At 37.4% G+C, this 72089-nt stretch overlaps 1 protein-coding gene across 3 annotated transcripts; it reads right to left on the bottom strand.

Moving 5' to 3' along the window:
- Nucleotides 1-20261: 20261 nt before the first annotated feature.
- LOC111783996 (uncharacterized) lies at nt 20262-30744 on the bottom strand. Of its 3 annotated transcripts, none has more exons than XM_087120907.1 (12): nt 30434-30744; nt 30100-30152; nt 29554-29965; nt 29328-29473; nt 25209-25412; nt 24958-25122; nt 24443-24829; nt 24157-24236; nt 23399-23756; nt 22835-23047; nt 20773-21102; nt 20262-20660 (listed from the first exon to the last, which is right to left on the bottom strand). In XM_087120907.1, the coding sequence occupies exons 2-11, from the start codon at nt 30142-30144 to the stop codon at nt 20776-20778; spliced, it is 2337 nt and encodes a 778-aa protein (XP_086977033.1). In that variant the 5' UTR covers nt 30145-30152; nt 30434-30744; the 3' UTR covers nt 20262-20660; nt 20773-20775. The 3 variants fall into 3 exon arrangements, with proteins under 3 accessions (XP_086977033.1, XP_023520587.2, XP_023520586.2); XM_023664819.2 differs by having other exon boundaries at nt 20291-20697; XM_023664818.2 differs by having other exon boundaries at nt 20291-21102.
- Nucleotides 30745-72089: the final 41345 nt, after the last annotated feature.

Genomic DNA, 72089 nt, shown 5'->3' with positions numbered 1-72089 from the left:
ATTGCAAAAGAAAAGGGGCGTTGTAATAGATTGCAAAAGAAAAGAGATGGTCCAAATTGCAAGCGTTGTAAGCTGGCAACCAAAGGAGAAAGTGGGGTTGCTATAACGAGGATATGTTCCAGATTGCAAAAGAGAAGGAATGGTAATGAATATGCGAAAGGGGAAATTGGGGTTGCAATAAATATGCTCCAGATTGCAAAAGAAAATGGATGGTAATGAATATGCTCCAAGATTGCAAAAGAAAAGGGATGGTTCAGATTGCAATATGCGAAAGGGGAAAGTGGGGTTGCAATGAATATGCTCGAGATTGCAAAAGAAAAAGGATACTCCAGATTGCTCGAGATTGCAAAAGAAAAGGGATGGTCCAGATTGCAAGCATTGTAACAGATTGCAAAAGAAAAGGGATGGTAATGAATATGCTCCAGATTGCAAAAGAAAAGGGATGGTCCAGATTGCAAGCGTTGTAACAGATTGCAAAAGAAAAGGGATGGTCCAGATTGCAAGCGTTGTAACAGATTGCAAAAGAAAAGGGATGGTCCAGATTGCAAGCTTTGTAAGCTGGCAACCAAAGAAAGGGGAAAGTGGGGTTGCTATAATGAGAATATGCTCCAGATGGCAAAACAAAAGGGGCGTATTGCAAGCGTTGTAAGCTGGCAACTAAAGAAAGGGGAAAATGGCAGATTGCAAAAGAAAAGGGATGGTAATGAATATGCTAATGAATATGCTCCAGATTGCAAAAGAAAGGGATGGTCTAGATGGCTCCAGATTGCAAAAGAAAAGAAATGGTCCAGATTGCAAGCGTTGTAAGCTGCCAACCAAAGAAAGGGGAAAGTGGGGTTGCTATAATGAGAATATGCTCCAGATTGCAAAAGAAAAGGGATGGTAATGAATATGCGAAAGCGGAAAATGGGGTTGCAATGAATATGCTCTAAATTGCAAAAGGGATGGTAATGAATATGCTAATGAATATGCTCCAAGATTGCAAAAGAAAAGGGATGGTCCAAATTGCAACATGCGAAAGGGGAAAGTGGGGTTGTAATGAATATGCTCCAGATTGCAAAAGAAAAGGGATGGTTCAGATTTAAGCGTTGTAAGCTGGCAACCAAAGAAAGGGGAAAGTGGGATTGCTATAATGAAAATATGCTCCAGATTGCAAAAGAAAAGGGATGGTCCAGATTGCAAGTAAGCTGGCAACCAAAGAAAGGGGAAAGTGGGGTTGCTATAATGAGAATATGCTCCAGATTGCAAAAGAAAATGGATGGTAATGAATATGCGAAAGGGAAAAGTGGGGTGCTATAATGAATATACTCCAGAGGGATGGTAATGAATATGCGAAAGAGGAAAGTGGGGTGACAAGGGATGGTGGGGTTGCTATAATGAATATGCTCTGTTAGATAAAACCCGAGTTTTTCATTTTTCCTTATAGATTCACACGATTTCAGAATACCTCCGTTTGACCATTTGACAAACACGTCGAACGGATCACCAAAGTTTTAGACGGCAATTTTGTAGGGAGTGGAACAGATTTAGTTGGCCACTCTCTTGCCATTTTTAGGATAATTTATATTTAAATAGGAAATCGGTTTAGAATATCAAACAACCCGATTTTAAGCGCAGTCAAAATTTCAGCCTTTCTCTCTCTTTGTTATTTTTACCCATTTTATTTTTCTTCCAACAACCTCTTGTCGAAGATATCTCACCGAGAAGAAGGGATTTTCCTGGCTGATTATCGAAATTCTACAAGTGGTATCAGAGCCAGGTTGAAGCCATTGGTGTATATCATTGCGGAGAAGATAACACACAGGTCTCAGGTTCGAGTAGAAGAAAATGCAAAATGTGAAAATAAGTACATCGTGGGGTCCATCCCGAGCAGGTTTGCTCACTCCTCCACGCCGCCGCCAAGTGCCGGCATCTCCATCACCACCACGAAGAGGCCGACGCCGTGATGATGGGCGTCGAGGTGTCGTTGAGCGAGTGATCAGGGAGACAACGACCGCCATTGTTTAGTATCCGATATTGATAAGGTCCAACTATAACGAGTGGGCGTCGATAATTTTTCAATGAGGATCACGGGGCTCACCAACAGCATCACCACACTCGGTGGCAGCATCAGCGAGACAGAAATCGTGAAGAAGATGCTACAGGTCGTCCCCGATCACCTCGAGCAAGTCGCGATTTCAATCGAGACATTGCTTGACGTGAACGACCTAACGGTGGAAGAGGTGACTGGAAGACTGCGTAACGTCGAGCAGCGGAAGAAAAATATCATTTCAGCTATCGACAAGGAGGGTCGTCTACTCCTCACTGAGGAGGAATGGCTTGCACGCCTACGTGACGACACCGACGAGAGTAATGGGCCCTCCAGCCGCAAAGGTGGTAAGAAGTCGTAGAAATCTCACTGGTGCATGCACGGGAAAGAGGCGGATCAAAAGAAGGAGGAGTCAACTGATGACGGGCCAATCCAGTGCTCGTACTGTGGGAAGAGAGGTCACCTGAACAAGAATTACTGTGGGAAGAGAGGTCACCTGAACAAGAATTACTGTGGGAAGAGAGGTCACCTGAACAAGAATTGCTGGAGCAAGCTCAGAAACAAGGAGACGGTCGAGAAGGCCCATGTGGCTGCTCAATCCGAGGAGGGATGAGCCGGCCCTTTTCATGGTGACTGCATCAGTCCTACCTGACGTCCCTAATCCCGAGGAAGAGCTTCCCAAATCCACAGAGGTAATCGACGACGGCATAACTACTCCGGTGAGCGTCGAACCCGAAGAAGAGACAAAGGCACAGACTGGGGAGCCAATTCAACTGAAGGAGGACCGAATGTTCGCTCAAATCAGTGAAAGAGGTGAGCAGCAAAAGCACTGGCGATGGGTCCTCGACACGGGGGCAACAAACCATATGACCGAAGCCAAGTCTGCGTTCTCCGAGCTTGACTCGGAGATTCGAGGGACAGTGAAATTCAGCGATGGCTCCGTCGTCGAGATCGAAGGGCACGACACCATTCTGTTCGTTGGCAAGGGAGGCAATCATCACAAGCTGACTGGCGTCTACTTCATCCCGAGACTCAAGGCTAATATTGTGAGCCTGGGTCAACTCGATAAGGCCGGCTGCCACATTTTCATCAAGTGCGGGCTACTTAGGATCCGCGATGATCAACGACGGTTGCTCACACAAGTTCGGTGCACGGTAAACCGCCTTTACATCCTAAAGCTGGAGGTAGAGCAACCAGTCAACCTCTCGGCCAGGTACCGGAAGATGGAAGACCTATTAGGAAGAGGTGAACCACCTGGACTGGCGGCGCGCCAACTCGAAGAAGAGGCGGCAGAACAAGATGTGGAGTCTGGAGGACATGCCGCCAGGGACACCGAACAACCAGTCAACCTCTCAGCCAGGTACCGAAAGATGGAAGACCTATTAGGAAGAGGTGAACCACCTGGATTGCGGCGCGCCAACTCGAAGAAGAGGCAGCCGAACAAGACGTGGAGTCTAGAGGACATGCCGCCAGGGACACCGAGCCATACGGCTCAAATCAGAATTCAAACAAAATAAGGTAGATATTTAGGAGGAGATTGTTAGATAAAACTTGAGTTTTTCATTTTTCCTTATTTAGATTCGCACGATTTCAGAATACGTCCATTTGACCATTTGACAAACACGTCGAATGGATCACCAAAGTTTTAGACAGCAATTTTGTAGGGAGTGGCACAGATTTAGTTGGCCACTCTACAGCCATTTTTAGGATAATTTATATTTAAATAGGAAATCTGTTTAGAATATCAAACAACCAGATTTTAAGCACAGTCAAAATTTCAGCCTTTCTCTCTCTTTGTTATTTTTACCCATTTTATTTTTCTTCCAACAACCTCTTGTAGAAGAATGGATTTTCCTGGCTGATTATCGAAATCCAACATGCTACAGATTGCAAAAGAAAAGGGATGGTAATGAATATGCTCCAGATTGCAAGCATTGTAAGATGACAACAAAAGTAAAGGGAAATTGTAGTGGAAACCAAAGAAAAGAGATGGTGGGGTTGCTATAATGAATATGCTCCAGATTGCAAGTGTTGTAGCTGGCAATCAAAGAAAAGGAAAATTGCAGATGCAACCAAAGAAAAGGGAAATTGCAGTGGCAACCAAAGATAAGGGATGGTGGGGTTGCTGTAATGAATATGCTCCAGATTGCAAGCGTTGTAAGCTGGCAACCAAAGAAAGGGGAAATTGCAGTGGCAACCAAAGAAAAGGAATGGTAGGGTTGCTATAATGAATATGCTCCAGATTGCAAAAGAAAAAGGATGGTAATGAATATGCTCCAGATTGCAAAAGAAAAGGGATGGTAATGAATATGCTCCAGATTGCAAGCATTGTAAGCTGGCAACCAAAGAAAATGGATGGTAATGAATATGCTCTAGATTGCAAGCGTTGTAAGCTGGCAACCAAAGAAAGGGGAAATTGCAGTGACAACCAAAGAAAAGGGATGGTAGGGTTGCTATGATGAATATGCTTCAGATTGCAAAAGAAAAGGGATGGTAATGAATATGCTCTAGATTGCAAGCGTTGTAAGCTGGCAACCAAAGAAAAGGGATGGTGGGGTTGCTATAATGAATATACTCCAAATTGCAAAAGAAAATTGATTGTAATGAATATGCTCCAGATTGGATGCGTTGTAAGCTGGCAACCAAAGAAAAGAGAAAGTGAGGTTGCTATAAGAATATGCTCCAAATTGCAATAGAAAAGGGATGGTAATGAATATGCGCCAAAAGAAAAGGGATGGTAATGAATATGCTCCAGATTGCAAAAGAAAAGGGATGGTAATGAATATGCTCCAAGGGAAAGTGGGGTTGCTATAATGAATATGCTCCAGATGTCAAAAGAGAAGGGATGGTAATGAATATGCTCCAGATTGCAACGTTGTAAGCTGGCAACCAAAGAAAAGAGAAATTGCAGTGGCAACCAAAGAAAGGGGATGGTGGGGTTGGTATAATGAATATGCTCCAGATTGCAAAAGAAAAGGGATGGTAATGAATATGCTCCAGATTGCCAAGCGTTGTAAGCTGGCAACCAAAGAAAAGGGAAATTGCAGTGGCATCTAAAGAAAAGGGATGGTGGGGTTGTTATAATGAATATGCTCCAAATTGCAAAAGAAAAGGGATGGTAATGAATATGCTCCAGATTGCAAGCGTTGTAAGTTGGCAACCAAAGAAAAGGGAAATTGCAGAAGTAGTTCCAGAACCAGGCCATCTACTTATGGGGTTGCTGGCAACCAAAGAAAAGGGAAATTCCAGAACCACGCTTGCAAGCTGCATCCTAAAGAAAAAGGAAATTGCAGAACAAGTTCCAGAACCAGGCCATCTTCTTATAGGGTTGCTGGCAGCCAAAGAAAAGGGAAATTCCAGAACCACGCTTGCAAGCTGCACGTTAAAGAAAAGGGAAATTGCAGAACCTGCAAGCTGCACGCTAAAGAAGAGGGACATTGCAGAACCAGTTCCAAAACCAGGTCATCTACTTATAGGGTTGCTGGCAACCAAAGAAAAGGGAAATTACAGAACCATGCTGCTTGCAAGCTGAAATTGCAGAACCAATTCCAGAACCAGACTATCATCTTATGGGGTTGCTGGCAACCAAAGAAAAGAGAAATTGCAGAACCAGTTCCAGAACCAGGTCATCTGCTTATGGGGTTGCTGGCAACCAAAGAAAACAGAAATTCCAGAACCACGCTTGCGAGCTGCACGCTTGCAAGCTAGCAACCAAAGAAAAGGGAAATTATAGAACCACGCTTGCAAGCTGGCAACCAAAAAAAAAAGGAACCACGCTTGCAAGCCCCAAGCTAAAGAAAAGGGTAATTGCAGAACCAGTTCCAGAACCAAGTCATCTGCTTATGAGGTTGCTGGCAACCAAAAAAAAGAGAAATTGTAGAATCACGCTTGCAAGTTGGCAACCAAAGAAAAGGGAAATTCTAGAACCACGCTTGCAAGCTGGCAACCAAAAAAAAGGAACCACGCTTGCAAGCTGGCAACCAAAAAAAAGGAATCACGCTTGCAAGCTGCACGCTAAAGAAAAGAGAAATTGCAGAACCAGTTCCAGAGCCAGGTCATCTGCTTATGGGGTTGCTGGCAACCAAAGAAAAGGGAAATTCTAGAACCACGCTTGCAAGCTGGCAACCAAAGAAAAGGAACCACGCTTGCACGCTGCACGCTAAAGAAAAGGAAAATTGCAGAACCAGTTCCAGAACAAGGTCATCTGCTTATGGGGTTGCTGGCAACCAAAGAAAAGGGAAATTCCATAACCACGCTTCCAAGCTGCTGGCAACCAAAGAAGGAACTAGGTCATCTGCTTATGGGGTTGCTGGCAACCAAAGAAAAGGGAAATTGCAGAACCAGTTCCAGAACCAGGGAATCTTCTTATGGGGTTGCTAGCAACCAAAGAAAAGGGAAATTCTAGAACCATGCTTGCAAGCTGCACGCTTGCAAGGCTGGCAACCAAAGGAAATTCTAGAACCACGTTTGCAAGCTGGAAACCAAAGAAAAGGGATGGTGGGGAAATTCCATAACCAAGCCATCTGCTTATGCGGTTGCTGGCAACCAAAGAAAAGGGATGGTGGGGAAATTCCATAACGAGGCCATCTGCTTATGGGGTTGCTGGGAACCAACCAAAGAAAAGGGAAATTCCAGAAAAGGGAAACTCCAGAACCACGCCATCTATTATGGGGTTGCTGGCAATAGGGAAATTCCAGAACCACGCCATCTACTAATGGGGTTGCTGGCAATAGGGAAATTCCAGAACCACGCCATCTACTTATGGGGTTGCTAGCAATAGGGAAATTCCAGAACCACGCCATCTGCTTATGGTGTTCCTGGAAACCAAAGAAAAGGCTTATGGGTTGCTGGCAACCAACCAAAGAAAAGGGAAATTCTAGAACCATGCCATCTGCTTATGAGATTGCTGGCAACGAAAGAAAAGCGAAATTACAGAACCAGTTCCAGAACAAGGCCATCTGCTTATGCGGTTGCTGGCAACCAAACAAAAAGAAAATTCCAGAACAAGACAATAAAAGGGAAATTCCAGAACCGGGCCATCATCTTATGGGGTTGCTCGCAACCGAAGAAAAGGGAAATTCTAGAACTAGTTCCAGAACCAGGCCATCTACTTATGGGGTTGCTGTCAACCAAAGAAAAGCGAAATTCTAGAACCACCCCATCTGCATGGGGTTGCTGGCAACTAAAGAAAAGAGAAATTCCAGAACCAGGCCATCATCTTATGGGGTTGCTGCCAACAAAGAAATGGGAAATTCCAGAACCACGCTTGCAAGCTGGCAACCAAAGAAAAGGGTAATTCCAGAACCACCCCATCAACTCATGGGGTTGCTGGCAACTAAAGAAAAAGGGTAATTCCAGAACCACCCCATCAACTCATGGGGTTGCTGGCAACTAAAGAAAAAGGGTAATTCCATAACCAGGCCATCTACTCATGGGGTAGCTGGCAACCAAAGAAAAGGTAAATTCCATAACCAGGCTATAAGGAAATTCCAGAACCAGGTCATCTGCTTATAGGATTTCTGGCAACCAAAGAAAAGGGATGATGCTCCAGATTGCAAGCGTTGTAAGCTGGCAACCAAAGAAAAGGAATGGTAATTCCAGAACCCGGCCAGGCCATCTGTTTATGGGGTTGCTGGCAACCAAAGAAAAGGGATGATGTTCCAGAACCAGGCCATCTGCTCATGGAGTTGCTGGCAACCAAAGAAAAGGGCTGATGCTCTAGATTGCAAGTGTTGTAAGCTGGCAACCAAAGAAAAGGGATGGTAATTCCAGAACGCGGCCAGGCCATCTGTTTATGGGGTTGCTGGTAACCAAAGAAAAGGGATGATGCTCCAGATTGCAAGCGTTGCCACCAAAGAAAAGGGATGGTAATTCCAGAACCAGGCCAGGCCATCTGCTTATGGAGTTGCTGGCAACCAAAGAAAAGGGATGATGCTCCAGATTGCAAACGTTGTAAGCTGGCAACCAAAGAAAAGGGATGGTAATTCCAGAACCAGGCCAGGCCATCTGGTTATGGGATTGCTGGCAACCAAAGAAAAGGGATTATGCTCCACCAGATTGCAAGCAATGTAAGCTGGCAACCAAAGTAAAGGGATTATGCTCCACCAGATTGCAAGCAATGTAAGCTGACAACCAAAGAAAAGGGATGGTAATTCTATAACCAGGCCAGGCCATCTGCTTATGGGGTTGCTGGCAACCAAAGAAAAGGGATGATGCTCCAGATTGCAAGCATTGTAAGCTGACAACCAAAGAAAATGAATGGTAATTCCAGAACCAGGTCAGGCCATCTGCTTATGGGGTTGCTGGCAACCAAAGAAAAGGGATGATGCTCCAGATTGCAAACGTTGTAAGCTGGCAACCAAAGAAAAGGGATGGTAATTCCAGAACCAGGCCAGGCCATCCCCTTATAGGGTTGCTGATGCTCCAGATTGCAATCGTTGTAAGCTGGCAACCAAAGAAAAGGGATGGTAATTCCAGAACCAGGTCAGGCCATCTGCTTATGGGGTTGCTGCCAACCAAAGAAGAGGCATGATGTTCCAGATTGCAAGCGTTGTAAGCTGGCAACAAAAGAAATGGGATGGGAATTCCAGAACCAGGTAGACCATCTGCTTATGGGGTTGCTGTCAACCAAAGAAAATGGATAGTAATTCCAGAACTAGGCCATCTGCTTATAGGGTTGCTGATGCTCCAGATTGGCATTGTAAGCTGGCAACCAAAGAAAAGGGATGGTAATTCCAGAACCAGGTCAGGCCATCTGCTTATGGGGTTGCTGCCAACCAAAGAAAAGGCATGATGTTCCAGATTGCAAGCGTTGTAAGCTGGCAACAAAAGAAATGGGATGGGAATTCCAGAACCAGGCTAGACCATCTGCTTATGGGGTTGCTGTCAACCAAAGAAAATGGATAGTAATTCCAGAACTAGGCCATCTGCTTATAGGGTTGCTGATGCTCCAGATTGGCATTGTAAGCTGGCAACCAAAGAAAAGGGATGGTAATTCCAGAACCAGGTCAGGCCATCTGCTTATGGGGTTGCTGCCAACCAAAGAAAAGGCATGATGTTCCAGATTGCAAGCGTTGTAAGCTGGCAACAAAAGAAATGGGATGGAAATTCCAGAACCAGGCTAGACCATCTGCTTATGGGGTTGCTGTCAACCAAAGAAAATGGATAGTAATTCCAGAACCAGGCCATCTGCTTATAGGGTTGCTGATGCTCCAGATTGGCATTGTAAGCTGGCAACCAAAGAAAAGGGATGGTAATTCCAGAACCAGGTCAGGCCATCTGCTTATGGGGTTGCTGCCAACCAAAGAAAAGGCATGATGTTCCAGATTGCAAGCGTTGTAAGCTGGCAACAAAAGAAATGGGATGGAAATTCCAGAACCAGGCTAGACCATCTGCTTATGGGGTTGCTGTCAACCAAAGAAAATGGATAGTAATTCCAGAACCAGGCCATCTGCTTATAGGGTTGCTGATGCTCCAGATTGGCATTGTAAGCTGGCAACCAAAGAAAAGGGATGGTAATTCCAGAACCAGGCCAGGCCATCCCCTTATAGGGTTGCTGATGCTCCAGATTGCGATCGTTGTAAGCTGGCAACCAAAGAAAAGGGATGGTAATTCCAGAACCAGGCCATCTGCTTAAGGGGTTGCTAGCAACCAAAGAAAGAAGATTGTAAGTGTTCCATCTGCTGTTATGGGGTTTCTAGCAACCAATGAAAGAAAATGGTAAGCGTTCCATCTGCTATTATGGGGTTGCTGCCAACCAAAGAAAGAAAATTGTAATTGTAAGCGTTCCATCTGCTGTTATGGGGCTGTTGCTGGAAACCAAAGAAAGAAAATTGTAAGCGTTCCATCTGCTATTTTGGGGGCTGTTGCTGGCAACCGAAGAAAGAAAATTGTAAGCGTTCCATCTACTGTTATGGGGGCTGTTGCTGGCAACCAAAGAAAAGGGATGAGAATTCCAGAACTATCTTTACCTACTGTTATGGGGTTGTTGCTGATGGTAATTCCAGAACCATCTTGCTGTTATGGGGGCTGTTGCTGGCAACCAAAGGAAGATAAGGATGGTAATTCCAGAACTAGGGTTGTTGCTGACAACCAAAGAAAGAAAATTGTAAGCGTTCCATCTAGTGTTATGGGGACTGTTGCTGGCAACCAAAGGAAGAAAATTGTAAGCGTTCCATCTGCTGTTATGGGGCCTGTGTCTGGCAACCAAAGAGAAGGGATGGTAATTCTAGAACCATCTTTACATGCTGTTATGGGGGCTATTGCTGGCAACGGAAGATAGGGATGGTAATTCTAGAACCATCTTACCTGCTATTATGGGGGTTGTTGCTGGCAACCAAAGGAATATAGGAATGGTAATTTCAGAACCATCTTTACCTGCGGTTATGGGGGTTGTTGCTGACAACCCAAGGAAGATAGGCAACAAAAGAAAAGGGCCAAATTCTGCTCTTCTTAAGAATCTGCTCCAGATTGCAAGCGTTCCATCTTTGCCCTGCTATTATGAGGGCTGTTGCTCGCAACCAAAGAACGAAAGAGACTATAGCTGGCAACCAAAGAAAAGGGATGGTAATTCCAGAACCATCTTTACCGTGCTATTATGGGGGCTGTTGCTGGCAACCAAAGAAAAATAGGCAACCAAAGAAAGATAGGCAACCAAAGAAAAGGGATGGTAATTCCATAACCACCTTTACCTTGTTGTTATCGGGGCTGTTGCTGGCGACCAAAGAAAATGGACTGTAGCTGACAACTAAAGAAAAGGGATGGTAATTACAAAACTGAATATTCTCCAAATTGCAATCTTGGGGTCAAATTCCTTAAGAATATGCTCCAAATTGCAAGTGTTCCATCTTCACCTTGCTGTTATGGGGCTGTTGCTGGCAACCAAAGAAAGAGAGGGGACGGTAGCTGACAACCAAAGAAGAGGGATGGTAATTTCATAACCATCTTTACCATACTACTATGGGGGCTGTTGCTGGCAACCAAAGAAAGATAGGCAACCAAAGAAAAGGATGGTAATTCTAGAACCATCTTTACCTTGCTGTTATGGGTGCTGTTGCTGGCAACGAAAGAAAGAAAAGAGGCGAATATTCTCCCGATTGCAATCTTTCCTATCTAAAGCAGGTCTGCTGTTATTAGGAACCCTGCTGTTATCGAATAATAGGTATGCTGTTATTTGGAACCGTGCTGTTATCGAATAATAAATAAGGGTGAAAAAATAATAATTTTCTTGTTTCATGTTGTTTTCATCTCCAAATTGTAGCTTGTACAAGTGAACCAATAGACCAAAGAAGAGCTGAATATTCTACAGATTGCAAGCATTTCCATCTTTAGCAGGTCTGTTTCATGTTATTTTCATCTTCAAATTGTACAGTTTGTACAAGTGAAAATCTTGATCAAATATTTCACAATAAATAGAGGTGCATAATAACACCATAATCAACAAGAGCTCCCACAACACTTTTCACCATGACAATCCCAAACAAACAAGTCTTCCTCTTGTTTGCCTGTGTCATTTCGTTTCCAATAGCTAAATCATCGCTTTTGACCACTTTTGATTTGTCCATCAGTGACATTATAATTTTTGTGCTTTACAATCAGTACAATGTGTAGGAGGAGAGATATATTCCTTCATAATCCATGGCTTGTGGCCTCAGAAGGGAAGAAACTCGGTAACTAACTACCGGGGCACCTCCTTTGTTTATAAACAGGTAAAACTCAAACATTCATTTATTTTAGTTTAGTTTATTAGATGTGCAAATTATAATTAGTTCATTATGTTCGGATTATAATAGTTAAGGGTAAAAAAAATAATAATTTTGTTGTTTTATGTTGTTTTCATTCTCAAATTGTAGCTTGTACAATTGAACCACTAGACGAGAGAAAAGGGATGTTAATTCCAAAACTGAATATTCTTCAGATTGAAAGCATTTCCATCTTAAAACTAAAATATTCATTTATTTTAGTTCAGTTTATTAGTGGTACAAATTATAACTAGTTCATTATGTTTGGATTATAATAGTTAAGAGTGAAAAAAATAATAATTTTCTTGTTTCATGTTATTTTCATCTTCAAATTGTAGCTTGTACGAGTGAACCAATAGATCAAAGAAGAGGGATGTTAATTGCATAAATGAATATTTTCATATTACAAGCATTTCCATCTTTAACAGGTCTGTTTCATGTTATTTGCATCTCCAAATTGTAGCTTGTACAAGTCAAACACTTAGATCAAATATTTCACAATAAATAGAAGTGCATAGTAACGCCATAATCAACAACAGCTCCCACAACACTTTTCACCTTGCCAATACCAAACACACGAGTCTTCCCCTGGGTCGTTATGCTTCCAATAGCTAAATCACACTTTTTTTACCACTTTTAGTTTCTCCAGTAGTGACCTTATAATTTTTGTGTTTTACAATCAGGACAATGTGTAGGAGGAGGGATAAATTACATCACAATCCATTGTTTGTGCCTCCAAAGGGAAGAAACTCGGTAACTAACTGCCGGGTCACCTCCTTTCTTTATAAACAGGTAAAACTCAAACATTCATTTATTTTAGTTCAGTTTATTAGAGGTGCAAATTATAATTAGTTCATTATGTTTGGATTATAATAGTTAAGGGTGAAAAAAAAAATTCTTGTTTCACGTTGTTTTCATCTTCAAATTGTAGCTAGTACAAGTGAACGGGTAGACCAAAGAAGAGAGATGATAAATTTGGAACTAAATATTCTTGAAATTGCAAGCATTTCTATTTTTAACAAGTCTGTTTCATGTTATTTTCATCCTCCAATTGTAGCATGTACGGGTGAAATACTTAAATCAAATATTTCACAATAAATAGAGGTGCATAGTAACACCATAATCGACAACAGCTCCCACAACACTTTTCACCATGTAAATCCCAAACACACGAGTCTTCCTCTTGTTTGCCTGTGTCATTTTGCTTCAAATAGGTAAATCACAATTTTTTGACCCCTTTTAGTTTGTCGAGTGGCCTTGTAATTTTTGTGTTTTACCATCAGGACAATGGGTAGGAGGAGGGATAAATTCCTTCACAATCCATGACTTGTGGCCTCAGAAGGGAAGAAACTCGGAAACTAACTGCCGGGGCACTTACTTCGTTTATAAACAGGTAAAACTCAAACATTCATTTATTTTAGTTTAGTTTACTAAATGTGCAAATTATAATTATTTCATTATGTTTGGATTATAATACTTAAGGGTGAAAAAAATAATAATTTTCTTGCTTCAAGTTGTTTTCATCCTCAAATTGTAACTTGTATAAATGAACTAGTAGACCAAAGAAGAGGGATATTAATTCCAGAACTGAATATTCTTCCGATTGCAAGTATTTCCATACTTAGCAGGTTTGTTTCATGTTATTTTCATCTTCAAATTGTAGCATGTACAAGTGAAACATTTGGATCAAATATTTCACAATAAATAGAGGTGCATAGTAACGCCATAATCAGCAACAGCCCCACAACACTTTCACCATGTTAATCCTAAACACACGAGTCTTCCCTTGTGTCATTTTGCTTCCAATAGCTAAATCACAACTTTTTGACCACTTTTAGTTTATCCAGTAGTGACCTTATAATTTTTATGTTTTACAATCACGACAATGTGTAGGAGGGATAAATTCCTTCACAATCAATGGTTGTTGGCCTCACAGGGGAAGAAAATCGGTAACTAACTGCCGAGACACCTCCTTTGTTTATAGACAAGTAAAACTCAAACATTCATTTATTTTATTTCAGTTTATTAGAGGTGCAAATTATAACTAATTCATTATGTTTGGATTATAATAGTTAAGGGTGAAAAAAATAATAATTTTCTTGTTTCATGTTCTTTTTATCTTCAAATTGTAGCTTGTACAAGTGAACCCGTTGACAAAAGAAGAGGGATGCTAATTTCGGAACTGAATATTCTTTAGATGGTAAGCATTTCTATCTTTAGCAGGTCTGTTTCATGTTATTTTCATCTTCAAATTGTAGCTTGTACAACTGAAACACCTAGATCAAATATTTCACAATAAATAGAGGTGCATAGTAACATCATAATCCACAATAGCTCCCACAACACTTTTCACAATGTCAATCCCAAACACACGAGTCTTCCTTTCGTTTGTCTGTCATTTTGCTTCCACTAGCTAAATCACAGTTTTTTGACCCCTTTTAGTTGGTCGAGTGGCCTTGTAATTTTTGTGTTTTACAATCAGGACAATGGGTAGGAGGGATAAATTTCTTCACAATCCATGGCTTGTGGCCTCAGAAGGGAAGAATCTCGAGAACTAACTGTCGGGGCACCTACTTCGTTTATAAACAGGTAAAACTCAAACATTCATTTATTTTAGTTTAGTTTACTAGATGTGCAAATTATGAAAAAAATAATAATTTTCTTGTTTCATGTTGTTTTCATCCCCAAATTGTAATTTGTATAAATGAACTAGTAGACCAAAGAAGAGGGATATTAATTCCAGAACTGAATATTCTTAAGATTGCAAGCATTTTCATCCTTAGCAGGTCTGTTTCATGTTATTTTCATCTTCAAATTGTAGCCTATAAGTGAAACACTTATATCAAATATTTCACAATAAATAGAGGTGCATAGTAACGCCATAATCAACAACAGCTCCCACAACACTTTTCACCACGCCAATCCCAAACACACGAGTCTTCTCCTGTGTCATTATGCCCAATAGCTAAATCACACCTTTTTTTTACCACTTTTAGTTTAGCCTTATAATTTTTGTGCTTTACAATCAGGACAATGTGTAGGAGGGAGGATAAATTCCTTTCCAATCCATTGTTTATGGCCTCAAAAGGGAAGAAATTCGGTAACTTACTGCCGAATCACCTCCTTATCTATAAACAGGTAAAACTCAATTAATCATTTATTTTATTTCAGTTTATTAGAGGTGCAAATTATAACTATTTAATTATGTTTGGATTATAATAGTTAAGGATGAAATAAATAATAATTTTCTTGTTTCATGTTCTTTTTATCTTCAAATTGTAGCTTGTACAAGTGAACCCGTTGACCAAAGAAGAGGGATGCTGATTCCGGAATTGAATATTCTTTGGATTGCAAGCATTTCTATTTTTAGCAAATCTGTTTCATGCTGTTTTCATCTTCAAATTGTAGCTTGCACAAGTGAAACACTTAGATCAAATATTTTTTAATAAATAGAGGTGCATAGTAACACCATAACCCCACAACACTTTTCACCATGTAAATCCCAAACACACGAGTCTTCCTCTTGTTTGCCTATGTCATTTTGCTTCCAATACCTAAATCACAGTTTTTTTTACCCCTTTTAGTTTGTCTAGTAGTGGCCTTGTAATTTTTGTGTTTTACAATCATGACAATGGGTAGGAGGAGGGATAAATTCCTTCACAATCCATGGCTTGTGGCCTCAGAAGGGAAGAAACTCGGGAACTAACTGTCGGGGTACCTACTTCGTTTATAAACAGGTAAAACTCAAACATTCATTTATTTTAGTTTAGTTTACTAGATGTGCAAATTATAATTGGTTCATTATGTTTGAATTATAATACTTAAGGGGGAAAAAAAATAATTTTTAAATTGTAACTTGTACAAGTGAACCCGTAGACCAAAGAAGAGGGATGTTAATTCCAGAACTGAATATTCTTCTTATTGCAAACATTTCCATCTTTAGCATGTCTGTTTCATGTTATTTTCATCCTCAAATTGTAGCTTGTACAAGTGAAACATTTAGATCAAATATTTCACACTAAATAGAGGTGTATAGTAAGACCATAATCAACAATGGCTCCCACAACAATTTTCACCATGTCAATCCTAAACACACGAGTCTTCCCCTTTGTCATTTTGCTTCAAATAGCTAAGTCAAGCTTTTTGACCCTTTTAGTTTATCTAGTAGTGGCCTTATAATTTTTTGTGCTTTACAATCGGGACAATGTGTAAGAAGAGAGATAAATTCCTTCACAATCCATGTCTTGTGTCATCAAAAGGGAAGAAACTCGGTAACAAACTACCCGGGCACCTTCTTTGTTTATAAACAGGTAAAACTCAAACATTCATTTATTTTAGTTTCGTTTATTAGAGGTGCAAATTATAACTAGTTCATTATGTTTGGATTATAATAGTTAATGGTGATAAAAATTATTCGGTAACTAACTGCCCAGGCACCTCCCTTGTTTATAAACGGGTAAAACTCAAACATTCATTTATTTCAGTTCAGTTTATTAGAGGTGCAAATTATAACTAGTTCATTATGTTTGGATTATAAATAGTTAAGGGTGAAAAAAATAATAATTTTCTTGTTTCATGTTGTTTTCATCTTCAAATTGTAGCTTGTACAAGTGAACCCGTAGACCAAAAAAGAGGGATGTTAATTTCGGAACTGAATATTCTTTAGATGGTAAGCATTTCTATCTTTAGCAGGTCTGTTTCATGTTATTTTCATCTTCAAATTGTAGCTTGGACAAGTGAAACACTTAGATCAAATATTTCACAATAAATAAAGGTGCATAGTAACGCCATAATCAACAATAACTCCCACAACACTTTTCACCATGTCAATCCCAAACACACGTGTCTTTCCTTATGTCATTTTGCTTCCAATAGCTAAATCACAACTTTTTTTACCACTTTTAGTTTGTATAGTAGTTACCTTATAATTGGTGTGCTTTACATCAGGATATTATAATCATATAAAAGCAGAGTTTCTAATTATTTTTCTAATTTTTTTTATAAATTTTAATTATTTAATATGAATTTATATAAATTTATAATGAATTATTTTTTACATTTATTATGATCCAGTACAAAAATTTTAAATAGAATTTAAAACGAAAGTTTTGTGTTTTATTATAATAATTAAATGAAAATTTTGTGTTTTATTTAATAATTAATGTACATAGATAGGTAGTTGACATTTATTAGAGAGGCAGGAGTAAATTCTATTGAATTTATTTATAATTTTTTAATTTGAATTTGCTATTTCAATTATATATATATCTATGATCAAATTCAAAAATGCTATTTCAAATTCGTATTTAGAAGTAGTACGAGTAAATGCTATTTATATATATATGCTGTTTCAAAATCGTATATGTATCTTTTTTTTAATAAATGCTATTTAGAAGTGGTATGAGTAAATGCTATTTATATATATGCTATTTCAAAGTCGTATAGGTATCCTTTTTTTGTTTAGTTTTTTTTTAATAATATTATGTTATTTTTAGTTTCTTTTACATTATTATTTTTAATCAATTTTAAATATATATATAAATAAATTAATATCTATCACATTATTTTTGTTGTTGAGTTTCTTTTATAATATTTTATTGTTTTTAGTTTTTTTATATTATTTTATTTAACTTTTTTTTTAATATATCTTATATTTCTTTTTTAGTATATAAAGAAAATTAAAATCGTAGGTAGATGAAGAGTTAATTTATGTCGTAGGTAGGTGGAATCAATTTAATACACTTTAATTTTTTTAATATATACATTATATATATATATATATATCAATTTAATACATTCATAATAATTTCTTTTAATATATTTTATTAATTTTAATTTTTTTTATATTATTTTATAGTCCTTTTTCCTTTTTTATTTTGTTTAGGTTGTTTTATAATATTTTATTATTTTTAGTTTATTTTATATTATTTTATAGCTAATATAGAACTACATTTTTCTTTTTATTATTTTGTTTCGTTATATGTTTTTTAAAAAATTAATATATTTTTTAAATCCACATGTATTTAGAATAAAAAATAAATAGAGTTGTTGTTTTGAGCTATCTTCATACTCAGACTAGTTTGTTGGGTTATACTGAATTGAGCTGTCTTCATGCCTGGACTTATTCATTCGATTCTACCTTTTATTTGTCATCTGACTTAAATGTTATCCAACAGGGTTAATTTGGTATTCATGGTGTGTTAAGTAGGTTCACGCTAAATAGAGTAAATTTAGTATTCATGCTCTCCAATTTTGTGACATTATGATTACTTATTTAGTTATTTTTGAGCTTATAATTTTTTTTTTTTTTTTTTATTAACCTCCTGTTCCTGACACAAAATTAAAATGGCCCCTTTTCCAATCTAAGGAAAGATGTAAAATTACATATATTAAACATATTTTAAATTTAAATATAAACAAACCAAATCCTATTTCTTAATTCTAAATTATTTTAGATCCGATCTAAATAGGATTTTCGGGATAAGGAATAAACAAACTATGGATAAATTCAAGAGACTCCTTAAATCCAAACGATCTTTTGTAGGCGTTTGCCCCCGATTCAACCGTAAAGCAACAAATTTAAACAACCCTACTCGTACAACAAACTTAAAATCCACATTTCATAGAACAACAAACTTAAAATCTCTTATTCCTCAAACAAACTTAAAATCACATGTTCGTACAAGAAAATAAATCACTTGTTCATATATCAAACATAAAATGACTAGTTCTTAGAACAAACTTAAATTCCCTATTCATAGAACAAACTTAAAAATCTTGTTCCGAAAACAAACTCAAAATCTCCTGTTCTTAAAACGTAAAATTTTCGGTTAACAATATTATTTCCTCCACTCCTTGCGACCACAGGTGGTTTATCTTCTTTTTTCTCTCTGTCCTCACCATTACAAACCCTAAGTGGCTTTATTATTATTATTATTTTTTGTCTCTACTGGTACCTTCTCTAATGGCTCCACTCTCATGGTGGTTAATATCTTTTTTCTCTCTCACCTCATCATTACAAATCCTAAGTGGCTTCAATTTTTTTTCTCTACTCGTGACTTCTCTAATGGCGGCGATTGTCTGAATAATAGACTAGAGCTACTCATATTAATATTGAGTCATGCCCTAAACTTAGTCGTGTCAATAGATTGGTAAATCCTCAAATGTCGAACAAAGGACTTCAAGTCGAGTCTCGATTAAGGGGTGGCGTACTTTGTTCGAGGGAAGGTGTTGGATGATGAAAGTCCCACCTCACCTAATTTAGAGAATGATCATAGGTTTATAATAAAAAAAAATACATATCTCCATTGGTATGAGGTATAATCAAAGAATGCATATCTCCATTGGTGTGAGGCATTTTGGGAAGCACAGAGCAAAGCATGAGAGCTTGACATAAGAGCTTATGATTTAGAGAATGATCATGGGTTTAATATAAAAGAATTACATGCATATAACAAGCATATAACCAACTACACCACGTCAAAGTGGACAATATCATACCATTGACCATTTTGGAAAGTCGTGTATAAAACAAAACAAGCATATAACGTGCATCCAAACAATTAATTACATGCTCAATGTGTGTTCGAGGCAACGGTTAAATTTCAAAAATGGCGTCGCCCAGACTTGTACTGAAGAACTTCAGTGTGTTAGATTAACGTGATAACCAACTACACCACATCACCATTGGAAGCCTCCCTAGAAGATCACTCAAACTATAAAGTTAAGCCCAAACTTCCTAGAGCCTAAAAAAAATCCCCTCGAAACCTACTAGGAACATGTGATGAGAGCCAGAGAAAAGCCCCTAGAAATGTACAGGAACTGGATGCGATGAGAGCCTACAAGTAGGCTGCTTACCGAGTACTTTTTTTCTCACTGCATTTAGATTTCTTTTTCAGGTCTTCGCTTTCGCTCGAGGTGGGGGAGCGTTTGAGAGCTGCATTGTCACTTGAGGGTCGTTTATGAGTGTCGACCCGGTCTGTGTACTTTGGGTCTTTTATATTTCGTTCGAAACAGTATCCCGAACCCTTTCTCCGTTTGTAACAAACCTTTAATAACACATGTTTGCATTGCCTTCTTTAATAACACATGTTTGCATTGCCTTCTAATTTGTTCTAGTTGAGGTGTTGTTTGATTTTAAATTGCATTATTTCAATGTTTAATTTAATTTAACTTTTATTTTTCTTTCTTTTTGTCATTTTCGTCACGGTTTGAGATGAGGTGTTGTTTGATGTTAAATTGCATTATCTCAAAGTTTAATTTAATTTTACTTTTATTTTTATTTTCCTTTCTTTTTGTCATTTTCGTCACGGTTTGAGATTTGAAGCCTCGAAAATCACGTAACGAAAGACTCAATGACTCTATGTCTAGCAAAAACAGTCGGTTGGACCAATCAACCTAGACCTCTGATACTAAGTTTAGTTCATAAATTTCTTAGCTAAATCAAGCCTATATTATACCTACACTGAAATCAATGTCACGATTGCATAGTATGATGCATAAAAACCTACATTTTGAAATGTATCACTATCAAAGTAGCTCTATATATATCCACTAAACTTTCAATTAAATCATTCATAAAATGATTACTAGATGTACGAAAATCATATCCATGGAAGATTAAGTAGGGTCGTTTTATTACGGTGTGTCATCTCTTCTCAATCAAAGATGTGGGTCTTCCTAGTTTTCCAAGATCAATCGTCTCCCGTAGAGATAAGAACTTCGAGAGCCACTTTTGGGATGAAATGTTTAAAGTTAGCTTTGGCAATCAGCTCAAGCATTGCATAACTTTTCATCCTCAGATCGACGAACAATAAGGGCAGCGCTCTCGGATCGGGCTGGAGATTATCCTTGTTTTTCCCTTTCATTGAACTCCTGTTTTGGTTGAGATCCTGTGGCATATTTCACCGTATAACAGTGTTTGGAGACCTATCATTTAACACGTGATCAAATATTTGAAGTTAAACACAGTAGCAAAGCAACAAATAAGATTACTGTACACACTATTCATAGTTGTTTTGTCCAGTCAAAAGGCTCCCAATCTTGTAAGAAGTTCGCCACAGCCTGCTTTTGCACCTCAACGGATTCGTATCTACGTCGCCGATGCATATCTTCCTCAGCTAGCTGTAACATGCCTCTGATCACATTGAGGCCAAAGCTAGTCTTGAAATTGTTCTCGTCGTCTATCACGTGCACAAACCCCTTGTTCAACCCGAATTCTACGTGGAAGTATGGAAAGTTCTCTGGGATTGATCCATGCAATCCCTTCACACTTGTATCTATCAGTTTTTTTGCATTGTGCTGGCTCCACTCTTCCTCTGCTTCATCAATAGCCTGAAATGAACTTGTTGAGATTATTATTGTTGGAAGCAAAGAAACAGATGAAATCATCATCTAAGATAACTGTTTTCTGAATTTAACGCATAAAAAGCCAATACAAATGAAGTTACAGTGCAAAGGTATAGTTTTGATGATAGAAATACAGATTATAAACAATGCCAGTGGGAGACATAACATGAACTATTCCACACAATTATTAGAACTCTTCAGGAAGTTGCAAGTGTTGGAAGCTTTAAACAATTGAATCAGTATTTAATTGTATACGGACAAGAATAAAGAAAAAATGAGGTTCCAGGTTTACCAAAGTCTGTTTGCAAGGAAGCCAAAACCCATGCTTTCTCTCTACCCTGTTCACTCACACTTTCCCTCCCACATGCACACCGTTACACATGTTCGTTAACCGTCCTCCACTCCTTTGCCCAACCAATGACAACCACAGAGCCACAACCCAACTGGAACTACTCAAAAAAGTAGTTACTACCGACCGGAAAACCTTCTCCTTAGCTATCGATGACCATTATAGAGGCAGTAGAGCAAGAAGAAAAGAAAGTGGACATATCTCTTCCGACAGTTTGTACATTACATGGAAATCATTGGTATGGCTTGAAACATCCTTCAATCTTCTCCTAAATGAACCGTGCTCATTCAAGTTTTTAAAAAACTAAGAAGTGAAGACTATGTTTTATGGGTCGAGACGCTACGAAACAAACAGGGTTATTTCGCGGAGGATAAACCAACTCAACAACAAGCGAAAATGAACCGTGCTCGTACATGTTTCAAATGAATGAGAAGTGAAGACTATGTCTTATGGGTCGAGAAGCTAAGAAACAAACAGGGTTATCTCGCGAGGTTAAACCAACTCAACAACAAGCGAAAATGAAGACTTCTCATCCCACCAGGCTGGAATGCAGAATTCCGGCTGCTTTGCTGGTCATTATGGATTTCTCCAAATCGGAAGATAGGCTTCCTCTAGGGCTAGGTGGTGACAAAAAAGGATGAAAAGTTCTGACCAAACTTGCAGCGGCAGCAGTAGGTTTCAGTGCAGATGGGAAAGCACGCTCTAAACCCCAAACCTAAAGGTTCACAATACCCTATTTGCCTTAGGAAAAACCTAACTCTAATACCAGATTACTGTGAGACCAAAGCTAGTGGGCGTTTTTTAAGGACACAAACACATAGGGAGATTTGCAGTTCTATTGACTGCTTAGGCCATGACATCTTCAACTCATTCACAGACAGAAAAGCCAAACAGAATCGTTAATCATTCAAATCATTAAATAGATAGTGTAACCACCATGAAGAGAAATGTGAAGGATCCTAAACGCTAAATCAATGTTGAACGAGCCATGAGAGAGCTAAAAACAAACATAGGCGTTCCAAGAGCATCATATCCCATAAAAGATGATAACAAAATCTAGAAGTAAAATCAAACAATAACAAATAGAGAAAAAAATATTCAGTTTTTAATAGTGTTTCCTCTTAAATTTTTCTTCATTCTCTCATCCGTTCTTGCAATTTCGTCCATCTTATTCACAGGATAAGTTATCAAACAATGTTATATTTTAATGCAATATGATGTTTGAATGTGCACAGCACAGGTTAAGAAGCAATGTTAAAAATATGATGCAACACTTCCGATATATTGAATGCACATGTCTATAAGGAAAGCAAAAAGAACAATAATAATAAATTGTTGGGGGAACGAACAAAAGAAAAACATTCTCACCTTCTTAAAATATAGAGGAGCCTCTTTTGCTATTCCTTGGGGCAAAGGAATGCACTCAATCAAGCAATGGCGACGTTGTTTTGCCAAGCCCACAACTGTTTCAAGAAAAACCACATCTTTCTCTTGCTTTGCAAACATCATTATCAGACACTTCTTGAAGTTGCGAATTTCCTCCCAAACAGTTTTCTCCACACTTCTTGTGGCTGATTCATGCTGAAAAGCAAACAACTCACAATGAAATTGCTACTGAAGAATCATGTGAGAACAAAAAGAAGAGCTCATTGCAATTTTTTAGAACATGCTACAACTTTGGACAATATTTGTGCATAAAAGCTTTTTGCTCTCATGAAAATTTGGACAATTGTTCTCCACCAAGCTCGTTAAGCATGCTCAAGAAAAGGGGGTTTAAAAATGTAAAAACATTTGCATTTTTTAAAGTTCTTTTTTAGTGATCCAACATACTGAAGTCCCTTATATGTAAAAAGAATAACAATTTCATTTCAATTAACCACAGTAGAAAACCCACAAAAACAGGATACAAAGAGAATTAGACTTTAAACTTACTGAAATAGGTAAAATGCAGCAATGGCCCGTAACCACAGGCTGCCACTGAGGCAGCATCAAATATGTGCAATTTGCTATTGACACAGTCAGATGTTTTGGCCTGTTAGGATTTTCAAAGCAAAAGATGCAGCGTTCTTCCTGAGTTGCCATACGCCTTGGACGAATATCCCTCCCAGATAGCTTATCATCATTACTTCCCCTTTTTCTTTGAGTCGTTTTTCCTGAACCATCTTCATAGTCATATTCATTATCTGCCCGACCCGACATGCTGTACTGCTTGTTCTTCATTATACTTTTAGCTAGATAAAGATCTGTATCATCCTCCTTATTCCTCCTAGGTATACCTGGAATGTGTTTTCTAAACAAAAGGAAAGAATGTATTAAAAGGACAGTGTCAATTCCCTGGGAAGAAAAGAAATAAGCTGCAGTGACCACCTTACTTTATTTCAAAATTGAGACCAAAAGGAAACAGAAAAAAAATACCAGAAATAAGATAACAATATATACACTTTCATAAACCACCAAATGGACTACCAAACCAGGCAAAGTAAATTTTACATACAATATTTATTTTCCAAGGATGAGTCATCCATTTATAAGGACTTTACAAGGTGTACTTTTGGAAAGCATTTATATGGTGTATTTTCAAGCTACAAATATTTTAGCAATAACAATGTGTACAATAGAAAATAAAACTAAAAAAAAAGTTGATTAATCAGGCCCGTGAATTAGAGGAAGACGGTTCAAGAAGTCAATACCTAGATGTGGTTTGTTCAATTTGCGGCTTGATGGAATTCACTTCAACACTATTGGTTGCCTTCATAGTTTGTACTTCTTGCTGGAAGAAAGTAAATGGTCAAAATTTAAAGTTTTAGAACAAGAAGCTTATACCTCATAAAAGCAAGGGCAACCACGTTAGCACACTCAACATTTTTATTTTAAGAAACCAAGTTTTCATTGAGAGAATGTACAAAGGCATAAAAAAAAGTTGTTAAAAAACCCAAAAACAAAATGGACTTTGTAGAGACTAAAAACTTGACCTACCAAAAGCTTTTGGGCTTCTTCATGTTTTCCTTTCATTTGAAGCTGAAATGCCTTTGCAGCCAGCTGATTTGCACTCATTGCATCCTTGGCTGAAACACAATCTTCATTGGGCTTGTCGGATGTTGAGACAACCAATTGTGATTGCGTCTTTGTCTTAACCGGATCACCTTTAGTATTTTCAGTTTGTTGTCTGAGAAAGTCAGACGCAAAACTTCCATCATCTGAGAATTTATTTATACTGGTCACTGCTAACGAAATGAAGCCAGCATCCTTTGAAGAGACATTCTGACTTTTTTGCCTTCCCCAAGATAATGAATCTCGAACTTTAGGCTCCCTCATTTCAGGATGTCGGGAAGAGATGTCCTTCAAGTAGTCCCTGGCAGAGCTCTAAAATAATGTACCAGATTAGCAAGGAAGTTTAATTCTCTTCACTCCGAGGAATAAAGATAAGTTTCAAACTAAAATATGAAGTCACATATCCAAATCAAATTAACTCGATCAATGTTTCCAAGTACCTTTCCAGAATCACTTTCATTTTGACTGTTTGAAACTTGATCTTCACTGGTTAGCCCTCTCTTTCTATTTCTTATAGCATGCAAATGAGAACGTGATGGTGCCACTTTCCTGGCCGCTACCGAGACAGCAAGTTGGCCAAGAGAACCCCAACGTTCTTCAACAACCTACAAAATTTCAATGTATAAAAAAACAAAGAAACTTTTGGATCAAACTACCGTGTGTACAAAAAAAATAGTAATAATAAGCATGCCTCTTTAAGCCTCCGTCCATCTCGAGCTGCTTGCTCCTCAGCACGCTTCAATGCTTTAAGTCTCCAACTAGCCCCCCCATCACCAACAATCCGAGGTGGTGGAAGTTTGTCTATATCTGATTTGGTCCTATCACTCTCCTCCGGATAACCAGTTCCATTATCTTTAAAATATGGATTCAATTCCCTGGGATTGACCTTAGTTATCTGGCATAGAAGTAACTTCCATATCATCAGCGAACAACCATATAGTTTTAAGACATTCAAAATACGAAGCAGAACAAAGAGTAAACACATCAGAAGTTTAATAAGCAGAAAAAAAAAACATTCTTGACCATAATCCACTGGTATCACATAGTCTAACCATCTCATTATGATGAATATACAGGAAAATGGAAAGCAAGAGGAAGGAAACATCTCTACAAATAATCAGCTTTTCTTTCTAAATATATTAATAAATCAGGCAACCACATGCATGCTTCTCAAAAAAGCACCCACACTATGGTGCATGCCGTACAATATTTTTTCCTTTAATTGTTTACCTTCTTTTATTAAAAAATAAGATGGATCCCTTGATATCCCTTTTTTAGGAACTAATCTTACATTGATAAAAATGAAATAAAGAAAAAACAACATAACCAAAAAGAAAAGTCCAAAACATGACTATATAGAGGAAATAAAAAAACTAGAAAAATCAAAAAGTAGAAAAAAGAGAAAAGGCTACAATTGTTGAGAATAAATGACAAAAGGTGATTAAAAAAAAAAAAAAAAAAGATCCTTGGTTACAGATACTGAGAGGCTTGGAACCTTTTTTTAACAAGAAACGAATTTTTCTGATGAATAAATGAAAAAAAGACTAATACAAAAATCTCCATAAGGGAGAGAACAAACATAATAAATAATACAATTTAAAAAAAGTACAAAAACATCTCAAAATAAACAACAATCACAAAAAGAAAACCAACAAACGGCTTGAACAAAGATACTATCTCCATGTGGAGCAATATTTCTTTTCCCCGTGAGGGGCCACTTTTAATCCAATGAGGCGCCCGGCTAACAACCAACTGATAATAAAACCTCAGTCAGAGCTTCATTCGAAAATGTATCACACGTTTTAAATGTTCCTCAACCGCAAGCTTTTCTTTCAAAGTGGTTTTAAATGTTGTTCATGCAAAGAACATGCAGTAACTTTCTCATGGAAAGTACCTTCAAGCAAAAAACTAGAACATACAAAGCTCCTATGGAATTTGTCAAATTAAACGCTCCATCAACTATCTTATATCCAACCAAAGCATTAGCCATAGAGCATGCAATGCAATGCAATGCAACTTTAGATGCTCTTTTTTTTTTTTTTTTTTTTTTTTACAACCCAATTCTTTCTTTTTTTTTTTTCTTTTTTTTTTAAGTACAACAAATGTGGGGTATGGGGATTTGAACCTCCGACCTCAAGGAAATGAGTACCTATCAATTACTTTTAATGCTCTTCATGCAAAGAACTTGCAATAACTTCCTCAACCGCTAGATCGTCTTAAAAAGCAACTTTTAAATGCTCATCATGCAAGGAACTTGCAATACCTTACTTGTGAAAAGGACCTTCATGCATAACATCTAGCTTATTAAATGCAAAAAATGGGCTAATCAAAAGAAATAAATGACTCATGGTCTTCAATATTAGCCAAATATGAACCATTGGAAAAGGCAGTCCATCAGTACCTGCCAATTTTACACTTACAAACATGATTTGACTTCAGCCCCTCAACCAAACTTCAAACATAATTCTCCACCAAAACCAATAAACCTCAAATAAAATCAACAATTGGAGTTCTATGGAATTGAAAGCTTCTAAGAGAAAACTTGAACTTCAAACCCACGTTTCTTAATAAAGGACAAAAACGGCTCTAAACCATCAACTTCTAATTGATCAAATTTGTTGAGAGAAGAAGAACCTTGCTCGCGGAACAAAATATTTAAATTGCCTCCATTCATAGCTTCATCTGCTGAAATAACATCTTGGATTACAGGGATAATCTCCGAGTCTTCACTACTTAAGCTAACTTCTGAATCTCTAACTGAGTCAGTTAAGACATATGATGACTCTTTATTCAAGTGATCTGAATAATGGAGCTCCAAAGGATAGGAAAGAATATAATAGAGAAGGATGATCATTGGATGAAATCTAAGAACATCGGATGATCTTTGAATAATCTCAAATATTGATGGTACGGCATTTGAGACCATTTTTTGAGAGTAACAACGGGATATGCCTGATAAAACTTGTTTTTAATCTCTTTAACACTCAAGGGCTGAATATAAAAAACATAGAAAAACGAAGAAACAAACTCTGCATGGCTAGCTACCTTGGAACAACCAGCAAATAAGAATATCAAGAACCAGAATATCAGGACGAGGAAAATGTGTGTGGGTCTCCTTCAAAGCACGGTCTGAAATCAAAGGCATATTACTTAGAGCACTAATAAACCTCCTTATCCACCAAAACATTAAAATTCTGAGGGAACACTGAGTCCATGTCTTCATGAAAAGGTACTTGGAAACTTGTAACTTCTTCAAACAGCTTGATATAAAAATGGGGAAAAGAAACGTTGATTTGATTTGCATTTAATGCATCATTTGGAACTGAAAGGGGTAGCTGCTAAACCAAATTAATCACAATAATGCTCGAAGGATCAAGCAGGAGAAGATTGTTCAAATTTTGGTCATTAAAACCAAAGTGATCTTGAATATAAAAAGCTCCCTAGGGGAGCTACATCAGCGGGAGATAAAGAGAATGGATTTATTGGGGATTGTTCATCTTCCAAGATGTCATTAAACCGATAAAAGTTGAATGAATTATCTATATTGTTGAAATGGAGATTGGATAAACTTGGATATGAAGATTGAAGAGGAGATTCATGACAATCTCAATCCCCAGAAGTCCTTAAGTTGCATGGTGACCGAAACAAAACCCCAAGTATTTCTTGTAAAGTTAATTTTGGAAGAACTACAATCTAATCTATTCAAGTGTGTGAGGCGATACGAATAAGACCACATAAATGGCATCCATTTGCTTCAAAGCATCCATGCGTACAAAAATGTAGAGGTAAGTTCAGGAGTTCAATCCAACCTCCATAACCCTCGGTAAACTTAAGAATATTATTCTTTTCAAACACCCTTTTTCAATTTTTTCATGCAAAGAACCAAGTTCTATCCACTTACTGATGTGGAGAATTCATCCATCTTCTATCTAGAGCAAAACTTTGCCATAGGTAAACAAATCGACTGAACATAGTACATCAAAAGATTTTTCTAATTCCACAGCATGATCCTATTCCAATCATCATGCCGTTCATCCTTGTAAAGACCATCGTTGAATTCCAATCAACATCCACAACTTCTTTTTTCTTTTTTAACCCAATAACATTGAGGTGGGTGAGTTTTAAGTGTTCAGAAAGGTAGAGAATTCATAGAACTTAACCAAGCCCAAACCTCCAAGTAACGTTGACCCTCTAAAAAATCCCATTCCTTTCAAGCCAAATATTCCACAAAGCAGCAAAGGAAGTTTATTTCTCTAAACAATCTCCCATAAAAGTTATAATTTCCTACATTCATCCTCGTCTTACTATTCATAATACAACATCTTATTAGATGTATGTATGTGTTATTCTAAGTTTTGTAGTTACAAATCTTTCATAAATCTATTTTCATTTTTCTATTTTGTGCCTCACAATGAAAGCCCTCACTATTTTTTACTTTACTTCATACTTAAGCCCTAGAGCCTCATTGCAATTTACCACCTCACACTTTAAAGATACCCAAGTTTGGTTCAAGATTGGTTAATGTTATGAATTGCAATTTCATTCCCATCTTTTCCTACTTCTATAGGTGCGGGCATGTAAAGTTGAAGCAAGGATGTGAAGACAACAAGATATGACAATCTAATTTAATAGAAGATGGAATTATATTACCAGAAAGTGTGACCAAAAATCTAGAAGACCAAATATATCAACTAGTAATAACTCATATAAAACTACTCTTTCTACTTTTCTTTTCAAACCAAAGAAAAAAAAAAAAAAAAAAAAAGTTATGGTTTCATGCAAAGTCACTAAGAAAAAGACAAGGGCATACTTCCTTTGGAGCTTCTTCTTGTTGATTATCAATAGATTCATCTGAGATTCTCTCCATCGTTTCTTGGGGTTTAAGCATCCACTCCAAGCCCATTTCTTTTCTAACAATTTCTTTGTCATCTTTAGAAGAAGTCTCTCTGATGCTATCTACGAATTAGAAAAAACAATGAAACCACATAATGTTCTAAAATATGAAACATGACAATAAAAGAAAATGAGATACATACCAAAGATTTCTTCTCCAAGGTGTCGACTCTTTCTTTTCTTATCACGATTTCTTTCACCTTGTCTCCTATGTTTTCGTCGCTTTTCAACACTATCACTAGAGCTATCATCAGTATCAGTAGATGTAGAATATTCTCTAGCTAAAGTGTTCCTATCACTCCTTGATTTCCCTTTTACCCTATCATCATTCTCATCAGACGAACTGTTATTCTTGTTCCTTTTACTCGCTTTTCTTGTACGATGTTTCTTCCCATCCCTGTGAGAGTCTTCCCTCATGTCACTATCTGTTGAAGATGTTGAATAGTCCTTCGATGATTTCTTCCTCCCAAATTTCTTCTTTTTTGTGTTCTGATACTCCTCATCTGAACTACTGTAACGTGTTGACTTTCCCTTACTTTTCTGTTTCTCATTACTCTGTTTAGAAGAAAAAGACCATACATGAATCACCTCGAGTGTGATACCCAGAGCCAATAATCATATTAAAGAGTTACATGAACCAAAAGAACTCCATAATTTAACATAAGCAAACTAAACTTATTGGGTCTTACATCACTAATTCTTTCCCGAGGAATAAATTTGACTCCAGAAAGCATTGCCCGACCTGTTCAACAAAATAAATAATAGAAATTACACATAAAAATGCATCAAACCAGCCAAGAAGTTGAGCAGATAGATGTTGTTCACAGAAACAGGAATGGTTTGGGCTTATCCATTTGGTCAGGTATTGAGTTATGAAAGTTGAAGTTCAAATGAACATTCACATTCATTCCATCAATCAATAAATTCTACAATAGTTACTGAAAGAACTGAAAGCACAAAATAATATGGTAGAAGAGCAGCAAAAACCCTAGTTCCCTCTAATAAAAAACCCTAGCCACCTACCTTTTTTGAAACTCAAGCCACGATCTTTGATTGGCGCAGTCTAATTCCGGCAAGACGGTCGCGTTTCTCCAGCGTCTTTGCGGCGATTTCTGACAGATTCGGGATTGCGATTCGGGAGCGGTCTTCGTTCGAACCACTTCTCCACAGATCTAATGCCTTCAGGCCCAGAATAAAGCGTAAAGAAAGTTGAAACTTGCGTAAATCGATCCGAATCGAGCTGCGTTCGAGCTTGGTTGGGTTCTCACACCCCTAGATCATAGTTGGCCAAACAAAGTTTCTTCCACATTCATACTTCATCCATGGACAATTTTTAAATATAGGAATTAAATAAGACAAATAATAAATCTTTTAAATTTAGGAATAAAATAAGATAAATAATAAATCTTTTAAATTTAGGAATTAAATAAGATAAATAATAAATCCTTTTAAATTTAGGAATTAAATAAGATAAATAATAAATCCTAAAAAAATTGGAGTTTGCTAAGTACACTACACAAGCCTAACTATTCTAAGATAGGAAGGTGTTGTTTGATTTTAAATTGCATTATCTGAATGTTTAATTTAATTTTACTTTTAGTTTTATTTTCGTCACGGTTTGAGATTTGAAGCCTCGAAAATCACGTAACGAAAGACTCAATGACTCTTCGTCTAGCGAAAATAGTCTGTTGGACCAATCAACCTAGACTTCTAATACTAAGTTTAGTTCATAAATTTCTTGGCTAGATCAAGCGTATAATGTGCTCACAATCATTCCACCTTAGTCCTGTATTTCTTCAATAAAAGTCCAAACAATTAATTACATGCTCAATGTGTGTTCGAGGGCACGGTTCTCGGACTTATTAAGCTCTAAGGCTCTTAAAACTTCGTCGTAGAGGTCTAAAATGAATCAATATTTGTTCGAGGGCACGGTTCTTGGGCTTATCAAGCTCTAAGTCTCTTAAACTTTCTCGTACATGTCTAAAATGAATTGAGATTATAAATATAAAAATAAAAATAAAAACTGCAAAGATGGCGTCGCCCAGACTTGGGTTGGAGACCTTCAGTGTGTTAGACTGACGTGATAACCAACTACACCACAACACCATTGAAAGCCTCCTTAGAAGGTCAACCAAACTATAGAGTTAAACTCAAACTTCCTATAGCCTAGAGAAAAGCCCGTGGAAACCTACCTAGAAGTGGATGCAATGAGACCCTACAAGTAGGCTGCTTACCGAGTACTTTTTTACTCACAGCATTTTAGATTTCTTTTTCAGGTCTTCGCTAAATATTTCTCGAGGTGGGGTAGCGTTTAAGAGCTGCATTGTCACTTGAGGGTCGTTTATAAGTGTTGACCCGGTCTGTGTACTTTGGGTCGTTTATATTTCGTTCGAAGCAGTACCCCAAACCCTTTCTCCGTTTGTAACAACCCTTTAACAACACATGTTTGCATTGCCTTTCAATTCGTTCTCATCGAGGTGTTGTTTGATTTTAAATTGCATGATCTGAATGTTTATTTTACTTTTAAATTGCACATCCTAAAAAAACTGAGTAACTGTCCATCTTTTTCGAAACTTTTGTGGGGAATGATTAGGCATGATGATTTAAAATAGAAAGTCGATGAAACAGAGTGTATAAAACAGTACAAAAGTGCTTAAAATTGAAACCCTAATTTGGAACCCCAAAATCGGGATGTTTGAAGCACGTTCTAAAAAAGTCGAGTAACTGAACATCTTTTTCGAAACTTTTGTGGGGAATGATTAGGCATGATGATTTAGAAAAGAATGTCGACGAAACGGAGTGTATAAAACAGTGAAAAAGTGCTGAAAATTGAAACCCTAATTCGGAAACCCCGAATTCAGGACGTTCGAAACACATGCTAAAAAAACTGAGTAACGTTCGATGTTTTGTCGAAATTTTTGTGGGGAATGATTAGGCATGATGATTTAGAATAAAATGTTAAAGAAACAGAGTGTATAAAACACTTAAAAAGTTCCTAAAATCGAAACCCTTTTTTGGAAACCCCGAAACTCGGACGTTTGAAGCACGTTTTAAAAAAACCGAATAACTGTCCATCTTTTTCAAAACTTTTGAGGGGAATGATTAGGCATGATGATTTAGAATATAATGTCGAAGAAACGGATTGTATAAAACTGTAAAAAGGTGCTTAAAATCAAAACCCTAATTCGAAAACCCCGAAACTGGGACGTTTGAAGCATGTTCTAAAAAAACTGAGTAATTGTCCATCTTTTTCGAAACTTTTGTGGGGATGATTAGCCATATTAGAATAGAATGTCGAAGAAACGGAGTGTATAAAACAGTAAAAAAATGCTTAAAATCGAACCCTAATTCAAAAATCTGAATTCGAGATGTTGGAAGCACGTGCTAAAAAATCGAGTAACATTCGATGTTTGTTGAAATTTTTGTGGGGAATGATTAGGCATGATGATTTAGAATAGAATGTCGAAGAAACGGAGTGTATAAAACAGTAAAAAAGTGTTTAAAAACGCAACCCTAATTCGAAAATCCCGAAATCGGGATGTTTGAAGCACGTTCTAAAAAAACCAAGTAAATGTCCATCTTTTTCAAAAATTTTGTGGGGAATGATTAGGCATGATGATTTTGAATAGAATGTCGAAGAAACGGAATGTATAAAATAGTGAAAAAGTGCTTAAAATCGAAACCTTAATTCGGAAACAACGAATTTGGGACGTCGGAAGCACGTGCTAAAGCACGTTAGGCATGATGATTTAGAATCGATTTTCGAAGAAATGGAGTAACGTTCGATGTTTGTCGAAATTTTTGTGGGGAATGATTAGGCATGATGATTTAGAATAGAATGTCAAAGAAACAGAGTGTATAAAACAGTAAAAAAGTGCTTAAAATCAAAACCCTAATTCAGAAACCCCGAAACCGAGACGTACGAAGCATGTGTTAAAAAAATCGAGTAACTGTCCATCTTTTTCAAATTTTTTGTGGGGAATGATTAGGCATGATGACTTAGAATAGAATGTCAAAAAAGGGATTGTATAAAATATTAAAAAAGTGCTTAAAATCGAAACCCTAATTTGGGACGTTTGAAGCACGTGCTAATAAAACCAAGTAACTGTCCATCTTTTTCTAAACTTTTGTGGGGAATGATTAGGCATGATGATTTAGAATAGAATGTCAAAGAAACGGAGTGTGTAAAACAGTAAATAAGTGCTTAAAATCAAACCCTAATTGGGAAACCCCGAATTCGAGACGTTCGAAGCACGTGCTAATAAAACCGAGTAACAGTCAATCTTTTATGAAACTTTTGTGGGTAATGATTAGGCATGGTGGTTTAGAATAGAATGTCGAAGAAACGGATGTATAAAACAGTAAAAAAATGCTTAAAATCGAAACCCTAATTATGAAACCCCGAATTCAGGACGTTTGAAGCATGTGCTTATAAAACCAAGTAACTATCCATCATTTTTGAAACTTTTGTGGGGAATGATTAGACATGATGATTTAGAATAGAATGTCGAAGAAACATATGTATAAAAAAGTAAAAAAAAGTGCTTAAAATCAAAACCCTAATTCGGGACGTTCGAAGCACGTGCTAATAAAACCGAGTAACTGTCCATCTTTTTCGAAACTTTTGTGCGGAATGATTAGGCATAATGATTTAGAATAGAATGTCGAAGAAACGAAGTGTATAAAACAGTAAAAAAGTGCTTAAAATCAAAACCCTAATTCAGATACCCCGAATTCGGCACGTTTGAAGCATGTGCTAATAAAACCGAGTAACTGTCCATATTTTACGAAACTTTTGTGGGGAATGATTAGACAAGATGATTTAGAATAGAATGTTGAAGAAACGGATTGTATAACACATTAAAAAAGTGCTTAAAGTCGAAACCCTAATTCGGAAACCCCGAATTCGGGACGTTTGAAGCACATGCTAATAAAACCGAGTAACTATCCATCTTCTTCGAAACTTTTGTGGGGAATGATTAGGCATGATGATTTAGAATATAATTTCGAAGAAACTGATGTAGAAAAAAGTAAAAAAGTGCTTAAAATCAAAACCCTTATTCGGAACGTTCGAAGTACGTGCTAATATAACCGAGTAATTGTCCATCTTTTTCGAAACTTTTCTGCGGAATGATAAGGCATAATGCTTTAGAATAGAATGTCGAAGAAACAGAGTGTATAAGGCAGTAAAAAAGTGCCTAAAATAGAAACCCTAATTCGGAAACCTAGAATTTGGGACGTTTGAAGCACATGCTAATAAAACCGAGTAACTTTCCATCTTTTGAGAAACTTTTGTGGGGAAAGATTAGGTAGGATGATTTAGAATAAAATGTTGAAGAAACGAAGTGTATAAAACAGTAAAAAAGTGCTTAAAATCGAAACCCTAATTTGGAAACTCTGAATTCGGGACGTTTGAAGCACGTGCTCATAAACTGAGTAACTGCCCATCTTTTTTTTAAACTTTTGTGGGGAATGATTAGGCATGATGATTTAGAATAGAATGTCAAAGAAACGGAGTGTATAAAATAGTAACAACGTGCTTAAAATCGAACCCTTATTTGGAAACTTCGAAACCAAGACGTTTGAAGCACGTGCTGAAAAAATCGAGTAACTGTCCATCTTATTCAAAAATTTTGAGGGCAATGATTAGGCAAGATCATTTAGAATAGAATGTCGAAGAAACGGAGTGTATAAAACAGTAAAAAAGTGCTTAAAATCAAAACCCTAATTCGGAAACCCCGAATTCGGAACGGTTGAAGCACGTGCTAATAAAACCGAGTAACTGTCCAACTTTTTCGAAACTTTATGGGGGAATGATTAGGCATGATGATTTAGAATAGAATGTCGAAGATACGTAGTGTATAAAACTGTAACAAAGTGCTTAAAATCGTAACCCTAATTCAGGAAACCCCGAATTTGGGACGTTTGAAGCACGTCCTAATAAAACTGAGTAACTGTCCATTTTTTTCAAAAATTTTGTGGGGAATGATTGGGCATGATGATTTAGAATAGAATATCGAAGAAATGGAGTGTATAAAAAAGTAAAAAAGTGATTAAATCGAAACCCTAATCGGAAAACTCGAATTTGGGATGTTTGAAGCACGTCATAATAAAACCGAGTTACTGTCCAACTTTTTCGAAACTTTTGCAGAATAGAATGTCGAAGAAACGTAGTGTATAAAACTGTAACAAAGTGCTTAAAATCGCAACCCTAATTCAGGAAACCCCGAATTCGGGACGTTTGAAGCATGTCCTAATAAAACTGAGTAACTGTCCATTTTTTTCGAAAAAATTGTGGGGAATGATTGGGCATGATGATTTAGAATAGAATATCAAAGAAATGGAGTGTATAAAAATGTAAAAAAGTGATTAAATCGAAACCCTAATGCGGAAAACTCGAATTTGGGACGTTTGAAGAAACGTAGTGTATAAAACTGTAACAAAGTGCTTAAATCGCAACCCTAATTCAGGAAACCCCGGATTCGGGACGTTTGAAGCACGTCCAAATAAAACTGAGTAACTGTCCATTTTTTTCGAAAATTTTGTGGGGAATGATTGGGCATGATGATTTCGAATAGAATATCGAAGAAATGGAGTGTATAAAAAAGTAAAAAAGTGATTAAATCGAAACCTTAATGCGGAAAACTCGAATTTGGAATGTTTGAAGCACGTCATAATAAAACCGAGTAACTGTCCAACTTTTTCGAAACTTTTGCATGGAATGATTAGGCATGATGATTTAGAATAGAATGTCGAAGCAACGGGGTGTATAAAACAGTAACAAAGTGCTTAAAATTGAACCCTAATTCGGAAACTCCGAATTCGAAACGTTTGAAGCACGTGCTAATAAAACCGAGTAACTATCCATCTTGTAAAAAACTTTTGTGGGAAATGATTAGACATGATGATTTAGAATAGAATGTCGACAAAACGGAGCGTATTAAATAGTAAAAAAGTGCTTAAAATCAAAACCGTAATTCAAAAACCCCAAATTTATGTTGGATCGGTATGGCAACCCTAGAGGGGGGGTGAATAGGGTTTTAACGATAAAAGTGTTTAAACGTGATTAATTTTTCTAATGATGAAACTTTTTACAAATAAGTAGAAGATGATAATTACTATAACAAAGTAATTCAAGTCAAAACAATAATCAAGTAGAACATGCAATAAATCACAATAATAATTTTGAAATTAAATAGAAAAGAGTTAGAGAAAATGACACCGTAGTTTTATAGTGGTTCGGTCAAACTCGACCTACTCCACTCCCCAAGCGCCTCTTGGGAATTTGAATAAAGAACTTTTCCGACTCTTTCCACGGATCAGAGCCAAACCGCTACACCGCTCTTTTTACGAGTTCAAGAGCAAACTCAATCCTTTCCACGGCGCAGGATCAAACCGATACAAGTATTTGAGTTTGATAATAACACACCACAACTCTCTCAAAGAGTAGATTTACAATTTGGGATACTCACAACTATTTCCTCACAATACAATAATAATCCCTCTCAAGAATAAGATGAAAAGAAATAAACTTGTAAGCTTGGAGAGAACAACAAACAATGGAGACTTTGAACAAATGAGGATTGGAGAATGTATGTAAGTTGTGTATTTTAAAATGTGGGAAAGATGAGTTTATATAGAGGAGAAAAGTGGCAAAATGTAGGATTGAATATTGACCATTGAATTGTGTTAGGAATAATGGAAGGGGGAGATTAAAAGTAAATAAATAAAAAAATTTTCTAAATTCATTTATTTCAAAATTTTAATATAATAATAATATAATATAATAATAATAAAAAGTTATGTGAGTAACAGTCAAATGAAATTCAAAATTTATTATAAATATAATAATATAATAATAATAAAAACTATGTGAGTAACTACCAAAATTTTAAAATATAATAATATAATAATATAATATAGTAATAATAAAAATCGATGTGAGTAACGATTAGGTTCAAATTTATATTTTGTAAAAATAACTTTATTTAAAAATATAATAATAAGAAAAACTCCACCCTTTGTTACTCTCCCAAAATCATAAATGTCATCTTTGATATATTTTGATTTGTCCATCATTTTGATTTTGCTGCCACATCATCACGTCGGGTATGTTGTCTCGACTGTAATTTCTTCGTTTTAGCTCTGATTTGAGTAATTGAAAAGTCGTTGAAATTGTTATTCCCGACCTTATACTGTGGACAGTTCAAAATACTGAAAATAGTTAATAATTAAAAAGTAGGTTTGTTATCATCAAAACATCAATTAATTGATTGAAATTAATTAAAGTGAGATGAAGGGCCAAAAAGCCAACAATTTAGACGTTTGAAGCACGTGCTAAAAGAATCGAGTAATGTTCGATGTTCTTCGAAACCTTTAATTACATGCTCAATGTGTGTTCGAGGGCACGGTTCTCGGACTTATCAAGCTCGATGGCTCTTAAACTTTCTCCTAAAGGTCTAAAATGAATCGAGATTATAAATATAAAAATAAAAATAAAAATAAAAATTTTGAACTGGAGACCTTCAATATGTTAGATTTACGTGATAACCAACTACACCACGACACCATTGTAAGCTTCTTTAGAAGGTCAGCCAAACTATAGAGTTAAACCCAAACTACCTAGAGCTTAGAGAAAAGTTTGTGGAAACCCACCTGGAACTGGATGCGATGAGAGCCTACAAGTAGGCTGCTTACCGAGTACTTTTTTACTCACTGCATTTTAGATTTCTTTTTTCGGCCCTTTGCGAACTGTCGCACGAGGTGGGGGAGCGTTTGAGAGCTGCATTGTCACTTGAGGGTCGTTTATGAGTGTCGACCCGGTCTGTGTACTTTGGGTCGTTTATGAGTGTCGACCCGGTCTGTGTACTTTGGGTCGTTTATATTTCGTTCGAAACCCTTTAACAACACATGTTTGCATTGCCTTTCAATTCGTTCTAGTCTAGGTGTTGTTCGATTTTAAATTGCATTATCGGAATGTTTAATTTAATTTTACTTTTAGTTTTATTTTCGTCACGATTATAGATTTGAAGCCTCGAAAATCACATAATGAAAGACTCAATGACTCTTCATTTAGCGAAAATAGTCTGTTGGACCAATCAACCTAAAACTCTGATACTAAGTTTAGTTCTTAAATTTCTTGGCTAAATCAAACATATAATGTGCTCACAATCATTCCACCTTACTCCTTGTTGATTCGTACAGGTACTTGTGATTCGTACAGGTATTTCTTCAATAAAAGTCCAAATAATTAATTACATGCTCAATGTGTGCTCAATGTGTGTTCGAGGGCACGGTTCTCGGACTTATCAAGCTCTAAGGCTTTTAAACTTTGTCGTAGAGGTCTAAAATGAATCAATATTTGTTCGAGGGCCCAGTTCCCGTGCTTATCAAGCTCGATGGCTCTTAAACTTTCTCATAAAGGTCTAAAATGAATCGAGATTATAAATATAAAAACAAAAATACAAATACAAATTGCAAAGATGGCGTCAACCAGACTTGAACTGGAGACCTTCAGTGTGTTAAATTAACATGATAACCAACTACACCACGATACCGTTCAAAGCCTCCTTAGAAGGTCAGCCAAACTATAGAGTTAAACCCAAACTTCCTATAGCCTAGAGAAAAGCCCGTGGAAACCTACCTCGAAGTGGATGCGATGAGAGCCTACAAGTAGGCTTCTTACCGAGTACTTTTTTACTCACTGCACTTTAGATTTCTTTTTCAGGTCTTCGCTAACTGTCGCTTGAGGTGGGGGAGCGTTTGAGAGCTGCATTGTCACTTGAGGGTCGTTTAGAGTGTCGACCCGGTCTGTGTACTTTGGGTCGTTTATATTTCGTTCGAAGTAGTACCCCAAACCCTTTCTCTGTTTGTAACAACCCTTTAACAACACATGTTTGCATTGCCTCTCAATTCGTTCTCGTCGAGGTGTTGTTTGATTTTAAATTGCATTGTCTGAATGTTTAATTTAATTTTAGTTTTATGTTTATTTTCCTTTCTTTTTGTCATTTTTGTTTGTTTAAAGGTGTATTTACACTCTACCAACCACGGGTGGAATGAATTTTACCACCTAACAAATGATTGATATTATTTATATAATAAATAGACAAATATTTTAGGTAAAAAAAGATATTATGTTGGATAAAAAAATAATAAATTTGATATTCTTTGAGTTAAAAAATATGATATTATTTTGAGTAAAAAAATATAATAAAAATATGTTTTTGAGTAAAAATATCAGATGTTTGTTCTAATTCAATTGGTACAACAAACTTAAATTTCAATATTCCCATTGTTCCTAAACAAATTTAAAATTATCTGTTCATAGAACAAACTTAAAGTCATTGTTATACAACAATAAGCTTAAAATCTCTGGTTGGTACAACCAACTTTCATCTAACAAATTTAAAATCTCCTGTTGTAGATATAATTTATTCTAATTTTTTAAAATACTAATTTAAAATAAGATCTCAATATTATATGTATAAATTTATATAATATAAATATAAACTTAAAATAGTCCGTTGGTAAAACAACAAACTTAAAATCTAAGATTTGTAGAACAAACTTAAAACCAAAAACCACATGTTCCTAAGACAAACTAAAAATAAAAAAATCGAGTATGCCAAGCATTGTAATCTTTCCTTTTAAATGTTTTTTTTTTTTTTTTTAATTAATGGATGTCATACTATCATTACTTGTGGATTCATAGACCAGTGGGAACAAAGAATCCAAGCCCTATATTCTCCACCTTCAAATATCTTAAACAAGGTAAGAGTTTGACCTATTTGTAGAATGGCATCTCTTTCATCATCATTAGGACCTCCAATAAGGCTCTCTCTTGTATATAAAGACTAGAGATTGTAATGTCTCAAGTCCACTGCTAGTAGATATTGTCCGCTTTGGCCCGTTATATATCATTGTCAACATCATGGTTTTAAAATGCGTCTATTAGAGAGAGGTTTCCACACCCTTATAAGGAATGATTCATTCCCCTCAACAACTAATGTGGGATTTCACAATCCACCTCCCTTGGGGACCTAGCATCCTCGTTGGCACACTACTCAGTGTCCGACTCTGATACCATTTGTAACGTCCCAAGCCCACCCTTAGCAGATATTGTCCATTCTGTCCCGTTACATATCATCGTCAACCTCACAGTTTTAAAATGCGTCTATCATGGAGAGATTACAACACCATTGTAAGGAATGTTTTGTTCCTCTCTACATGAGGTGAGATTTAACAAAGTTAGAGAGATCTTTTTAAGGACTAAAATAGCTTTGGATAACAAAATAGCTCATTTCAAAAACTATACAAAGAATACTTTATTGAATCCTAAAACAAATGCAAAATCTAAGCAAAAGTTGGGTAACATAACCATTACCTCATATACTACAAACTATTAAAATACTCTACAAGTTCTTTCCTATTATCGATGTTGCTCCCTTCCCTGTTTAATGTTAACTTCTTGACAGAATGGCCTGTCCAGAATGCATCACTGCCTTGTATACAGTCCCACCATCCGCACATATCTCGTGAAAAGTATTAGTGGCCTCAATTAGATCTTGGAAAGAAAATCTTTCCTTAGGTGGGAAATAGACATCCGAAAACATAGATTTTCTTTCCTTGTTTTGCACCATTTCGGATGGATGTCTCATGCAATATAAGATGATCATAATTAGAAGGATAGAAACTTCACCTACCTTAAAAGATGGTGACGATGAATCTCCATTGTAGTTGTCAAGAGGTCCACCACAGAGCCCCTCTTTGTCAATGAAGCTACTAGTGGGCATGTTCTGAAAGAAAGTTATTGAAGGGATCGTATGTCTCACGTTATGCTATATTGCTACGCCGTAGCAAAATTAGTAGATTTTGTACTCACAATAGAATGGTTATTCTTCACCCATGTATACTTTTTACAGCTAAAACTTCTATTTAACCTTTCTTACATATTAGCTAACATTTTGTTGGTCAAGAAAAACATATTGCTTTGATTAAAATAAAACAAAACAAAATTTGTGAAAAATCAAATGAGTAACTACAAAATTTATGTAATATATATAATATTACAATTATTAGAACAAATATATATTTATCGATATAATAAAAAAAATAAAAAAGATGTAAAAGTAATATTCTTGTCCATTTATCTCACATTCTTTTTTTTTTTTTCTTTTTTTACTTTAAATTTATAAAATTTGGTTGAAAAAGTAATTTATGAAAAAAACAATACTATGTGAATAAGTGTGACTTTGAGTAAATTAAGGGTACATGAATCACCTAAGATCACATCCTTATAAAAGTGACCTTGAGGATAAGATGACTAAGAAATGTTTAAAAGACTTGAAAGTCATTACCTATACAACATGGTTAAGCATATGAACCCATCTTGTAAGTTCCTAAGGTCCATAATTCCTTGAGGCATAAGTTGTAACTTGAATTTGTAACCATATGAACCCATCTTAGTGTGAGTTGCTTGCTTCATCGTCGACGTTCGAGACTTCCGTTTTGAGCTTTCGGTATCCAAATTACTTCAAATTTCCTTCCACAGACTCCTCTTGTGTCTAGTTTCTTGAACCATAAGAGTTTTCATGAGAATCGGTTTGGAAGGGAGTTAAAAGTGAGAAAAACTGAGAAAATATTGAATTTAGGGTCGACTGGGCCGGTTCAACTGAACCGACCACGTCATCGTCTTCTTCCTCCAGATGTTGTTGTCTGAAACTTGGCCTCTACGGTCACATTTACAGCATTTCTCCCCTCGATTTCTTCATGAAACTTAAAGATGGTGTTACAAGGAAGAGCTAAGGATTGATTTCATACCTTCTTGTGGATTGTAGCCTAAGATATTTTCTTCGGAAGTTCATCTAAAATCAGTTTTTCGTTGGAACAAAAACAGAGGATTAATTATTGGGTAGCCAATTCTAGGGGTTTTCAAAGGCCTGATTTCTTCATGGAACCATTCTCATATACTTTCCTCAAGCTAAAGGACTTGGTTTGGAGGAACGCCTTTGAGTGTGGGACCTTAATTTTGAGAAATTGTAATCGGCTGCAATGTTACTCAAAATGTCGAATTTTCATTCTCTTGGATAGCCTATTCTACGACGTTTAAGCTCTCGTTTACTTCATCAAAGTTACTCAACTTGAACCTTTGAAGCTTAAGGAAATTTCAATTTGAAGGAAAATGAACCGTAGGAATTCGAAATAGATTTTCTTCAATTGGGCACATTCTTCAGGTTATTTCTCTTCATGGTCTTCTACAAAAACTTTTCTTGGAGGTGAAATCCACTGGGATCATCCTTTCTCGATGAATTCTCGTGTATCCTCGGATTGGAATTTTGAGTTTTCCGTGAAGCTCTTTAATGGCGGATTGTATTGGGGGAATAGTTTCTAGGAACTTTCAGCACTCGATTTCTTCATAGAACTTGTTGGTAATCTTGTTTAGAAACTGTAGGAACAAGTTTGAAGAGAAATGGTGGAGAACTGCTTCCGAATTTGGAAGAAATCTGAGAGTAGGAGATCCAAAATCTAAACGCTTATTGCCTACAATAGGGAGCTCGACCTTGCTCGATTCTTGTTCAAAACTATTTCCTCAACTTTAGAATTAATAGGGGAAGCTTAAACCGACATTAAGAGCTCTAGAGCCATAGTGATTAGGAGATTGAGCTTTCTAGACAATCCATCAGAAATATCTACTCTAATCCGCCTTACCGACCTTCATTTTGAATCTAGCCATTGGATGTGATATCCTGTGAGTGTTTTAGAATATACCTAATTTTGGTGGAGATCCAATGGCTGAGAGTCGAGATTTAATAGATTTTGTGCAGATGATCACTGTTGATCATCTGATTCTTGTCATAATGGCAGTTTCGTAATTATCCATATCTTCAGGGTCATTAGGTAGTTTGTCACTTTCTCAATATATTATTACTATTTTTCTAAAAAAAAATCCATAATTTTCCTAACAATTCATCATCCCTGGTTGGTCATTTTTTTCCTTCTAGACCATCTTGAAATTCCATCTAGATAAGGAATTTAAAATCTGGAAAGTTCCTTTGAAATTGGAAAACAACATTTTCGTCCTTTTCGCTTATTTCATTCCCAATCCTTCTCCAAAGGCTTCATGTCACGACCAAATATTTTATTACGAACCATGACTAATGACAACGCACGAATGCACAAAGATTTAAATATGAAATAGAGAAAATTCTTTAATTTCGATAAAGTTTTTCAACGACAAACAAGCAGAACACTTAACAGTTGGGAAATAAAGTTTGAAAGAATGCAAATACAAAATAAGGACTGGATTGACGCCCCGTGACAACCCATTCTTCTGTGACAATCCATATCTCCATCACGCCCGCTCTTGACCGACGCCTCGCGCTCCTGAAAAAGGAAAACATAGCAAGGATGAGTATAAAAAATTATACTCAGTAAGCCTCCTACTTGTAGGCTCTCTTCGCATCCTAACTTAACAGGTTCCCACGGTCTCCTAATTCGGTTCTAGGACATCTGGTTCTAATTTTAATCCCTTGGGGCTTGCCCCTTGGGTCTCACCGGTTCGTCGTCCTTTCATTAGACACCTAGAGGTTCCTTACGCCAAGCTAATATGACTATTTGAGACTACATGGTATCTAGCCTAGGGGTGTGTTGAATACCCCTACGCCCATATAGACCCCTATGGGGGGCACGACCCAACCCGTTCCCATGCAACTAATGGGTTGTACGACGTGGGGACACATTTCCCATGCGGAATGGCTACGAGCAGTAAGAACTGGTCAGGAACCCTTGGTCCTCCCACGAAGCTATAGATATCGTTCCACACTAGCAATCTATGAACACTCCTAAGGTACCTTGTTGTCGTGGTAATCCGCTAGGTTCCTAGGAGAAAGTTAAGTCTTGCTAGGACGACGTATCGCTCCTAAGATTAATTCCCTAGGCTTATCATAGAAATGGGCCCTGGCAAATAACAGAGTGTGCATGCAACCGTCTTCTAACATCATAATATATAATTCATGCAAACTAGATATGCCGGCTCAACTGGGCGATGGCCTCTATCAAGCACCCAGAACACGAAGTTCGTGCTCAATGGGACAAACTCATCCATCAAGCACCCAGAACATAGAATACACAATTCCAACATAAATTAAACGCATGCATACGTACGGCGGAAGCTTAAAGCATACAAGCAACACTCAGATAATTCACCCAATACACTCATAACAATCAATCTGACTAATCTAAGGCAAAGGTACTAGCATGCATGCAATCCAAGCGAATCCTACAAGTATTTCTTCCTAAAAATCGGGTGGTGACTTACCTGGTTGACGCGTGCCTTTTCGCTAGCGTTTCTTTGCCCGTGAGGTGTCCAAAAATACTGATTTTCTTAAATTAGATCCCTATTAACATAAAAACAGTAATAGAACTGGAACCGGGACAACAATCGAGCAAACAGAGGGAAAACGGGCCAAACCGGCCGTTTCATACGCCGACAATGCGCCGACCACGCGCGTGGAGTTGCAGGCCGCACGCGCGTTAGCTTCTGCGCAGTCGCGGGTCGGCCGGTGCGTTTTGGCTTGGTTCGGCTTGGCTCAGCTCGGGTTTGTGGTTCGACTCGGGCTTTGCTGCGTTGCTCCAGTCGATGGTTGACACATGTCTAGCGCCTATCACGCTGCCCTCCACCGCTCGCCGGCCGACTTTTTTTTTTCATCTCTGTACTCTGTAATTCGTAACACAGAGTCCCCTCTCCAATTTTCATATCTTTTAATTCGTAGTTCGGATCGATATGATTTCTTCGGCAAAGTTCTAGATCCTATTATGGGCTACGTCCTGATATTTTTTTCATAATTTTTTGCTTGACTACCAGACGAGTTACGAGCGTCAGAAGTTTGCTTACCGTTCTTGTTTGATTCTCGGATCTCCACCTTCGAATCAAGATTTTGGCCAAACTTCTTCATAAATCGTGCGTAGAGTTGTTCCTAGGTGAATATCTCAACATTTTAGGACTCGATTCACATAAAAAAGCTCAGATCTGAAAAATATCATTCAGAACCTTACCTCACGAAACGTTCTTGGATCTTGACGGAGCGTCGGTCTCACTAGCCTCTCAGTCCTTGTACGGGTCTCGTCTGAAGGGGCATTCCGACGGTGGTTCAATGAACTTTGCGGCGACTCTTTTCTGTTTCCTCCCAATTTTCTCTCTAACTTTCTTTGTCTTTTGTAGGAGATTTGATGGGGTTTTCCTTGAACCCCTATTATGGCTGGAGAGGCAAAATGACATTGTTGCTCCTCTATTGACTTAGCTTTTTTTTTTTTTTTTTTTTTTTTTTGTGTTGCAAACTCTCCACTCCTTAGGAACTTTCATCCCCAAAAGTGGATATCCCTTGGAAGAGTTCGGGATAAGCTCTCCTCACGGTGGTTATCCCATGAGACCTTTACCAAGGGAATATCTTTGCTGCTCAATTGTCTAGTGTCTCGAGCGAAAAGTCTGATAGGCTTCTCCTCATAAGACAGATGTTCCCGAAAAGGAAGCATCTCATGCTCGATTACATGAGTAGGGTTTAGAGTGTACTTTCGTAGCATGGGTATGTGGACCATGTTGTGCACGGCGGCAAGGTTCAGTGGCAGGGCAATTCTGTAAGCCACAGCCCCAACTCTTTCTAGAATATCGAAGGGGCCTATGAACCTTAGGCTTAATTTTCCCTTCTTTCCGAACCTCAACACCCCCCTCATAGGGGCTACTTTCAGGAACACGTGGTCACCAGCCTCAAATTTGAGGTCCCTTCTATGCAAATCTGCATAGCTTTTCTGTCGACTCTATGCAGTAAGTATCCTCTGCTTGATATTCGGCACTGCTGCGTTGGTGACCTAAACCAACTCTGGTCCCAGTAGTTGCTGCGTGCCTACCTCTTCCCAAAACACCGGTGTTCGACACCTACGCTCATATAGTGCCTCAAAGGGGGCCATCTGGATGGTCGCTTAATAACTATTATTGTAGGCAAACTCCATCAAAGACAGATGTTCGTCCTAGCTCCTAGAGAAATCTAAGGAACAAGGCTCGCAACATATCCTCTAATATCTGGTTTAGTCTTTTAGTTTGTCCGTCCGTTTGAGGATGGAACACTGTACTGAACCTCAACTGAATTCCTAGTGCTTTCTAGAGACTTTTCCAAAACTGAGAGGTGAACGTGGTGTCCCGGTCTGATACTGAGGATGCTGGTACCCCGTGCAGGCATACTATCTCCTTGATATATAACTGAGCCCACCGATCCACTCGATATGTGGACTTTCCTTGAATGAAGTGGGTCGTCTTGGTTAGTCTGTCTACAACTACCCAGATGACGTTGAAACCCTACTTTGTCTTTGGCAAACCCGAGACAAAATCCAACGTTCAGGGGCTATAGCAGTCCTGCTGGCAGGTCAAGCAACGACTTACGAAATCCGCTATGTTCCTATTCATTCTGGACCACCAATAGTATCTTTTTAGATCCTGATATATCTTCGTACTTCCAGGGTGGAACGTATAAGATATATCATGGACTTCGGTCATAATATTTTTTAAGATTCTCTCATCTCGGGGAACGCACAGGCAGTTTTGTCATAGCAGGCCTTTGTCTGAGGAGATAGAATACCCTGCTGGTCTCTCTGTCTCAGTTTGACTCCACACTTTACTAGGGTGTTCATCAAAACTCTGAGCGTCAATAATTTTCTTTCGTAGGGTGGGTTGTATGGTTAACTGTGCCATTTCAACAGCACCACCTTTAACCATCACGTCTATCCCAGCCCTCTTCATCTCATCTTGTAGTCTTTCCTGTGTGGTGATCATTGCTGAAGTATGCATGACCTTCCAATTCAATGCATCAGCTACCACGTTGGCTTTGCCTGGATGGTATAGGATCTCTATGTTATAATCCTTTACCAGTTCCAACAATCGCCTTTGTCTCATATTGAGCTCCTTCTGCGTAAACAAGTACTTGAGGCTCTTATGATCGGTGAAGACTTGTACTTTTTCCCCATACAAGTAATGCCACCACGTTTTTAGAGCAAATACTACCACTGCTAACTCGAGGTCATGCGTGGGGTAGTTTCGTTCATATTCCTTCAGTTGTCAAGAAGTATACACTATCACCTTACCCTTCTACATGATCACACACCTTAAGCCTTTCCCTGATGCATCACTGTACACCACGAGATTACCTGATCCGTCTGAAAGTGTAAGGACTTGTGCGGTTCCCAACCTCCTGGAAACTCTGTTCGCAGGCTGGAGTCCAAGCAAAGGGCTTGCCCTTCTTGGTTAGCTGAGATAACGTTGAGAAAATTTTGGAGAAATTCAGGATAAACCTTCTGTAATATCCAGCTAACCCCAGAAAACTCCTCACCTCCATGACTGTGGTCGGCTTTTGCCACCTCATCACTACTTCTATCTTAGCTGGGCCCACTGTAATCCCCTTGCTTGACACCACGTGACCCAGAAATGCTACTTCAGACAACCAAAACTCGCACTTGGAGAACTTAGCATACAACTGTTGGGCTCTCAGTATTGTCAAGACTTTTCTTAGGTGTTCTTCATGATCTGCCTCTGACTTAGAGTACATCAGAATGTCGTCGATGAACACTATGACAAAAGTATCTAATAATTCCTTAAACACCCTGTTCATTAGTTCCATGAAAACTGCTGGTGCATTGGTAAGGCCAAAGAACATAATGAGAAACTCGTAATGTCCATAACGACTTCTGAAGGTTGTCTTGGGTATCTCCCCTTCTCTGACCCTCAACTGATGATACCCTAACCTTAAGTCCATTTTGGAGAAGACTGTTGCTCCTTGTAGCTGAACAACCAGGTCGTCAATTCTCGGGAGGGGATACTTATTTTTTATGGTGATCTTGTTTAGTTCCCTGTAATCTATACACAACCGCATGTTTCTGTCCTTCTTCTTGACAAACAGAACAGGGGCTCCCTAGTGTGAGACACTGGGTTGGATGAAACCCTTATCCAATAGCTCCTGTATCTGTTCCTTCAATTTCCTGAGTTCTGCAGGTGCCATCCTCTAAGGTGCCTTGGAGATCGGCACAGTTCTTGGTTCTAAATAGATCCCAAAATTGACTTTCCTAGTTGGGGGTAAACGTGGCTGTCACGACCCGATTTTCGAGGCTTCAAAAAGCCGAGTCGTGACTAAAAAGATAAATAAAAAACAAACAAAAATAAAATTAAATAAAATTAAAATATTTCAAAAGAGTATTTAAGTTTACAAAAAGGAAATAAAATACAAATATAAAAGTTATTCGCAAAAGACTCCAAAAGACCGAAAAGGGACTGGAGCTCCGGAACGACCCCCTCTGTGACCGCACAGCTCTCCAACGCTCCTCCACCTCGACCGACACCTGACAAAAAGGAAGGTACAAAAATATGAGTATAAAAATTATACTCAGTAAGCAACCTACTTGTAGGCTCTCTTCGCATCTTAATTTACAGATTCCCACGGTTTTCTAACTCGGTTCTAGGACATCTGGTTCTAGTCTTAGTCCCTTGGGGCTTGCCCCTTGGGTTTCACCGGTTCGTTGTCCTTTCATTAAAGGCCTAGAGGTTCATTACGCCTAGCTAATGTGGTTGGTATCTCTCTATAAGGTGCTACCTCTACATGACTATCTGGGACTACATGGTATCTAGCCTAGGGGTGTGCTGAATACCCCTACGCCCATATAGTCCCCCTATGGGGGCGCAACCCAACCCGTTCCCATGTAGCTAATGGGCTGTACGACGTGGGGACACATTTCCCATGCGAAATGGCTAAGAGCAGTAAGGACTGATCAGGGACCCTTGGTCCTCCCACGAAGCTATAGATACCGTTCTCACGCTAGCAATCTATGAACACTCAGAGGTACCCTCTTGCCATGTAAACCGATAAGTCCCTAGGAAAAATTAAATCTGGCTGGAGCGACATATCGCTCCTAACAATAATTTTCTAAGCTTATCATAGAAATGGGCCCTAGCAATTAACAGAGTGTGCATGCAATCGTCTTCTAACATCGTACTATATAATTTATGCAAACTAGGCGTACCGGCTCAATGGGGCGATGACCTCCATCAAGCACCCAGAGCACGAAGTTCAAGCTCAATGGGGCGAATTCGTCCATCAAGCACCCGGAACACGGAATACACAATTCCAACATAAATTAAATGCATGCATACATACAGCGGAAGCATAAAGCATACAGCAACACTCATGTAAATCACCCAATACAATCATATCAACTACTCTGACGACAAATAATTTACATGGAGAGCTAATGTGAAGTAAAACTATTAGCATGCATGCAATCCAAGCGAATCCTACAAGTACTTCTTCCTAAATACCGGGTGGTGACTTATTTGGTTGACACGTGCCCTTTTTCTAGCGTTTCATTTCCCGTGAGGTGTCCAAAAATACTGATTTCTTTAAATTAGGTCCCTATTCACGTAGAAACAGTATTAGAACTGGAACCGAGACAAAAATCGGGCAAATAGAAAGCAACCGGGCCAAATTGGCCATCACACGCGCACTGGGAATGCGTGGTCACGCATGCGGGAAGGCACCAGTCGCAGGCTGCACGCGCGCCCACTTCTGCGTACTCGCGGGTTGGCCAGTCCGGTTCAGTCCGGTCGGCTCGGCTCGCGTTGCGGTTCGGCTCGGCTTGCAGGCGACACATGGCGACGCCTCGCTGGAGCTGCGTTGCTCCAGCGGATGGTCGACGCGTGTCCGGCGCCTGTCGCCGTCCTCCGCCGCTCGCTGGCCGACTCTTTTTTTTTTTTTTTTTTCTTTCTTCTCTGCCCTCTAAAAACCGAAACACAGTCCTCTTTTCCGATTTTCCTATCTTTCGATTCGTATATCGGATCGACATGATTCCTTCGGCAAAGTTTTAGATCGTGTTACGGTCTATGTCGTAGTATTTTTTTTTGTAATTTTTGCTTGACTACCGAACTAGTTAAGAACATCGGAAGTTCGCTCACCGTTATCGGACGACTCTCGGATCTCCGCCTTCGGGTTGAGGTCTTGGCCAAACTTCTTCACAAATCATGCGTAGAGTTGTTCCTAGATGAATATATCAAGATTTCAGATCTTAATTCACAAAGAAAAACCGTAGATCTGAGAAAACGTTCAAGATCCTTACCTTGCGGGTTTTCTGATTTCTTGATGAAAAATGGGACTCCGGCCACCCACATTCTCTTTTACCTTCCAAGAAAGTCTCTCTGCATCATGACCTTCACCTCCTTGCATCATGATCTTCACCGGAATAAACTCCGACGGTAGTTTTCGGTGAGTCTTCCTGCGGTTCATCCTTTCTTCTCTCTCTAGGTTCTCTCTACCTCTTTCTCTCACTATTTCTCTTTTGCAGGACTCTGGATGGGGTTTCATTTGGACCCCTTAGATGATTGGAGGGGCAATTTTACCTATTTTCCCCTCTCCCGACTTTTCCTTTTTTTTTTTTTTTTTAAATTTCTATTTCTATTTCTTCGGGTATTACAAACTCTCCCCTCCCCCCTTAGAAACTTTCGTCCCCGAAAGTTGGCGTCTCTTAAAAGAGTTTGGGACAGGCCCCTCCCACGTCTTCTTTACGTTCTCGGTTTGCCTCTTCATTAAGGTGGTTACTCCCACGAGACTTTTACTAAGGTGGTCGCTCTTTCATACCAACACTTCGCGTCTTGGTCTGGCCCAATAGGGATTGGTACCCGTATAGGCGTACTACCTCTTTGACATATAACTTATCCCATCGATCTACTCGATAAGTGGTCTCACCTGGGATGAGGTGAGTTGTCTTGGTTGGTCTACCCGAACTATCCAAATCACGTTACGAGTTTGTTTAGTCTTTGGCAAACCCGAGATAAAACCCACTCACTACTTTCCATTTAAGGGCTGTAGCAATCTTGTTGGGCGCTATCTCGATGCCTTAACATGCTAGCAGCATCATCTTACGACACCCACACCAATAGCATCTCTTCAGATAACTTCGTACATCCTAGGTGGAACGTATCAGATGTATTGTGGGCTTCAGCTAAAATGTCTTTTAGGATTTCCTCGTCTTGGGGAACATACAAGCAGTCTTGCCACTGTAGGACCCCGTCTGAGGAGATAAAATACCTTGTTGGTTTTTTTTTTTTCCCGCCCCAGTCTGACTCCAGACTTTGTTAAGGTGTGCATTAGATCTCTGGGCATCACAGACACGTTTTCATAAAGTGGGTTGCATGGTCATCTGTGCTATCTTAGCGATATCACCATTAACTGCAACCCCGATTTATATTGTTCTTCATTCCATCTTGTAACTTCCCTTGCTTGGTGATCATTGCAGATATATGAACGGTCTGTGTCATTACATCTGCACGACCAAGTACTCGAGGCTCTTTAGTCAGTGTATGCTTGCACTGTTCTCCATGCTCGTAATGTTGCCATGTCTCGATGGCAAGTATGGCTGCTGCTAGTTCAAGGTCATGAGTAGGGTAATTCTGTTCGTGCTCTTTCCGCTTTCTTGAAGAGTAAGCTACTGCCTTACCATTCTGCATAAGCACGCACCCTAAGCCCTTACATGAGGCATCTCTATACGTTACAAGGTTGTCTAGCCCATCTTGAACTGCTGCAGTCACCAACCTTTGCTTAATTTGGTTGAAAAAGTAGTTTATGAAAAAACAATACTATGTGAATAAGCGTGACTTCGGAGTAAATTATGGGTACATGAATCACCTAAGATCACATCCTTATAAGAGGACAGTGAGGATAAGATGACTAAGAAATGTTTAAAAGACTTGAAAGTCACTACCTATACAACCAAGGAACACCTTCCTTTATGGTAGCTCAATCATAGGACTACATGGTTAAGCATGCTTTACTCGGAGCAATTATATGTTGGCAGACCTTTTAGAAATTTTCTTAGGATGTATGTGAATGAGGACAAAGCATGTTGGAAACACTACATTGGTCTATCAAGATAGTTTTCCTACTTAGAAGCGAGTTGTAATATCACAATTCCATTCTTCTAACTCGAGTCGCGACTATCTTGAAAACATAAAATATATTTTAAGCGATTAAAATAATGTTTGACTCTGTATGGTACCTGCTCCTATTTGTGCCCATTCTCGACCAGCTTCTTCTTATGAGTTGAAAAACAAGAAAAATCTTGAATGAAAACAAAGACTTTGTAAGTAGCCTACTTATAGACTCTTAATCGTGTCGTTAAGGTGTGCTTGGTACAAATATTCAATAGGTAGCCTACTTATAGGCTCTTAATCGTGTCCTTAACGTACACTAGGATATCAAAATCTTTCTTGTCATATTCTTGACTGAAGAACTTATGATCTTTATGTTCAATTCTAGAGTTCTAAGTTCTTGTTATGATCTTGCTCAAAGATCTTGGTTTTGGGATTTGAGTTCTTAATCTATGTTCTTGCCTAAGGGTCTTAGTTCCAAGGTTCTCAAATCTTAATAATGAGGACTAGATCCTCATCTTAATTCTTAGTTTTTGTCTTTGTCTTTCGTCTTGTTCTTGGTTCCTATTCTTATTTTGTATTCTTGTTTGTCATTTTATTTCCTAAGACACTCCCCCTAGGAATTATAGTACAAGATATGAGCCTGATAACCTGTGTCCAAGTATTCATGCGTTCCAAGCAACACAATCTTAACCTATGTCCAATGCTTCATGCGTTTCAAGTGACGTAGTTTTAAGCTGTATTCAGGACTTCATTCATTCCTTGCAATTCAATCTGAAACCTACGCCTTAGGCTTATTACATTCCATGCGGTGTAGTCTAAAACCTACATCCAAGGGTTCATATGTTCCAAGTGACGTTGCCTGGAATCCTGTGTGAAGGGAATGAACTCTTCATCCACATAGCGGAAGCATTGGGAACCGTTTTGATTTTTATTAAGAATTAAAACAAGGTAATAAATAGAAGAGAAAGAATTCTACCTATGTAGAAACCCTAGCTTGCAAAACTTCTTGAAGTATTCCAACCATGCAAAAGTTCTCCACCCTACCTAGGTTCTCATCCAAAAATAATAATAATAATAATAATACAAAGCAGTAGTATTCTACCGAGTATCTTGTATTCTCTTTTCGTTTAGTGTTAATAAAGAGTGCGAGTGTTTGCCACAGCAAGTTGTGTTCAACAATCTTCTATCAAAGCGACGTCGGCGTAGGTTGTCTGATCTCTTGGAATTCTTGATATGCTTTGTGGTTGAAGCTTTGTCTGATCTTCCACGTCAGAAACGATTTCTTGAGATTTTTGGTGAGTGAGATTAGTTGTATTGGGAGTCGTTTGTGACTCTGCAAGTATTGTATTGAAAATGCTTGTTTTGTATTACTAAGGTATAGCAAACACGATGGGTACCCCCGAATGCATGAGCACACATTAATTCACGAGGTCCCAATATTTTTCCATTTGAAACATTATTAAATATAACCCCGATATCATTTTATTCGTATCATACCATTTCTCGTATCAGTTATCATATCATTCATGCTTATACCTGGGTTATATTTCATACTATTTCTCATTTTTCATGTCATACATATCATGTTATAAATGCAATTCACAAGACATAACGTAACATTTTCAAGCTTTCAATATAATGTTTCGTAACACGCAATTCATATAGTAAATACCTTACCAGTCACATAATGCAGTCCGAGCATAAAATATCACATCACGTTATTGATGGTGTTAATATAACACATGCGGAAACAATTTGGATGTTAGGCATTCTAAGTACATCAATTATAGTAAATTAGCTAGCATGTTCAAAAGCATTAAAGCTCAATGAGTTTGAATACTAACATTTTGCCGCTCAAGTTTCTTTTTCCTCACAAACCGGTTTCGAACCACCACTAGTGTCTTCTCCACTATTCTCCGGCCTTACAACGGAATTTTGGAATCCGGTGAGAGACTCAACTTGGGAGGGATTTAGTATATATGAAGAGAGAGTTTGTGAGAGGCTTTTCTCAAGGTTTTTTCCAAAAAAGAAAGACCTTCCATGTACCATGATCACTCTATTTATAAAGTCATGTTTGCATGTTCATCCGAATTTGAGATCACTAAATTTTGACACTCAAAATTCCACACAAAGTTTGGGATTATGTGGCAATCACCCAAGTTTGAGTTCACCCAATTTTGACACTCAAAATTCCACTAAAATTTGTGGGGTTTATTTGGCAACCATCCAAGTTTGGTTAAACAAAATTTTCACACCTCAAAATTCCACTAACATAGATTTTTCCATTAAATGAAGTAAACATTTTGACTTTCTTCATTTTAATTCAACAATTAATTTGAATAATTAATTTTAAATTAAAGTAATATTAAATGATTAATTAAACTATTTAATTAATATTTAATATTAATTCAAATGTCAATCCCAATCAATTCTGATACATATTTGATTAAGATATTTAAATCTTATTTAAATATCTTAGATTCTCTCTTTTTGTTTAATTCGTAAATAAAACAAAAATGCGGTTAAATATATCGTATATTTGTAGCGCATATTCCCTAATTTGAATTCGAACACTTCGAACTCACTCGTCACACTGTTCTATGGTTTAGTCCGATATGAGCTAGCAGAGGAACCTAATGGACCTATAGATCATGGGCTACAACGATCCAAGATTAACCGGTTAAACTCATTAACCTTGTTAACCAACATTCGTTAACTACTAGTACACTCCACCATAGCCTAGTAGTTGCACTCCCCTCACTGTAGATATATTTCTGTCCATTTGATATAACAATGATTGGTAAGTCAATCCTTCACAGGTTGTTCGTAACTAGAGATGGGTCAATTTACCGTTTACCCCTAAAGTTACTTCTTGTTCCTTGTGTCTCACTAATCCTCTAATGAACGATTGGTTTGTGCTCCAACCAGTAAATCGAATCCCTCTCAAGCCAATGAGAGGGTGGGGCCCCTTGTTCAAGACCTTGAGTCAGTGCTTAAGGGAACTACCTCTCTTCTATCACTAAAAGTGGATAGGAGTGAATTCCATTGCACCCCACGACCCCAGCCATTCACCCAGTCTTACCCCTGAAATGAGAGGCCTATTGAGTCCGCAAACTCGAGCCACTCTCACCTATGCAAATCTAAGGATAATTTTGAATAAACAGGAGTTCATGGTTAGCTCAAGATTAAAATCGAGTTACCTAGGTCATCGAATGAAAAGAAATTCAGTCTCAACAGTAAACGACATTATAAAGTAAGAGTGATTTTCTTCATGGTTCGATCATATGCAATACTCATTGCATAGGACACCCCCACTCACATGTCTCCACATGTACAATTTAGTGATCACATTGTTTATGTTATATACAAAAGTGGGCCGCATCCATAGTGTCCCCAAGATAAGGTACTCAGCCTTATCCTCATACTATAGATCATTTTGACTATATACTTGAACTTGATCCACTCTTATGTCTCTACATACAGTTCAAGTAATCATACTATTGTGGGAGTGTTCTTAGTTTATTGGATTTAGATTAATAATCGTAAAGTTCACTTTATCCAATAACAATCTTTACTGAATAAAAAACAATAATAACTTTATTGTATATAGAATATGTTTTTGTTTACGAACTATGAGTTTTAGGACATAAAACCCAACAAACTCCCACTAAGACTAAAACTATAGTGGGCTTTTATAACGTTAAGTAGAGAGAAAGACATAAATACAATAAACTAGGGCATCACATACTCATGCCTTTTCTCCCACTTGCCCTAGATTACATAACTCGTAGTCATAGACTCACTCGGTGCCCTTCAATCACTTTAGCCGTGAGGGGCTTTGTAAATGGATAAGCAATGTTGTGCTCTGAAGCTATCTGTGTGACGATCGCATCTCCTCGTTGCACAATCTCCCTTATGAGATCATATTTGCGCTCAATATGTTTTCCTCGCTTATGGCTTCTTGGTTCTTTTGAATTTGCAACTGCTCCACTGTTATCACAATAAAGAGTGACGGGAAGATGCATATTTGGAACGACATCCAAATAAGTTAAGAACTTCCTAAGCCATACAGATTCTTTCGCTGCTTCACAAGCAGCAACATAGTCAACCTCCATGGTGGAATCAACAATGCAACCTTGCTTTATGCTTCTCCATATTATTGCTCCTCCATTCAGAGTAAAGACAGATCCTGATGTCGATTTCTTCGAATCTACATCGGTCTGAAAATCTGAGTCAGTGTACCCTATAAGGATCAGATCCTTAGCACCGTACATTAGCATATAGTCCCTCGTTCTCCTAAGATACTTGAGGATATTCTTAACGGAAGTCCAATGAGAAAGTCCCCGATTGGACTGATATCTACTAACAATTCCCACAGCATAGCATTTGTCGGGTCGGGTACATAGCATGACATACATCAGACTTCCGACTGCTGATGCATAGGGAATGTGTCTCATATCCTCAACTTCTTGAGGTGTCTTAGGACTTTGTTCCTTCAACCAATGAACTCCATGCCTGAAAGGTAATAATTCTTTCTTGGAGTCCTGCATCTTATATCGAATCAACATTTTATCGATGTATGATGCCTGAGACAATGCTAGTATTTATTCTTGCCATTTCGAACAATTTGAATTCCAAGAACAAACTAAGTCTCTCCCAAATCTTTCATTTGGAATTGTGTCGCTAGCCAATGCTTAATGTCAGTCAGAAATCTCAATGAGTGAGATATCGTCAACGTACAACACGAGGAAAGCTATTGTAGAGTTGACTATCCTTTTATAAACACAAGGTTCGTCAACATTCTATTTAAAGCCATAAGATTTGATCGCAGTATCAAACTTTATATTCCAGGATCGAGATTCTTGCTTCAACCCATAAATGGATCGTTTAAGCTTGCAAACCCTTTGCTCATGATCCTGTTCAATGAACCCCTCTGGTTGAGCCATATAAATACTCTCTTCAAGATTGCCGTTTAAAAAGGCTGTCTTAACATCCATTTGCCAAATTTCATAATCATAAAATGTGGCAATAGACAAGAGTATTCTTATCGATTTAAGCATAGCAACAGGAGAGAAGGTTTCTTCATGGTCCACCCCCTCTCTTTGGGTATAACCCTTTGCTACAAGTCGAGCTTTAAAGGTTTGTACCTTATCGGTTTGGTCTCGTTTCCTCTTATAGATCCATTTGCAACCAATAGGTTTTACCCCATCTGGTTGATCTACAAGTTCCCAGACTGAATTGAAGTATATTGACTCCATTTCAAGATTCATGGCTTTGATCCACTGATCTCTATCTTCCTCATTCATTGGATGTTTATAGGTCAATGGATCCTCAACGCCATCATCAGGTATGATGACTTGAGTTTCTGCCAAACTCAAGTAACGATCGTGTTGAGTTACATCCCTGCCACTACGTCGAGGCATTCTCAACTCTTGAGAAGGATGTGATTGACCAGAAGTGTCAAGTCGATCAACAATTCTTGTTGAAGGACCAGCTTGATCAACAACTCTTGTTGTTTTATCAGTAGCTTCTTTAGAAATCTCACTTAATACTAGTTTGTTGCGAGGTTGATGATTTCTTACGTGGTCTTCCTCTAAGAATGTAGCGTTTGTTGATACAAATACTCTATTTTCTCGAGGTCATAAAACAAACCACCTTTCGTCTCTTTGGGGTATCTTACGAATAGACATAATTCTAAACGACGTTCTAATTTCTTGGGGTTTTGCAACAACACATGTGTTGGACATCCCCAAATCTTGAAGTGACGTAAACTACCTTTACGCCCTTTCCATAACTCATAAGGTGTTTCCGAAACACTCTTAGTAGGAACCATGTTCAAAATGTATGTAGCAGTCTCCACTCCATATCCCCAAAACGGATCGGGTAATTGAGCCAAACTCATCATAGACCGAACCATGTCTAACAGAGTTCTATTTCTCCTTTTTGATACACCATTTTGTTGAGGCATACTAGGAGCTGAGAGTTGAGACCTTATTCCAAGTCCATGTACTCTCCTCCTCGATCTGATCGAAGTGTTTTAATAGTTTTACCTAATAGATTCTCAACCTCAGTCTTATACTCTCTGAATTTTTCAATAGCTTCAGACTTGTGATGCATTAGGTAAAGATAACCATACCTTGAATAATCATCAATAAAACTGATGAAATATTTATACCCTCCTCGTGCTTTGACATTCATTGGACCACACAGATCTGTATGCACGAGTTCTAAGATTTCTTTGGCTCTATAACCTTTTTCGGAAAACGGTTGTTTAGTCATTTTACCCTCATGACAAGACTCACATGGAGGTAAAGAGTTGTCTTCTAACTCATTTAGAAGTCCTCTTTTAACCAATCTCTCAATCCTATTGAGATTAATGTGGCCTAGTATTAAGTGCCAAAGATAGGTATTAGGAGAAATCTTTTGTCGTTTATTTTGAGTTTCAGCTGTTTTAAACATCTCGGTATTTAAAATAGCTTTTGTTTCGCTTGGTTTTAACATATATAAGTTGTTTTCTAGTTTTGCAGAACAAATATGAATACCTCTTTTGCAAATGAACACTTCATTGATTTCAAAAGATACTTTATACAATTGTTCTAATAAACAAGAGATAGATATTAGATTTCTTTTCATTTCAGGAACAAAAAGTAGATTATCTAATATAATGAATCTATCTCCAAAAAACAACTTTAAATTTCCTACTGATCTTGCTGAGACAACCTCTCCTGTTCCAACCCTGAGTGTTATCTCGCTGTCCGCAAGCATTCTCTAGGAGCTAGTTTCCTGGTAAAAAGAACAAATATGATTAGTGGCACCTGAATCTAGTATCAAAGTTGAGTTATCATACTCTTCTAAACATATTTCTATAACGAGTAAATCATATTTACCTTGTTGTGTCTTTTCGGCTTTCTTCTTTGCATGGTATTTTGGGCAGTTTCTCTTCCACTGCCCGATTTCAAAAGATACTTTATACAATTGTTCTAATAAACAAGAGATAGATATTAGATTTCTTTTCACTTCAGGAACAAAAAGTAGATTATCTAATATAATGAATCTATCTCCAAAAAACAACTTTAAATTTCCTACTGATCTTGCTGAGACAACCTCTCCTGTTCCAACCCTGAGTGTTATCTCGCTGTCCGCAAGCATTCTCTAGGAGCTAGTTTCCTGGTAAAAAGAACAAATATGATTAGTGGCACCTGAATCTAGTATCCAAGTTGAGTTATCATACTCTTCTAAACATATTTCTATAACGAGTAAATCATATTTACCTTGTTGTGTCTTTTCGGCTTTCTTCTTTGCATGGTATTTTGGGCAGTTTCTCTTACACTGCCCGATTTCAAAAGATACTTTATACAATTGTTCTAATAAACAAGAGATAGATTTAGATTTCTTTTCACTTCAGGAACAAAAAGTAGATTATCTAATATAATGAATCTATCTCCAAAAAACAACTTTAAATTTCCTACTGATCTTGCTGAGACAACCTCTCCTGTTCCAACCCTGAGTGTTATCTCGCTGTCCGCAAGCATTCTCTAGGAGCTAGTTTCCTGGTAAAAAGAACAAATATGATTAGTGGCACCTGAATCTAGTATCCAAGTTGAGTTATCATACTCTTCTAAACATATTTCTATAACGAGTAAATCATATTTACCTTGTTGTGTCTTTTCGGCTTTCTTCTTTGCATGGTATTTTGGGCAGTTTCTCTTACACTGCCCGATTTCAAAAGATACTTTATACAATTGTTCTAATAAACAAGAGATAGATTTAGATTTCTTTTCACTTCAGGAACAAAAAGTAGATTATCTAATATAATGAATCTATCTCCAAAAAACAACTTTAAATTTCCTACTGATCTTGCTGAGACAACCTCTCCTGTTACAACCCTAAGTGTTATCTCGCTGTCCGCAAGCATTCTCTAGGAGCTAGTTTCCTGGTAAAAAGAACAAATATGATTAGTGGCACCTGAATCTAGTATCCAAGTTGAGTTATCATACTCTTCTAAACATATTTCTATAACGAGTAAATCATATTTACCTTGTTGTGTCTTTTCGGCTTTCTTCTTTGCATGGTATTTTTGGCAGTTTCTCTTCCACTGCCCGTTTTCGTTGCAATGGAAACAATTTCCTTTATCTGCTTTTTGAATCTTGTGTTTGCGGCTAGTAGGAATCTTATTTTCCCTTTACCCTTCTTATTCACTTTATAATGTCGTTTACTGTTGAGACTGATTTTCTTTTCATTCGATAACCTAGGTAACTCAGTTTTAATCCTGGCTAACCATGAACTCCTGTTTATTCGGAATTATCCTTATATTTGCACGGGTGAGAGTGGCTCTAGTTCGCCGACTCCATAGGCCTCCCATTTCAAGGGTAAGACTGGGTGAATGGCTGGGGACTTGGGGTGCAAGATGGAATTCACTCCTACCCACTTTTAGGGATAGAAGAAAGGTAGTTCCCTTAAGCACTGACTCCAGGTCTTTAACAAGGGGCCCCACCCTCCCCTTGGCCTAAGAGGGATTCGGTTTACTGGTTGGACCACAAACCAATTGTTCATTAGAGGATCAGTGCGACATAAGGAACAAGAAGTAACTTTAAGGGTAAAACGGTAAATTGACCCAACTCTAGTTACGAACAACCTGTGAAGGATCGACTTACTAATCATGGTTATATCAAATGGACCGAAATATATCTATAGTGAGGGGAGTGCAACTACTAGGCTATAGGGAATATGCGCTACATATATACGATATATTTAACTGCATTTTTGTTTTATTTACGAATTAAACAAAAGGAGAGAATCTGAGATATTTAAATAAGATTTAAATATCTTAATCAATTATGTGTCGGAATTGATTGAGATTGGCATTTGAATTAATATTAAATATTAATTAAATAGTTTAATTAATCATTTAATGTTACTTTAATTTGAAATTCATTATTCAAATTAATTGTTCAATTAAAATGAAGAAAGTCAAAATGTTGACTTCATTTAATGGAAAAATCCATGATAGTGGAATTTTGAAGTGTCAAAATTTGGTTTAACCAAACTTGCATGCTTGCCAAATAAATCCCACAAGTTTAAGTGGAATTTTGAGTGTCAAAATTTGGTTAACTCAAACATGCATGCTTGCCACATAATCCCAAACATTTGAGTGGAATTTTGAGTGTCAAAATTTGTTGATCTCAAATTTGCATGAACATGCAAACATGACTCTTTAAATAGAGTGATCATGGTACATGGAAGGTCTTCTTCTTCTTGGTGAAAAACCTTGAGAAAAACCTCTCACAAACACTCTCTTCACATATACAAAATCCCTCCCAAGTTTAGTCACTCACCGGATTCCACAATCCCGTTCCAAGGCCGGAGGATAGTGGAGAAGACACTAGTGGTGGTTCGAAACCGGTTCGTGAGGAAAAAGAAGTTTGAACTACAAAAGATTAGTATCTAAACTCATTAAGTTTTAATACTTATGAACATGCTAGTTATTTACTATAATTGATGTTCTAAAAGTGCCTAAGATCCAAATTGCTTCCGCATGTGTTATATTAACACCATCAAATATAACTTAAGTCTAGGTGATTTTTCTAAATCTTACATCACTTAAGCATGCTCATAAAACTGGGCTTACTAAGCTCAAGTACTGGTCTGATCTCCAGGTAGTAGGTGTTCCGTAAACCGTCAACTTAAGTACCTCCAGCCTTAGACAAGATCGTGCCAAGTGAGCTTTCTCCGCAATTTTGTAAGACATCGACCTATTTTAACTATTAAAATTGCGTGCTCGGTTCTTAACCCTAAGTGAGTATGCACTTATCTTTATTATAGATTTTAACGTCTATCTTATTTTATGACGTTGAAAATAACCTATAACATGCATCTAACATGCTTTATATAACAATTATATAATCATCCATTCCATGCAATAATATAACAATTTATATCTATCACTCATGGAACCCTAAACATGCATACTATACATTATAACACTTATAACATACTTGGAATGCATGAAACATGCTTAGCCTATTGTGGGATTTTAAATCTATATGACATACTTTATGCATATACATTTTCTATTTAACTAAAACATACATTCATAATGCATAATTAATTAAACACGCTAAAGTGGATTGGTTTTGGCATTTTAAAATAAGCAATTAACTAAATTATTACATTAATAATTAAAAATAACTTAAACCTCTCCCGAGGATCACGAGCTGGGAGAACCAACCCTTAAAACCGTTGAACCGGACCCCAACGGTAGAAAAAACACCCGAACGGCCTCTTCCATCTTCTTTTCCAGTTAAGCTTGCTATCTCTTCCATTTTCGATCAATTACAACCTAAAATGGACTCTAATGACTCCATAAAAATTACAGACCTTTCTAAACTCATTAAAACCCATACACATTAGGCTTGTTACAAGAATTGTATCAAATGGAAGCAAAGAAAAAATGCGAAAACCCAAAACATCCACTTTAGCAACCACAAAATTTCATTCATGAAATAGTACCAACCATGCTCAAATTAATTAAATAAAGTGCCTAAAACTTGCTCTGATACCAATTGATGGTGTTAATATAACACATGCGGAAGCAATTTGGATCTTAGGCACTCTAAGTACATCAATTATAGTAAATTAGCTAGCATGTTCAAAAGCATTAAAGCTCAATGAGTTTGAATACTAACCTTTTGTCGCTCAAGTTTCTTTTTCCTCACGAACCGGTTTCGAACGACCACTAGTGTCTTCTCCACTATTCTCCGGCCTTAGAACGAAATTGTGGAATCCGGTGAGTGACTAAACAGGGGAGGGATTTAGTATATATGAAGAGAGAGTTTGTGAGAGGTTTTCACTCAAATGTTTGGGATTATGTGGCAAGCATGCAAGTTTAAGTTCACAAAATTTTGACACTCAAAATTCCACTAAAATTCGTGGGGTTTATTTGGCAAGCATGCAAGTTTGGTTAAACCAAATTTTAACACCTCAAAACTCCACTGGATTTTTCCATTAAATGAAGTAAACATTTTGACTTTTTTCATTTTAATTCAACAATTAATTTGAATAATTCATTTCAAATTAAATTAATATTAAATGACTAGTTAAACTATTTAATTAATATTTAATATTAATTCAAATGTCAATCCCAATCAATTCCGACACATATTTGATTAAGATATTTAAATCTTATTTAAATATCTTAGATACTCTCTTTTTGTTTAATTCGTAAATAAAACAAAAATGCGGTTAAATATATCGTATATTTGTAGCGCATATTCCCTAATTTTAATTCGAACACTTCGAACTCACTCGTCACACTGTTCTATTGTTTAGTCCGATATGAGCTAGCAGAGGGACCTAATGGACCTGTAGATCATGGGCTCCAACGATCCAAGATTAACCGGTTAAACTCATTAACCTTGTTAACCAACGTTCGTTAACTACTAGGACACTCCACTATAACCTAGTAGTTGCACTCCCCTCACAATAGATATATTTCTGTTCATTTGATATAACCATGATTAATAAGTCGATACTTCACAAGTTGTTCGTAACTAGAGCTGGGTCAATTTACCGTTTTACCCCTGAAGTTACTTCTTGTTCCTTATGTCTCACTGATTCTCTAATGAACAATTGGTTTGTGGTCCAACCAATAACCCGAATCCCTCTCAAGAAAATGAGAGGGTGGGGCCCCTTGTTCAAGACCTAGAGCCAGTGCTTAAGGGAACTACCTCTCTTCTATCCCTAAAAGTGGGTAGGAGTGAATTCCATCTTGCACCCCACGTCCCCAGCCATTCACCCAGTCTTACCCCTGAAATGGGAGGCCTACTGAGTCGGCAAACTCAAGCCACTCTCACCTATGCAAATCTAAGGATAATTCCGAATAAACAGGAGTTCATGGTTAGCTTAGGATTAAATCGAGTTACCTAGGTCATCGAATGAAAAAAAAATCAGTCTCAATAGTAAACGATATTATAAAGTGAGAGTGATTTTCTTCATGGTCCGATCTTATGCAATACTCATTGCATAGAACACCCACACTCACATGTCTTCACATGTACAATTTAGTGATCACATTGTTTATATCATATACACAAGTGGGCCGCATCCATAGAGTCCCCAGGATCCATAGAGTCCCCAGGATAAGGTACTCAGCCTTATCCCCATACAATAGATCATTTTGACTATATACTTGAACTTGATCCACTCTTATGTCTCTACATACAGTTCAAGTAATCATACTATAGGCAGAGTGTTCTTAGTTTATTGGATTTAGATTAATAATTGTAAAGTTCACTTTATTCAATAACAATCTTTACTGAATAAACAACAATAATAACTTTATTGAAAATAGAATAGGTTTTATGAATTTTATGACATAAAACCCAACAGGTATATCTTATATCAATTTATCCAAGACAACGTTGATGGTGTTAATATAACACATGCGGAAGCAATTTGGATCTTAGGCACTTTTAGAACATCAATTATAGTAAATAACTAGCATGTTCATAAGTATTAAAACTGAATGAGTTTGAATTCTAACCTTTCGTAGTTCAAACTCCTTTTTCCTCACGAATCGGTTTCGAACCACCACTAGTGTCTTCTCCACTATCCTCCGGCCTTAGAACGGGATTGTGGAATTCGGTGACTGACTAAACTTGGGAGGGATTTTGTATATATGAAGAGAGTGTTTGTGAGAGGTGTTTCTCAAGGTTTTTCACCAAGGAGAAGACCTTCCATGTACCATGATCACTCTATTTAAAGAGTCATGTTTGCATGTTCATGCAAATTTGAGATCACCAAATTTTGACACTCAAAATTCCACTCAAATGTTTGGGATTATGTGGCAAGCATGCTTGTTTGAGTTAACCAAATTTTGACACTCAAAATTCCACTCAAACTTGTGGGGTTTATTTGGCAAGCATGCAAGTTTGGTTAAACCAAATTTTGACACCTCAAAATTCCACTCAAACTTGTGGGGTTTATTTGGCAAGCATGCAGGTTTGGTTAAACCAAATTTTGACACCTCAAAATTCCACTAACATGGATTATTCCATTAAAGGAAGTCAACATTTTAACTTTCTTCATTTTAATTCAACAATAATTTGAATAATTAATTTCAAATTAAAGTAACATTAAATAATTAATTAAACTATTTAATTAATATTTAATATTAATTCAAATGCCAATCCCAATCAATTCCGACACATAATTGATTAAGATATTTAAATCTTATTTAAATATCTCAGATTCTCTCTTTTTGTTTAATTCGTAAATAAAACAAAAATGCGGTTAAATATATCGTATATATGTAGCGCATATTCCCTAATTTGAATTCGAACACTTCGAACTCACTTGTCACACTGTTCTATTGTTTAGTCCGATATGAGCTAGCAGAGGGACCTAATGGACCTATAGATCATGGGCTCCAACGATCCAAGATTAACCGGTTAAACTCATTTACCTTGTTAACCAACATTCGTTAACTACTAGGACACTCCACTATAGCCTAGTAGTTGCACTCCCCTCACTATAGATATATTTCTGTCCATTTGATATAACCATGATTGGTAAGTCGATCCTTCACAGGTTGTTCGTAACTAGAGTTGGGTCAATTTACTGTTTTACCCCTGAAATTACTTCTTGTTCCTTATGTCTCATTGATCCTCTAATGAACCATTGGTTTGTGGTCCAACCAGTAAACCGAATCCCTCTCAGGCAAATGAGAGGGTGGGGCACCTTGTTCAAGACTTGGAGTCAGTGCTTAAGGGAACTACCTCTCTTCTATCCCTAAACGTGGGTAGGAGTGGATTCCATCTTGCACCCCACGTCCCCAGCCATTCACCCAGTCTTACCCCTAAAATGGGAGGCCTATGGAGTCGGCGAACTAGAGCCACTCTCACCCATGCAAATCTAAGGATAATTCTGAATAAACAGGAGTTCATGGTTAGCTCAGGATTAAAACCGAGTTACCTAGGTTATCGAATGAAAAGAAAACCTCTACTCCCTTTTGATTGTACCAATCTTGTTAGCACCAATTGCTAACGACTTTGATTGTACCAATCTTGTTAGCACCAATTGCCCTCTACTCCCTTTTGTTGCTCCTAAGTAACTGGTTCACAAGTCATCCTCTCCCAAATTAATGGTGTTTTTATTTTTGTTATCTTTGTATTTTTTTTGTCTTTGTGTTGTCTTTTCTCCTTCTTCATGTTCTTCATGTTAAATAAAAGAAAGTGTTGTTAGTGTGTTACTTTTCTCTCTATGTTGTGATCAGAGAGGTTATGAATTAAATTAGCATGCTGGAGTTATTCTATTAAAAAAATAAAAAAAAATAAAAAAAATAATAACCTTGGAAATAATTGTGACCAAATTATTAATGCAATTTAAATAGATCATAACAATAGAATGCAAAGAAGATTTGAACATCAATGCAGCTTTTGAAATTAACGGGCAGACTTCACTCAGAAAAATGAGAATTTTGAAATTATTTGAGATGACTCATAACAATTTTTTAGGAGATAAGGATATTATCTTTGAATATGATGAACTATATTTAAGCGTTTCATGAAATACAGAATAATATTAAGTTGTGTAAATATGAAATTGAAACTTTTGAAATCTAAATATTCTATAAAATAAAATATGTGAATTTAATTACCTAATTTTTTTTAAGGGAGGCTTGAGGTATTAGAAAGGTTTTAATATGGTTCTAGTTCAAGTCCCTTAAGATTATGGGTTATAACAGCTCAAGAATTAACTTTGAGTTGTGTAGAGTGAAAATTATTTTCTTAACAAATAGTCAGGATGACTACTGAGTGGTTTAAGGCGCTAGACTTAAGTTCTACTCTTTATGAGAGGGTGTCAATTCAAATCTCATTTTCGACATCCATTTTATTATGTTCATGAGTACGAATATCACATTTTGCCAAAAGGATACTTCTTTCTTGGGCCAAATGTTTATTTCATGCAATTGCTCTTTGCTCTTTACCTAAAGGATACTTCTTTCTTGGGTCAAATTCTGCTGTTTTAATGCAATTGCTTTTTGCTCTTTGCCTAAAGATACTCCTTTGTCGAGCCAAATTCTGCTGTTCTTGAGAATATCTTTACTATGCTGTTATGGGGGCGGTTGCTGGCATCTATTAGTACGAATATCACATTATGCAGTCTTGCATTTGTTGGCGTTGGAAGGCTTATTTCATGCAATTGCTTTTTGCTCTTGGCCTAAAGGACACTTCTTTCTTGGGCCAAAGGCTTATTTCATGCCATTGCTTTTTGCTATTTGCCTAAAAGATACTCCTTTCTTGAGCCAAATTATACTATTCTCGAAAATATCTTTACCCTAGTGTTATGGGGGCTGTTGCTGGCATCCAAATTATATTGCACCCTAAAGTTTATCCTTATGCCAAAAGGATACTTTTTTCTAGGGCCAAATTCTGCTGTTCTTAAGAATATCTCTACTGGGGCTATCCTTATGCCAAAAGGATACTTTTTTCTAGGGCCAAATTCTGCTGTTCTTAAGAATATCTCTACTGGGGGCTGTTGCTGGCAACCAAATTATATTGCACCTTAAAGTTGATCCTTATGCCAAAAGATACTTCTTTCTTAGGCCAAATTCTGTTGTTCTTAAGAATATCTTTACACTGCTGTTACGGGGGACTGTTGCTGGCAACCAAAGAAAGAAAGGGGCTGTGGCAACTAAAGAAAAGAGATGATAATTCCATAACCATTTTTACCGTGTGCTATTATGGGGGCTGTTGCTGGCAACCAAAGAAAGAAAATGGTCTATAGATGGCAACCGAAGAAAATGGATGGTAATTCCAGAACTGAATATTCTCCATATTGCAATTTTCCCCATATTTAGCAGGTCTCTGTTATTGGGAACCATGTTGTTATCGAATAATAGTATCTTTACCCTGCTGCTATGGGGCTGTTGCTGGCAACCAAATTATATTGCACCTAAAGTTGATCTTTATGCCAAAAGGATACTTCTTTCTTGGGCCAAATTCTGTTGTTCTCAAGAATATCTTTACCCTGTTGTTATGAGGGCTGTGGCGGGCAACCAAAGAAAGAAAGGGGGCTATAGCTAGCAACCAAAAGAAAAGGGATGATAATTCCATAATTATCTTTACGATGCTGTTATGGGGGCTGTTGCTGGCAACCAAAGAAAAAAAAAGGGTCTGTAGCTGGCAACCAAAGAAAATGGATGGTAATTCCTGAACTGAATGTTATCCAGATTGCAATCTTTCAAATCTTTAGCAAGTCTATTATTATTGGGAACCGTGCTGTTGTCGAATAATAGTTAAGGGTGAAAAATAATAATTTTCTTGTTTCATGTTGTTTTCATCTTCAAATTGAGAACCATCCTTACCCTCTGTTACGAGGGCTGGCATCCAAAGAAAGAAAAGGGACGGTAACTGGCAACAAAAGAAAAGGGGCGGTAACCGGCAACAAAAGAAAAGGGATGGTAATTCCAGATGTGAATATTCTCTAGATTGCAATCTTTCCCATCTTTAGCATGTCTGCTGTTATTGGGAACCCTGCTGTTATCGAATTAATAATTAAGGGTGAAAAAATAATAATTTTCTTGTTTCATGTTGTTTTCATCTTCAAATTGAGAACCATCCTTACCGTGCTGTTATGGGGGCTGACAACCAAAGAAAGAAAAGGGTCGGTAGCTAGCAACCAAAGAAAATGGATGGTAATTCCGGAACTGAATATTCTCCAGATTACGATTTTTCCAATCTTTGGCAGGTCTGCTGTTATCGAATAATAGTTAAGGGTGAAAAAATAATAATTTTCTTTTTCATGTTTTTTTCATCTTCAAATAGAGAACCATGTTTACCTATTATGGGGGCTGGCAACCAAAGAAAGAAGAAGGGTTGTAGCTGGCGATCAAAGAGGTATGGTAATTCCAGAACTGAATGTTCTCCCGATTGCAATTTTTCCTATCTTTAGCCAGTTTGTTGTTATTGGAAACAGGACTATTATCAAATAATAGTTAAGGGTGAAAAAATAATATTTTTCTTGTTTCATGTTGTTTTCATCTTCATTGAGAACCATTTTTACCCTGCTGTTATGAGGGTTGGCAACCAAGAAAGAAAAGGGGCGGTAGCTGGAAACAAAAGAAAAGGGATGGTAATTCCAGAACTGAATATTCTCCCGATTGCAATCTTTCTCATCTTTAGCAAGTCTGCTGTTATTTGGAATCCTGCTGTTATCGAATAATAATTAAGGTGAAAAATAATAATTTTCTTGTTTCATGTTGTTTTCATCTTCAAATTGTAACTTGTACAAGTGAACCAGTAGACTAGAGGAGAGGGATGTTAATTTCGGAATGGAATATTCTTTAGATTGCAAGCATTTCCATCTTTAACGTGTCTGTTTTATGTTCTTTTCATCTTCAAATTGTAGCTGAAAAACTTTGATAAAATATTTCACAATAAATAGAAATGCATAGTAACATCGTAATCAACTAGAGCTTCCACTACACTTTCCACCCTCGCAATCAAACCCAAGTCTTGTAATAAAATTTATGTAAGTTTTTTTTATACAAATTATTATTATTATTATTTATTATTATTATTATTATTATTATTATTATTATTATTATTATTATTATTATTATTATTATTATTATTATTATTATATAAATTATTATCTTGGATAATTATTATCTTCTGGAGGTGGTGGGGGCTTGTATCCGCTTGCATCCATATTGATCACAAAATCTTCCCAGCTCATTTCTGTTTGATATTGAAGAATTGAGCTTGTTTTGAATCTTTGACTCATTGCAAAGTCTGAGTTCTTTTTCTATGATGAAAGACGCTATGGATCCGTATGACAAAGTCTGCCATGAAATTATTCCATTATACTTTGTTTTAAGACCGTCTTTGATCCTTCATGAGAAGTGTTTTTGCAGTCTATTGACAAAATTCTCCTTCCAAAATTCCAACGAACTGTCTGTCCTAATGAGAACTTTGCTAAAATACATGTCTTTGTACCACCTGAAATCGCCTAAGGTTGGGCACTTTAGGTTCATGAGTATTTCGGTGGATCTCTCCTGGTATTTAAGGGGGTCACCTACGAAGAATTCTATGAGGGTATAGATGAGGGTGTTGACAGCATCTTCTACCCATTCATGTTGTACCTCGATCCTAGTTGATGGAACTTCTTCTTCAATGATTTGAGTAGTTGGTCTAATAACATAGGGGTTTAATATCGGTTGGCAAGTTGCTTCGTCAAGATATTTTGTCCCACCAGTCTTTGAGTTGCCCGGTAAATCCAGTTACTAGGACTTGAGCTATTTAATGGTCGGATTTATGGCCCTATAATTTATATGCGCTTGCGACCATCATAATCTCATTGAAAACATTCATTATTAGATAGTCGGATAGTCCATCGATATTCCATTCATAGATTGCTAGGCTATCGTAATGGGCTTGAGTTTGTAGCGTCTTTTCTTCGAACGGAATATCCGGAAAAGACGGTTGATGATACCAGTTTTTCTAATTACTGGTATTATTTTGACTTGTTTTGGAGATCATTTCAATTCAATTGTTGAGAGGTTCTTCTATCTCATTTACAATCTCATCTTCGGATTCCTGGATTTCATCGTAATTGTTAACGACATTGACCAGGACTTAGAATCCTATCCAATTTTTCTTCTATCTTGCCCATTACAGCCTCTTCTTTTGAAACCCTTCTTGTAAACATATCGAGATTTGCTAGTCTGAGTCTTGGTATTGATTCATCGACATTTGGTACAAAGTTGCTTGTGCTTTCTTACTGAATATTAGATTTTTCGAGATTTTTCCCTCGATACTCTGAAGTTGAGTAGCAATCGTGGATAAAACCTTATTTGAGTAATTGTTTTTGATGCTGGATATGTTTGATATCCTTTAGAGTCAGATTACCCTTTTCTAGTCCTTCCGGAATATTTTTCAAGGGACTGGCTTTACCTTTTCTCCGTAGTAGTTGCCAAATTCGACTTCTTCCAAGGGAGGATGGTTTGAATATACCTCGCCTCTTCTGGTAGTCTTCCAGTTCCTTTGAGTCAAGGTACATACTTGTAAAATATTTTCTTCAAACCATTCAAAGAACGGTATATTTTCTTCCATGGTTTCCATATGAGAATACCATTGAGCTCTCAATTCATTTCGCTCAGCTTCTTTGTAGGTTTGAAAGAAGGCGTTTCTCATTGAAGAGTTGGCAGTTGACATAAAATCTGCCCTTAACAATTCCTTGTCTATTTGGAAATCAGCTCTAATGACATTAAGCTGATTTTCGTAGACAAATTGGGTATCCATATCGGCATGGGTGAGAGATCTTGAGCCATCTTCGTAGTGGATTTATGTTGTTCTTTTATCATAACTGACATCCTTTACCTTTAAAGGGTCATATATTGAGCTAGAAACTCCTGAAAGACTCGGTCTAGAACTTAAGAATTCTTTTACTTTTGGATTTGACGAAGGTTCTTCGTTGAATTTTATTTTAACACTCCCATCATCATGTTCGATGATTTGGACTGGGTTTTGAGATTTTTTTTCTTTTGGGAAGATTGACATCTTCTATTTTCGAGAGAGTACTTCTAGTTATTTGATCCGTATTTTTGGAACTGTCACGAAAGACTTTCCAATATTTGCTTCTATGAGCATAGTTGATCCTTTTGGCGAGGATTGTAATGCTCTTAGAGAAATATTTATATTCATGAGCTTGTAATAAACTCTT

This window comes from Cucurbita pepo, unplaced genomic scaffold, assembly GCF_057944985.1.
Source record: "Cucurbita pepo subsp. pepo isolate OVF unplaced genomic scaffold, ASM5794498v1 scafford_6, whole genome shotgun sequence".
NCBI classification, from domain to species: domain Eukaryota; kingdom Viridiplantae; phylum Streptophyta; class Magnoliopsida; order Cucurbitales; family Cucurbitaceae; genus Cucurbita; species Cucurbita pepo.
The sequence above is the reverse complement of the archived record's forward strand: the minus strand, read 5'-3'. Positions and strand labels throughout refer to the sequence as shown.

Coding starts and splice junctions, on each gene's coding strand:
- LOC111783996 (XM_087120907.1), bottom strand. CDS start 30,144: ATGCTTTCTGGAGTCAAATTTATTCCTCGGGAAAGAATTAGTGAT. Junction 25,413..29,327: donor AAGAAGAAGCTCCAAAGGAA/GTATGCCCTTGT, acceptor CTTCTATGCCAG/ATAACTAAGGTCAATCCCAG. Junction 21,103..22,834: donor CTCCTCTATATTTTAAGAAG/GTGAGAATGTTT, acceptor AGTTCATTTCAG/GCTATTGATGAAGCAGAGGA.